The sequence below is a fragment of the Uloborus diversus genome, unplaced genomic scaffold (genome assembly GCF_026930045.1).
Source record: "Uloborus diversus isolate 005 unplaced genomic scaffold, Udiv.v.3.1 scaffold_74, whole genome shotgun sequence".
Taxonomy (NCBI): Eukaryota; Metazoa; Arthropoda; class Arachnida; order Araneae; family Uloboridae; genus Uloborus; species Uloborus diversus.
Window position 1 is genome coordinate 225060 of NW_026558945.1, and position 72089 is coordinate 297148.

A 72089-nucleotide genomic window follows, 5' to 3' on the forward strand; every position below is an offset into this window, starting at 1 on the left:
CTCGGTTACTTGAGTGATTTCTACCTTTGGTTCTACCCAATGTTCTACCAAATGCGTGTGGCCATAAAGTATCGGTTCTCGTTTTCAGTGCTTGTTAGAGGTCCGCAACAATTATTACTTTATATGGTAAAAACCTCATGACTAACAGGCACTAGCTTCAAATAGGACCTTTTCATTCGTTAGGATGGATACCTTGTCTTCTGAAATACGTCACGAGTTTGAACAAATTCATCCATTTATTTAAAAAGTTCGGCCGATAAAAATATCGGCTTAATTTATCTTTAGATTTAGTACTACTCATATGAGCTGTAGTATATTCATGACACAGGGTTTTGATATTTTCACAACCGTTTCGGTATTACTAGCATTTCAATGGAGCTCCCTGACGATCTTTTTAGCTCTGAAAATCATCCCCTTTTCGAGTGAATAAGTGTCTTTCACTGTTTCAGTTTTTGTCTCTATCTAATTCTTTAAAATTTAGGTAATTATTTTGAGCTATGATAAACTGATCTCTATTGAATTTCACAGAGCTAACTAGAGCAGATTTTTTTAAAAATTTGATCACTTTCGCCAGCGTTAAAACAAATAAAATCTGGAGTTCGTAAATCAAATCGAAACGTGGCTATTTACTTATTCTTTGAATCTTAATGCAAATATAATAACAATATACGGTTATACATAAATTGCGAGTGGAAACAGCACGGTTTTCAATACTCAGTAGAAAAATAAGTTCCTTGTTAAGAAAGAAAATGATGAAAGATATTAAATTTTCCTCTTGTGCACAGTAAAATCTTGAAATAGAAACCAAAAGTTCTCTCACAACATTTTGTGCATTTCATTTTCATTGGTAACCTTCTTCTGTATGTTTATCTTTGGAAGTGTTTAAATTGCTCATCCCTCACCATGGCAAATTTAGAAGTGAAAAAATCGAAGTGAGCATGCAAGCAAATTATCTTAGACAGTTTGCACCTTATTGTTTAACTTTTTGCAATAAGATTTTCGCTAAAAACTCCGCTTTATTTATGTCACTGCCTACAAACCTTTGAATTACATCCATTAGCGACAGTCAAGCCGCCAGTTATTTTTTGCGCAAGATTTTCATCCAAGTATTCATTCTTCAAAAGTTTCTTATTTGGAGCAACGATTCCTTCTTTTAGTTTAGAATCATTCAATTTGGGAAAAATGTTTTCAATTAAAAAATCCTTTACATTTTTATCCGTAACTTTACACAATATTTCATCAAACCAAGTTTTATATGTAAGGGCAAAATCACATTTTCTTGCTAAATAAAGGGAACATTTGATTTACCACAAGTAAAATCAGTTCTTGGCCGTTATTTAACTTCGTAGTGGATTTTCATGTCTCTACTCTCTTATAAGGATAGAAAACAAGGATTTGTTAACCCAGCTTGCAGTTCGACAGTGTAGAAACAATTTTTAACTCTGCACAAGTTTTCCCAATAGTATTGTTTGACTAAGATTAGTTGAATATTTTCACATGTTTCTTTTAGAATGACTGAGTGTGCCATAGGTATAGAAAGGGACTGGCTATTGTTATGAAGTGAGCTTTAACTAGTTAGCCCTTTAAGCTAGTTTTTCAATCATTAATGAAAATCGTCCTATGGTCTTGCTCGTAAGGAATAAATTAATTTACTAATGTTGCAGAAGGAAAATGACTCGGTATTGGTGAAAAAATAGGACTTTCTTTTCCTCGGCATACATACTTTTGTGCTGGAAGCTAACAAATCGCATTCTTTCAATCTAGGTGCCAATACTAAACTTCCCTAGTAGGCAAATCTAAAAAACGAATCAAATAGTTCAATTTTTTCGTCCCAATTAAATGGGATCGCTGCAGGGAGCTATTAGAAGACTAGTCCGATGTTTCTCTATTTAAATTACAATATTATTCGTCATTGCTTGAAATATCAGATTGTTCAAGAGTAGTTTCTATTGCTAAAGGAACTGGATACTTCTCACTGTGATTAATTAGTTGTTCTATTGATGCTACAATTGGATATTCTATTTTACTTTTACTTATTTATTGATGTTTTTTTTTTTTTTTTTTCAATTCCTCTGCTACTAGTCAAGAAAAAATAGCATACTTTGTCAATTCCCACCAAATGATTAGTATAACAATTGACATAGAAACAGGTTTTCCATTAAGCCAGTCATTTAATAGAACATAGCACGAAATGCAAGAAAGTTTCATGGGTCCGTTTCTTGTCTTGCACTACAGAATGTCTAAACGTGAATTCGCTTTGTTCACTCATAGTATACTTTCCACAAAAATAGTACAATTTATTTGGTTTGTTTAAGCATTTATAACGCACACTTTTCTCCGACTCTAGGAAAATGTCAGCATTTTTCCAAATTAACTCAGATACTAAAAATACCAAAGGATTTACAATCGCACATACAAACACAATAATATGAAAATCGCATAACTGAAGCAAATTAGATTTTCTTTTTAATTCAAACCAACAAATAAACAATTATTTCTCATAAATTAAACATAAGTTCAAGCAGCAAACGATAAATTAAAAAAAGGGTTGTCAACTTCAGGAATTTTCAGCAATTCAAATTGAAACAAAATATTCTATTAAAAGGTACTGTTACAGATGGTAATTTTCAGAGTATACTAATAGACTATTTAATGAATCTAATTAATGAAATGTGGAATTTAATTATGTTTATAAAAGAGTGCATGACAGTGTTACCGAGGCAGTATTTAAGAAATGTGATATGTTAGATCCACATGTCCATTAGTAATTATGGTTACTGTTAAGCAAGTAACTAACGAAATGTGATATTTTTTGTGTTAGAAAAATTGTTTTATTGTCATTAATAATTTACAAATGCTTTTAATAATGACAATACAAAGTAGGAGTTTGATGGTTTCATGCTAAAAACTAAAATTTTGAAGTTCTCATGAACCCTTTAAAATTGCTTAAAGGATGTAAACAATTCGAATGACAACACTTTAGAAAAATGGTAGGGCTGCCACTGGCAACTAAAAAGATACTATTCTGATGAATTGGCAACCATGACGACTAGTTTAACCTAAAGAAAGACAAAAACGACTATTGTGTAAAAAAAAAAAAAACTGCTATTTCAACCTAACAGCGATTGAAATGAAAAAATAAGACCGTAAAAAAAATGGAAATGTAAAAAGAAAAAAGCTTCAGAGAGAGCTTAAAGTATTAATGGCGGAACTTACATAATTTCAAACTCACTCCGATTTGCATTGCCAATCAAAGTAATGTCGGGAAAGTGAATATGTTTTGGTTTGGTGGACATTAGCAGCCTTGGTACCTTCTTCTTAGTACATAAGAGTATATTAAATTTCCCACCAAATGCTGTTATTTTTATTTCAAAAATACTGATTTAATTAAAAGCAAAATTTAAAAAAGAGCAATGGCACCTTTTTTAGGTACTTTAGGTTACTCCCGTTTATTCACTTCTGGTAACCCTGCCAGTTTGTTCTGCATGGCGTTCTCTGCAGCTGCACTATTCTGACGATGTGATTTAATGAACATAGATAATTTAGCCATTTTAACTATTTTAATTTTGCTGTAAATGAAAGTAAAACCTAATTGTATGAGTACAAAAAAAAAAAAAAAAAAAGGTAACTGCTGTAACTTCAAAAATTTCATAAAGAAAAAAATAGTATAAAGCTTTTTGCGATATAAAAAGCCTGATATACCATATAAAATACTATAGTGTGTTATCAACACTTAAGTAATATCCAACTTGATTTCAAATTTGAAAGTACATTAAAAACTATTCGTTATGAAAAGTTATGGTAACTGACTTAAATGTATTCAACCACATGCATACTTACAACCATTACAATTGTATATGTGCTAATATTGCCTTGTAATTTAATGTTAACATACAGCACTTTATTTTCTTCAATTTTTCTCTAAATGCAAATAATACTGTAATGTCTTGATGTACATTTCAGCTATTTATTTTATTGTGAATTTGATAACATTATTTAGTTAATAAGAAATTAGTTTGTAGTAAAGTTTTATTTCAAGTGGTTGCCCTGAAATTGAAAATATATTTTAAAATGGGGGTCACAAAACTTAAACCCTAAAGAGTTAATGCACTCCCTTTTACAGTACTATGCTATATACTAAAGCGACATATGTTTACCATTTTTAACAAGATATAATGTTGTATTATTTTTTACACCTTTAAGTGTTAAAAGGAGGCTCTTGGCGTAAATTATGATTGAGTCACAATCTCAGCTGTAGTAAATTGCTACGTTAATTTCTGATTTCTGTATAATTGTAGTCTCACGATATTATTGGTTAATTTGCTTTTTCAATATAACTATATTTCAATTTCTTCTTATACAAAAACATTGTTTTAAATTTATTGTTTAATACTTTTAGAAGTTTCATAAAGGTCCCAAAAAAAAAAAAAAAAAACTTCAGCTTGAGAGTGTTATTATGTGTCAAGTCTGGAGATTTGTGTTGTCTATTTTTAACCATTTCTTTTTAATGTTCCATCACATTTATGTTGGAACATAATTTATAAAACATGTTAGTTACGGCGAGATGGGCACGTTTGTACGCTTTTTACGTTTCATTTTTTTATAACTGAAAATTACTTAGTTCAATTTTCTGCAAAAAGTGGCCCTAAACATTACGAAAACAATTTGTTATAATTTTAGTGATAAATATTATCCAAGACTATTTTTAAACAGCGAAATAATTTTTGAACATTAATGAAAACATTAATGCAGATTAAGTTGAGAAAGAAATGTTAAATAATATCTAGGAAAAAAGTGCTACTTCCTCAGCAGACACTGGGTCTTTGAGGAATGAGTCATGTCTCACTTATGCACAGTTACATCAATAGTTGTTGGGATAAATAAGCTCTTCTTTCATTGCATGAAACAATTTCAAAAAAATAAAAATAAAATAAATAAATAAATCTCGTTAAATTAAAAAGTACACTGCTTGACAAATGCTAAAGAACAATTATGTTATTCGGAATAATCCAAAATAGACAATGATTGAAAGAACTTAACATTAGAGTACATGTTTAGTAGGGACGGTCTACATTTATCATTATAGTACAAAATGGTACATATATCGTCATATTTGAAGAATTTAAAATTAAAAAAAAAAGATGCTCCTTAAATACTTTCTAAACACTCATAATAAAAAATCATCTGGTCAAAATGATGCTGATATGAGTATTTTAATGACCACTGACACTAATGCATATTTTTTAAGTGTTCTCCCTGCTTTCCACTAAACTATTGAGAAGTCTTTGGAAGATTGTGAAACACGTCAAGAGCATTCTAGGCATGTTCAATAGAATTTAAGTCGGGAGAGTAGGCAGGCCATTGCATACGGAGAAGATTTTCCTTTTGAAGAGTCCGATGCATCAACGCTTCTGCGTGACGACGCTTTACCGTCAATAAACAAATTTTGGAGCAGCACCCTTAAAAGGATGAACATGATCCAGAATAACTTCACTGCAATAACGTGGCGATGTCACGTTTTCTCAAAGATGTGAAGAGGTGCTCAGTTTGCATGATGCCTTCTCACACCATTACACCTGGACCAAAAGATCACAATCAAAATTTTATGAATGACGTGCTCCATGCTCTCTTCACAGTAATTGGTGGCCAGATTCACTTGTCACACTTTGTGACACGATTCTTCGAAGAACGTTCTAGATCAATTTCGGTGCTCCTAACCAACATGTTCCTTACACCGGCCTAATCTATATCAAGTAAGTGACCCTACTCTACTACCCCAGGGGAGTTCTTGATGACATGGACGAAGTGAGATGCAACGAACAGACCTTTGTCTAACAAACCAACTTGATTCAATCTTGATGAGATGATTCTAGCAGGAACATGCGTACCGGAAGATTTGCAAGGTTTGCAGATATCAGTACAAGAGTGAAATTTCTGTTTTTTTACCATGAGGGCTACATAGCAATCCTCTTAAGGTATTGTGTTTCTACGACTACCTCCGGTGCGCTTTCGCAAAGCATTTCCTCCTTCAGTAGAAGAGATGACACTCTTTGAACCCGTTGCGCCAACTTCAGTGATGACTCCTTGACCAGCATTCAGTACTCAAACTGCTCATCCACTATCATAAGTACTCAAATGATGTTTTGATGACATTTTTCTCTTAATGCATCCGAAAAGAATTTCAGATACAAAAGACTTTTTTATAACATTCAGCAATATTTTCGTCATAATAGAGCGTGGATGTTTGTATGAATCAAGAGCTTGTATGCACTGTTTTATACACGTAACGAATCCTGGTTTGCCACGTCTTATGAAATTGAATTTACTTTTTTGGTCAGCTGTCTGAGACGCAATTTAGAATAAATCACTTGTTCTTTAGCAATTGTTAAGCAACGTACAAAAAAGTTGACAGTTTTAAGTTAGAATGCCTTGGTGTTAAATCTAAACATAGAAAATGAACTTAAATAAATCTTAAGATAAAAAACTTAGCTTTTTTTAAAACTTGCCAATATTTGAACTTAACAAGCGTATTTTAAAAAAGGTAAATCTTTTCTGGAACCTTTATGAAATCCATTAAAAAAAAATAAAGTTTCAATTTTCTGAAAATTACTCATCACTACTGAAATAACACTTTATGGAATAAAAATTGTTCAATGTAACTCGAGGTTCCCACGACCCTTAAAATGCCTTATAAACTCGTTATCTTTATTTTTAAGATATGGGCCCTTAAAAGTACTTTCTTTTAGCTCATTGTCCTAAAAAACGGATGAAGTTTTTCGAAAAGAAAGTCGTACGAACACAATTGCTGTCTTAAAATATTTAAATTTTTCTTAGTAATGTGAAGTTAGGGTGGGTGCTCTTGCTAGAAAACATTCCGAAAATGAAGAGTTAAAACTCAAATTTAAGTCATCTTTAAGTGAATTTTTCGGGAAAATTTACACCATCTTTCAACTCTGGGGTGATTGTGAGCGGGCTTTCCTTTGAAACTTTTTCGTAGCCAAAATGTTAAACACAATTTTAGGCCTTTGTTAGATGATTTAAGGCTGGAGCGGACGGTCTTGAAAGTCCAGTTTTAAGTTATCCATTGTGAAGTTGGAAGAAGAGGTAACGGTGGAGGAGGTTCTTGAATGGTTTTCAAAAACTGTCTAAAAAACTGTTGGCACTCTTTGGATGTGTATAGGGTGTGTAGTAAACTCATTTTAAATGGAAAAATTCATCCTTTTTGTTAATGAAGTTTTCTCAGTGTTAAATAAATTAAACCAACCTGCAGTTTAAGGCTATTATATTACAAATAAGCTGACTTGACACATTTCATATGGCGAGCCTTTAGAGGATGGAAAAATCGGCCACAAAATATAGGAATACTTTAGTTGGACGGGGAAAAATCGGGGGGGGGGGGAAATGATTTTATTTTTCCTTTAACCACCGTGCTGAAATCAAGGACTAAAATACAATTTACTTTAGTATTCAGCTACTGTAAAACATTTGTTTGAAATGTTATCTTTATTTACAAACTTATCCATATCGTTAACGAAAAAATTCTTTTTCATTGAAGATAAATTTTTCCTGGGATTCTCCTTCCCAAACTATTATTATGGAGAGGATTTGATAAATTTCTGAGTGTCATCCTGCCTTGAATTTTAGCCCTTGCATATGTAATTTCGAATACCTAGTGATTAGTTACCTTCTGTGTACATAAACTTTTGCTTTAATCATGCTAAAAACTAAACTACTCCAGTAAGTAGTACTATTAAACTAGTCCTCTTTGTCATGTAGGAAAATCTGTTTAAACATGGTTTTTGAAAGATTAAACATTGAGCCTTTATTTCTTACATTTACGTCCTGTGTAATTTATATATACCTTACTTGAGGGATTGCACGTTTTTCATCGGGAAGTTGAATTAAATTCTGGTACATCTTGCACTAAGAGCTTATATAAAAAATTTAGTGCTAAATGTTTGAAATATTCATTTTTAGTTCAGGCTTTGTAATCTAATTGTGAATGCTTTAAGGTTTTTAACTGAGTAAAAATACTTCAACTAAGGCATGTTAAAATATTATTAAATATACATATATTTTGAGTATAAAGTTCATATCTTGTTTTTTGATAAGAGTGGGAACCCTGTGATTGCACCGTGTGATTTTATTATTGGGTTTAAAGAACTATAGGTGCTATTTGTTAGTCATAAATTTAAATAAAAATATTCATAGTTTTAAAATAATTTACACTGGTACAGCGTGCCCTTTCTCCCCTTAAAAGAAACAGCACTTGGTATTGGGGTACTTTCTTAATGATATTATGTAATTGTTTTATGAATTTATCCAGAACATGTAATTTGTATGTATTACAAGATTTAAGCTTTAGTCTTTGCAAACTGAATTCTTTAGTTCGAGCAAAAATGTCATTCTTGAAGCACTACTTTCTGTATGTTCATGTGCAAAAAATATTCTGAAAATGTTTGAACTATTCTCTAAAATTTCTTATTTTTATTCTTTTATATCTATGTAATATGCTTATTATAAGCAAAAAAAAAAAAGATTTGCTTTAGTGAGAAAATTCCTTACGTATAACTACAGTGAACTCTCGTTTATGCGCCGGCACAAGGGACCAACAGTAAAAGACGCGAAAGTGGAAAAAGTCGGTTCGAATTTTTGGAACACAATGTATAAGCTATAGTGAGAGCATGAATGAAAGTGTTTCTAAAGAAAATAGGTTGATATAATTAGTGATTGGGAAAATTATGTAACTAGAATGAAAAGGAAGAAAGTAGCATGCCTAAACATTGTTTATTTCCTTTCAAAATAATCCGTAATTAATGTTTATTTTTGCTTTTTCCCGCTGAATTTCAAAGCCAGTTTCTTAGTTCGTATAAATGAGCAAAGGGGGCGTCATAAATAAGTTTCAAATAGTCTCGAAGAGGATCTTAAGGGTCTAATACTTTCAAATGATACGGAGGTCTTTTTGTTTCATCTTCATTGTCATCATCTAAATTTCCATCCATATTACCATAAGCCTTTTCTGCAGGGCTGTCTTGTATATTTCTTAACTCTGAAGTTGTTAAGCTGTCTTTGTCTACAAATACAATGAAACAAAAAAGTCTATCAAATTTGCCATGTGTCATCACTGAAATCTATTCCCCAATCTTCATTTTCGTCACTTCGGTCAGTACATTCAAATTCGTTGGGAAAAAAATACAGCCTTTTTGAAGCAATTTTTATGGTATTATCACCGATACTTCTTCATGCAGTACATAACAGTGGCATCAACAATGGAAATTTTTACATCAGCTGCAGGTGAATTTCTTGTCTCTAATTCAGCAAGGTATCGACAACTCGGTTTACTTGAAGATGTCTTCTGCTCAAATCCAATGTTCGTAGTTAACTCGTTCAGTTTGCGGAAAAAAAACACATTTTTACATGATCAAAATGCGACAGATATCGTGGGTGAACGGGGCTTTGATCCGTAAAGAGGAGGAATTTTACTTTTTTTTATTTTCCACTTTTTTATCGAATGGAGAAAATCTAGAAAAATCTTCGACGTCAACCATGCTGCACGATAGTTCAAGTACTGAAATGGTAGCTGCTTAATGTTTTTAAAACATCGAGGTTTTTTCATTTTCAAATGATAAAACATGATGATGAAATCTCTGGAGTCGACTGGTTCAGTGGTGGTTCCGATGTGGAGGTCAGCAAGATTCAGTAGGAAGGTTTCTGGTAGAGATGCTGGGTGGTCTTTTATTCAATACGTTTTATGGTCACTTCAGGAAGGTCCTTGATCTTTGGCAGGTCTTAGTTTGTTTTCCGGGCATACAGGGGCGATTGCAGGTTTGTCGTCTCCACAAAGCTTGCAGCAGACTGGCTCGTCCTTTCTCTTCATACATTTAAAAGATCTATACTTTTGATTACATTTGAGGCATTTGACTGCAGATTATCCATGACTTTGGCAGTTAAAGCACTCTATTAAGGTCAGCTTAGGTCGAAACAGCTACATTGAGATTCTTATGTAACATGTACTTGAAGGTTTAAAAATCTCAACAGAAGATTCGTTCTTTTAAAGAATCACTAAGAATAGGATGATCTCCTTCTCACGCAGGGTTTTAATGACTTCAAATTCATTGTCTGTGAACTTTTTTAATCTTCTCGGAGGTCAACGTCACGGGTAATCCACAGGAAACAACTTTCAAGGGACTTTTGTCTTAGGTGGAGTTAACTGTGGAGTTTTGAATTGAGGTTGGATTCCAACTGATTGACGCTTTCTAGGAAAGGGAAGTTGAGAAGATATTTCCCAAAAATTTTGCATCCATTTTGCCAGCACTGATGTGGGCGATAGCTTCAAGTACTTTAATAGGATTGGGGACATCAGCCACTGAGATGGGAGGAGGTGGTCCCTTCCTTGTGCTGGCACTAGCAGTTGTACTAGGACAACTGTTATTCGTGTCCTATTCGTTGCTTTTGCATTGTCTTCAGTAAGAACTTCTAATTCATTCTTTGCACTGATATTTGGAAAGCACACTTGTCTTGCTTCTCCGTAGAGGGAGAATCTTTTTTCATCGTTTTCTTCGGACATTTCCTAATCTTTTTCGTCAGTATCACTTTCAAAAGCTTCAGGGTGGTCTCGGCAGAGAAATTTTCTTTTGTCTGGGATTTTCGTTGGTCTGGTGGACATTTTCTTGAAAAAAAAAAACTTGATTTGGTTATTGACAAAGAAAGTCGCATAAATGAAACATTCATTTCTAGAGCAATGTAGAAACGAAGGATAATTTATCCTTATTTTCCTATATAATGAGCTGGGACTTTTGAAATTGGTCGTATAAGTGAAGGAGGCGCATAAACGACTGTATAAGCGATATCACTGTGAATGATTTTTTCAATTAATTCAAACTTGTTAAGATAGCCAAGCGTTAGAGTAAGATTTGCTTAATGTGATCACTATGCAGCTAATATTTGAATATTTTTTTTTTCATATTTTTACAAATTTTGTTTTCTTTTTCCTATTAATCGGTTGAAAACTATGGGTTTATCTGAGGTGAACAGAAAACTTACCAAAGTAAACTAGTGAGTTTCTCAACTGTATAAAGTTCATTTTGCCTTTTATTGAAATTGTCATTGCAAATTGTTTTTTATACCACTGGATAGTTCAATTTAGAAAACATTACAACTGTTTTTGACAAATGTTCAACTTTAAAATCTGTTTTCGAAACTCTTTTTTGAACTAAAACCTATTTTCGCACTCAATTCTCGAAATGATTCAGTTTACTTGAAAAAGAAAAAAAAAATCACAATGTAAACCTTTTGAAATGTTTCCACCTTCAAATGTGTTTCACCGTATTGTTAATCATTTAGTTCGTAATCTTTATCAGTTTTATTTTAAACTGATTTTCCCGAACACTTAAAATGCTGTCACTGCTTTTTTTCTCTCAAATTGGATATTTTCTGCCGACGTATTTAAGTTCTACTAAGTGCACAGAAAATGTCTGTCATGAATGTCTGAAATGTTTGACACATTGCAATAAATGCAAGCTATGACGCATCTGTTAGTTTGAATGAAAATCACTGAGGGCAGAAAAGTGTTTTCCCAGAGAGAATAAAATTTTCGACATTGATTTCCAAAAAGTTTCATTTATGCCTCTTTGAGTTCCAAAAATTTTGCATTACTCTAGTAAGATTTCTTTCACAAACGTAAAAACTCTTTGCAACAAACTTAATGCATTTTGTTTGGTTTATTTTGAATGATATTTAAGGATTTCAAATTTCGGGAATAAATTTTGTACTAAAATTCCGACCTGTCTTGTTTTAATAACTTTACTTTCTAATAGTGACTTTACTTTACTGATGATATTTCAAATAAGGTTTTCAAAAATAATCAAAACGAATAGCACGCTTTCGGAGTACTTTTCAGAACACACTGTTCTAAAATATAAATTTGGGTATAGATGCACTATCACTAGAAACTCAAAATTGTGTATTGCTGATAACAAATGCTATCAAATGAATGTATCGGTTCTCAGATAAATTCTTCTTCATAGAAGTTTCAAACATGTATCCCAATTTATAGGGTTTAATCAAACGTTAAAGATTGCTTTCGTGCTAGTCAGTCTAAAGAAAAAGCTAAGGTTATCTGAAAGGTGTTGGCCGCTCCTTTTATATAACCTAAGTTGTGGAATGGAGAGAATCTGGCCAATTCTCTCTGTTTCGCATTTTCTTTAGGACGAAGTCTGTAAACACGCAAAATCTAAAACATTTGATTTTGCTTGTAAAGTATCCTCGTTTGCTAAATTTGCATTCGCGTTGCTTCGTGCCTCAATATCATTTTAAAGTTTATGTAATTCATTAAAAAAAAGGGGGGGGGGTCTTGTATCAGTTGTACAAATTAAATAACGTAACAAAATGTCATAGGTTTGTTGCATGGGTGTTTTACGTTTATGAAATGTCATCCGTGGATATGAAAAGCTTGAAGTACTCTGCAATACAAAAACCTAACTCACTGCATTTAAAGTTTATTTTCTTTGAGCACGTTTTTACGTCTGCTGCAATATACTTTATTTTATCTGCATAATATGGTGGATCAAAAGGTTTGCGAATCAAAATTACTAGCTGGCTTAACGCTATATTTCATTAATTGCCTTTATTTTTAATGGTTCAAGATCTTTATTTTAATTTGATCACATTAAGCTTATTAGTCAACATTAACAGAGCTGCATATTTTCAACAACAAAAAAATCTTTGAAGTTAGTTTGGGGAACAATTATAGCCCGAAATATTGCATTTATTCTGGAAAAACTCATAAATAAATGTTAACATTAAACTTCGCATTGACTCTGTCTACGGAACTAAATAGCTTTTTCAAAAAGATAGCAGAAACTTGTAATATCACCAGTTGTATTTTGATCAATCACTTTAAATAGTTGGTCCTTGAAAATGGCTTCATTAATCACAAGGTTCATTTAGTTTTAATGCGAGTACCATGACCACCAATTATCATGAAACTTTCTCTACAAATTATGTTGGTGATATGAAAATTGTCTTTCTAATAATGCACTATGAGTGTAAATTTAACCAATGATGAAAATAATAGTTGTGTTTTGAATTATAGGGGAATCTCGAGCGAAGTGAAATATTTAAGATAACTTTCTTTTTTCAAAGTGAACAAATTGGAAATTTGTTTTGAAAATTATGGCACATTAAGAACGACATTTTTTAGAATAAAGATTGCATTGGAACATTACGTTTGGCTTTCGTTAGTAAGTTTGTACTTTCAAAAAATGTGAATTTTTCATTTTCATGGCACAAAGTGAAAAAACAAATTCAAAGAAATTAGTTCCTATTTCAAGATTAAAATATTTTTGATCATATGAATGAGTAAATAAAAGAATAAGTAAACAAATGAATATATCATGAAGATATAAATGAGGAAAAAAATTAATAAATCTGAGAAAAATGAGTAAAGTGAAGGAAAGTAAATAAGTTAATTTATAAATGTAGGCATAAGATATTTAATAAATGATTGAATGAGTAAACGAAATGAACTATTTCGCTTTTCAATCCACATGCACTAGACCCACTGTACAAAACATTTAAATTTAAAAAAAAGCTTCAAATTAAATACTGCAAACAAATATCAGTTTGTTGCAATTGATATTTTAAATGTTAAGAACAATAACTTTCTCATAACTACAAAAATGGTTTTTGACTTGCCACAAAGTATCAAAATATGAGTGTTAACTTCTGGCAACTGCTTCTATTAGTAAATGCCTTTTTTCTGACTGGAATAGACTACACGTGTTAATACACAGTTAAATTATTACAGAATAGGTGGCATTTCAAACTGAGTTAATATTACACCATTTCACTTTGCCGGACATTCCCATTCTGTTTGTACACAAAAGGATCTGTTCAATATACGAACATTAGAAGTGTGACATTGGATTATATTAATTTCCTTTTTTGCGGTAACTTTTATTTACAATCTAGAAATGGTTGAAATTGTAAACCACTACTGTTTTGATACAGTAAAACGGCTGTGTAATTTGTATTAATGGCAATGCAATTCTGAAATATTTTATATTTTGATGTTATGTGCTAAAATTTTTAGTATGTATGCATTCAAATAAAATTTTGTTTACCTTTCTGTATTGATGTGAATTGTTTTAGTTTTGAATTTCTTTTTTCTTTAAAATATTTTAGAATTAGATTTTTTTTTCCCCCGAGTTCAGATGAAAAAACAGACATTGTTGCTTTACTCTTATCAGTACTTGTACCGAATACCGGTACTACTATTTTATTTTATAATGTCAGTTTTTCTTAAGGCAAATAATCAATACTTTCGGTATTAGCAATAAGAAGAAAAAATAGTTTTCAATTTTAAATTAGTTTACAATTTAAAAGATCTACTGTTGCTTTAAATGTACCTTTTAGTTTTGGATGAAACATAACTGAAGTTATTCTATTGATGTTCAGATTTGGCTTCAAAAACACTAATCAATAGAATATATATAAATAAAAGCTGCGGAATAAATACAATATGAAATTTTATCAGTAGATGGTGTCATTAACAGCCATTTTCGTGGTTGATGTGTGCACCATTATTTATTTCTTCCATCTTCACCAGTCATTAAACGTTTCGCAAACATTAGTTGCAAGTATGATTACAAATGTAATTGCGATATGAATTAAATCCAACCATTAACTAAACTTCGTTATTTTTTAAACTTCGTTATTTTGTCTCGACTGTCCTGGATTTTAAGAAACACCTTTTCTATTATATAAAAAATTTCCTTTTATTTAGTGAACTGTAAAATGTCTTATATAGATGGCTTATATAGATCTTATATGTTATAAAATGTCTTCAGATAGTAACATAATTGTAACTAATTTCGGAAAGATAACGGAAACGGATAAATGAAACTAATAAAGACACAAAGACGCACGTGCCAGTTATTGGTTGACCAGTCACACAACAGTATTTTGCTGGGATAAAACATTTCAGAACTAATAGTGGTTTTCAGCAAATTCAGTGTTTAATAATACTGCGCATAAAAGGTATGTTTTGAAGATTTTGGAATTTTTTGGATTTTATCCTCCAGTTTTGAAGGAAATGAAGTTTAAAAGTATACATGTTTTAGTCACTTTTTTATCTAATGTAGACAGTATTTTTATATTACTTTAATCTAACTTGCTAAATATTTAAGGCAAACAAAAGAAAGCTAACTAGAGAGCTTTAACCCCAAGCTAACTCGGGAGACTTGACCCAAATACTAATTTGATGTTTGTTCAAAAAAAAAATATTTTTCAATAGATAACATACTGTGATTTAGGCTTATTGATTTGATTTTATTAATCTAAGTTGCCAAAAATATACGGTAAACCAAGAGAAGGCTACTTAGTGCTTTGACCAAAGCTAACTTGGGGGACTTGACCCAAATAATGTTTCTTTTTTCCAATTTTTTGTTTATGAATAGCGAAAATTTTGATTTAGACCTTTATGATTTGCTGTTATTTAAGCAATAACTTCAGTATTGGGAATATGAAGATGGAATTTTTTCTTTAAAAAATAACTTAAATAATTTGGTCTAATAAATTGTTATTATTTGAGAAATAACTAAAATATACTAATAAATCTTTAAGCCCAATGATTTGTTTATTAACGAAATAACTGAAATATTGTTTAGGTCTTACCTGATAAAATTTTGAATTAGACTTCTGCTGATGTGCAATAAGATTAACTTTTAAAAAATCCAACTTCACCTAAAGAGTGAACATTTGTTCATTCACTTCAAGTATCACTTATTAAAACAGAAAAAACCATCAAACTTGCGTTTTTGATTTTAATATATCCGAGTCTTCTTACATTCAGGAGGGGGGTCATGGCTCCCTAGGTTTTGGTTCAAGTCTCCCTTCCTCTAGTGACACTTGACCCATTTTCAGACGTAATGAATATAATTTTTTTTGAATCCATTTCTACTTAGAATTATGCTATTATTTTTTGCCGTAATAATGCAACCTATGACAACCTATTTATGTATTTTTTGTTTAGTTTTGACTGTTCTACAAAAAAAAAAGTAGAAATTATGCTTAAGCCTTAACTTTCATTTAAGATATCCAAAGTTATCTTTTTTTTTTCTGTTGCACAAATCCGAATTTCTTATTTTCCTCCCTCCAACAAAGTTGATGTTGCTCTGATTTTTCAAGTTGTCATAATAAAAATACGTTTAGATTGTTGTGTTAAATATGTATTAAGAGGACAAATTTTCGTCACGCACAAGACGCCTAAACACTTCTGCAAACACACTTACCCCCCCCCCCCCATACGCGCGAATGCATTCACACACAAATGCCTACACAAACGCGCCTAAACACGCACACAGAACACAGGCCTATACACACGCATGCATACGCGTACACTCATGCCTATATATAAATGCCACACATGCGTACACACGTACATGTACACACACACACATGCCCGTACCCACACGCCTGCACACACGTCTACACACATTTACACACATACGCCTCTACGCACACGTCTACACGCTTACAATCACACACGTCTATACACCTGCCTACACACAAACACACGCCTACATACACAAAAATTTGTAATTGTGAAATACATGATTTGAGTTTAAGATGTCAATTTTTTTCTTTATTTTTCTATTTTGCGACTTTACTTTCCATGAAAAATGCCGAAATATAATTCAAGCTCATTTTAAGAAGCTCATTCGCAGTCCCCTTTTTAGCCTAATTTCCCAGATAAAGCCAGAAAAAAAGCATGAAAGAAGTCTTAATGCATCTTCAAAATATCGCAAAGAACAAAAAAACTCGAAAATAAGTAATTAAATACATATAGCAAAATGAAAAAAATGGAAAGTAAAGTATTGAGATGGTGAATATGTGTCTGTCGGTCTATCCCCCCCCTCCCCAAATAACTTTCGAGTGAGTAGTCCGATTCGAACCTTCTTCGTCCTTCTTGAATATGGGCAGGGTGGGGTGAGGGGACGACATGGCTCTCTTCTTGCTCTCAGGGATCTGCTAGGACTTGGTCTGTTAGGAAGAGTACTAGGCTAGGGAGGCGATACATAGGTTGAATAGTAAAATTAATGCGTACGAAGCAGTATAAAGCCTATTTCTTCTCCCAAATTTTGAATTCAAATTTTATTGACCGCTTTAGATTTATCTTGAAGCTGAAACTTAAGTGTTGAAGCTAAAAAAAAATCATATACATTTTATTTCATAATTTTTTTGCTAACCAAGCTTATAAAAAAGAATTCATATTTTAATAAAAACATGAATCTATATTTTAATTTTGTTTCGAAATTTATGGGCGGCGAAACATTCGGAAGTGTTTAAAATTACCCTTTACATATCCTTAGTAAAAAAAAACCTAAACAATGTAAATGTATTGCGCATAAAGAGAAGGTTCATATTTGCCACTAATCTGCTTTAAACTTTGCAAACTTGTGTGATTGCAATTAAGAGCCACTATGGACTGTATACTGAAAAATAAGCTTTTTAAAACCTCTTAAATTGATGACTTGACTTAAATCACAGAAAACTTCAGAAATCTCTATAATTTAAAAATCTTAAAATGCCCTAAATGCACAAATCTGCGCTTGCTTTAATTCAGCCTTGAATTGACCTAACCTTGATAAAATAACCTAAGCAAATTGTTTTTACTAATAAGTTATTACATGATTTGCTTTGTAGTTCTACCGCTCTAGGCGATACTGACAAGTGCCGCCCCCCTCCATTGAATAAAAATAAAATATATCAATTTAATAAAAAAAATAGTAAAGTACATGAAAGCCCTGGCTATAGGGCGGTTACGTACTGAAAATAAGGGTGAAGTGCTTAAAATTAAAGCGAGTTTCTAGTTAAATTCCGTTTTTTTATATCCTAGCATTGGTACACACTTTAAATTATCTTTAATAACATTCATGTAGTACATCTTATGGCACCGAAACGGATATTAATATTTTCAAAGGACTTTTAAATCAGGCAGTTTGCCGCCTCTAAAGTTAAATTGAATTTTTAGTTGAATTCACAATTTTGTTTTGCATATCCAAAAACCTTACACGTTATAAATTTATTAGCATTAAAATCAGATACTCATTCTTAAAAAAAATTGCTTCAACTTCGGAATTTGCCGCCTTTCCCGGGAGTCGGGCCTGACAATACAATACTGGGGTTCTCGAGCCAATTACTTTTATCTTGATACAGTACTTTTATCTACTTGGTATTACATTTATCTACAATCAGCTCTCAGACATCCAGTGATTTTGGTTTAGAGTAAAGTTATGCAGTTTTCTCGATCAGTCTTACCCTATTGCATTTATGAAATAAATTCCAAGTAAATCTGAAACTAATATTACACATAGAAAGAATGACTTAATATGAAATACGTAATATGGCAAATTAAGGTCATTAAAATATATTATTGAAAAAGTCATAACACGTAATTGCTGCAATTTGATCGAATGAAACCATTTTTAATACAAATTATCTGGTTTTTTCCCCCAAACATCCTCTAATTTTAGAATTGGAATTTTTTTAGAAGCAATTTATCCGAGACTTCATTTAAATTTTTAATTTCCATTCATTTTAAAATGTTTTTAGTTTTTCAAGTCATTAGATACTTTGTATGCTCAAACACAAACGTACTGCAACTGCAATTTTTTTTATTGGATTTTATTTTTTATAAAGCGCTTCATTCGCTTCTAGCGGTACCCGCACTGTTTTGCCCGTAGTAGAAAATTCAAAGGTCATTTGATTCGCCTGGATATTTACAAATGATGAATTTCTGGCCAATATGCTAGGCTAATTTGCTCTCCCATGTTATGGTAAATTGCTCGTAAACGTTATGGTAATTTACTCGTCCTTGTTATGATGATTAACTCGGTGCACAGAAATTAAATCGCCCAAGGTGGTAAAAATAAAATCATAGAAAACGAACAAAATCGAGTTTTCGAAAAATCGCTTCGAGGTGCTCACTCCTATGCTACGAACTAATTTTGTACCAAATTTCATGGAAATCGGTCGAAAGGTCAAGGCGCTATACGCGTAACAGGCATCCAGACTTTCAGATTTATTATTAGTAACGAGATAATGGAAATGAACGACACAAATCTATTTTATCTTATGAGATGTTCAAGGTTAGTTGAGCAATTTTATCGATAATCTCTCAAATAATTAGAACTGATTAGTTACACTTTTCCTGCCTTAAAAAAATGTACCACGTTCATAAGACGTACAAACACACGTACACACGCGTCATAAGGAAAATCTTTGTGCTTCTGATTTTAACAATAAGTAAAGTTTATATCCTTCTGAAATGCTTCAAGCTTTTACCTTTTCCTGATAAACAATCAAAGCTATTTGAAAGGAAAAATGCAAAAACTTTTCGTTTCATATTTCCTAAATGTAATGATCCCAAGAAGGAAATAGCATTTATCTAAAACGTTATCAAAGCCAACACAGTTGCAGTTTCATAAACATAACTAAAAGAAGACAAATCATCAGTTATGGCAAACGTGAAAAATTGCAAATTTAAAATTTGTTCACTAATTTGATATATCTAATCTTTTCATTGTCAGTTGCGAATGATAGAAACGAAAATAGTTCAGTTTTACATGAAGATATTTTGAAGAGACAGACTGAATTAGAAAGCGCGACTAAAACTGGAATAAAGTATGCAGTGAAAAGTTTTTGCCTTCTTTGATGGAAGCATCAACGAAATTGGAACTTACTGCAGAATGCCAGAACAACGGAATGCTGCTACTGAACAACATCATGAAACTAAAACCATGGGTACTTCCATGTAAGTATGTTTTACTTATTTTAGTTTTTAATTAAATATTTAGAAACTACTGTGATTGTTACGTCGGTTAGTGTAAATAGTCTTACACGTAATTAAGTTAGCGTATTTTCTTTGTCAACAAAATGTTTAAGTCATTATTATGCAGGTTTTTTTTATACAGTGGTTCCCAAAAGTGTTCGTACACTTACGATTTTCAATGAAATACACCCTTATCCATTGGTTAAGAATCCGATTTTGGAATAGGTATTTACTAATAAGATCTATGATCTATTTTCAACAAAACTACATGAAAAAGTTTAATAACATAATAAAACTTGATTTTTAAGAAGTCAATAATCAGAAAGTACCAGAAACGTTATCTCGCAAAAATATTCGTACACTTTGAAAAAAAATATCTATCTATTAGTAAATAATATTAACTTATTACTAAGTTATTATTTAGTAGAACATCATGCAGTATCAGCAAAAGTTTTTAAACGTCTGGGAATAGATTGCATTGTTTTTTCCTTCCGTTTTTGTGCAATTTCTGAGTAAGTGTTCAACCACACTTCGAGTCGATTTGTAGATCGCTTTTTGTTTCAATGCTGTATTTTCGTAATCTAGCCTCCAGATCTCTTCTAAGTATGTTGCATTAAGTTTAAATCTGGCGATTGAGGAGATATTTCTCAGCTTAAGGACATTTTTTGAGACACCAGACGCAAACGTTTAAAACCGAGTTTTTCTTATTATCTTGATAAAAAACGTTTATCGGAAACATTGTTCCCGATAACCAAATTGTGGGCTAATAGTTTGAAATTGTTTTTAAAAATATTTAAATGAACAGCATGTTTCATTATTTCATCAAAAAATCCAAACTACCAAGTTCTAATGCTAATATTCACCCTGACACAAGAACACGTTCACCGTCTAGATTAACTGATCCAACTACGTTCTTAGGATTAAATTCCACCTTTCTTTCTTCTATTTACAATCATACAAAATTTGAACCAAAAATGCTAAATTTATTCTCCTCTGTGAGTAAGACGTAATTCCAAAACGTTTTGAGCTTATTTATCATTGATTTTGCGACACAAAGCGTCAACTTTTTTTTTTGCATGAACAAGAAAATATCTGCGGGAAAAGTCCCATTTAATGCTGTTAATTAGAGAACTTGGCGAACAAATTAAGGTGAAAATTAAACGTAAAATGTTTGATTTAATTCTGCAGAAACTTTTACTGCACTCAAATGTGTTTTTCAGGAATTTTTTAGATGTAAATCTCCCATTACACTTTGTCACTTTACTGGTTGACGTTTTCTTACCTTGTTTTCGATCAGATTCTTTTTTTTAAAAGCATTTTATCAAGCATTTTACTATAGAATGGTATAGATTAACTAATTTAGAGACAGTTCAAACCAATTCGCCGCTACTGTGAGGAGGGAAACTCAAATTTCGAATGGTGTTCGTTGTTTTAGACGAAATCAGTCATTTAAAAATAATAAGCAGAATATTAGGGAATAAATTTAAAAAAAAAGCCGAATGTCTTTACAGTGTCAATACAATGCAAAACTAATAAAAATACATGTGATAATTTTAATCATGAGTTTGTTCGAAAGTATTTCAGTGTGCGATGACTTTTGTGGTATTTCTCTCTCTTCGTTTGTTTGAGGAATTTCAAAAATAAAATCAGGTATTATTTTGACAACACTACTGGGTTTTAGAGTGGCATAGGCATGATGTGAAAAAGAATTGGATTTTTTATTCAAATTCAGTTTCGAGTTATTTTGGTTTTACTACAAAATTTCAAGGTGTACGAACACTTTTGGGAGCCACTGTATATTTATACCCAGTGGCTTCTTGGACACCAAGTGCAAGCCCCAGAGACAGGCAATCACTTTTTCATGTAGTACCACTATCGGCAGAAAGTCATTATCATGTGGGAATTTAGAATCTGGTTTCTCCATCTAGCGGGAAACTCAAAGCTCGTACGATGAGGAATTGCACTAAAAATTTAGTTCGTCCAGCATGTCAGGGTCAAATTAACGCTCAATGAATGAATTTATAGCGTTAGTTAATGCGAATTGGGCGCGAACGATTTTGCATGTATTTTATTAATTTTGAATCAAGAAGCGTTTTCAATGTGACTGTTGCTCTAGAGATTTTTGCATTGTAAAAGAGGTTCCTCGTCAAACAAAGACACATGTATAGGTGCACCAATTTTTAAATTTTGGGAGTACAACATTGCTCTCTCGCAATTAGCCTCAGTATAAAAGGTTAAATACTTTTACAAATATATCTTGGGAATAATATTTAAGCGTGGGCAGTCTAGTGGATGATGCAGTGGACTAGGATCTAGAAAGTTGCGTGTTTGAGGAGGTCAACCAAATATCTTTTCGTTAAATTCGTGGATCCCAAAATCCTGCCGTAGCCAAAAGGTTTCTTTCGCAATGGTTTCATGCCAAAATTTTTTTTTCAGAATTATGCAAAACAGCAGAAGGGGCGACAGGTGTTGCTATGATTTGTCAGTCAAGGTCTAATTTAGGACTCCTACTCCTATCACGGCCTCGCTCTCACAAGTGTCGGACCTTTTGCCCACTTTACTGACTGTGTGAAAGGTACTCCTAAAGTTCGTTACAGCAACAACGTAGATGAAATTTTAAGTACTATTTAAACATTTTTATGAAATGTTTGCTAGTGAATACTTTGCCGTGAAACTATCATTTAAAAAAAATAATTTGTCATTTAAGGGGGTCCGGGAAACATTTTGAATTTTTTTTTTTATTACATACTTTAAAGTTCTGAAATTTTTTGCACTGATTCACCATTTATTTAATAAGCAAAATCGTAACATAAATATGAAAAAAAAAAATTACTTAAATTTATTTTTTTTAAAAAATGGGGTTGCTTTAAATTGATTTAGCTCAAAATATTCTTGATATTTTTTAAAATAAATTACGCACAAATATCTAAGCTTTAATTTTTATTCGGCGATTTTAAAAATATTGATTAAATAAAAAAAAACATTTGAAGAAAAATTCGAAAATCCTTTTTTTTTTAAATCATAATTTTTGCAGTAAACTTTTTTTTTTTAATTCGCCGAATAAAAAATTAAAGTAAACTGTTTGAAAAATATATGCACAAAGTTTCATTACTTTATCGGTTCCTGACTTAAAAGTGTTTGAATTCAAGAAATCGGGAAACATTGCATCATTGAGAAAAACGCTTTTAAAGTTTTAAAGTTAAGTACACATTAGTTAGGTGTATGCAAAAAAAATAATTATATCTTTCGTTCTATTTAAAATAGAAACAAGATTCAAACATCCTTTTACGCAGAAAAAAACGGAGTAATTTTTCACATGATTAAAAAAAAATGCAAAATTTGACGATTTTTGTGTCTCGGACCCCCTTAAGGCGTAATAGAAGTTGTTTGTTGGGAATACATTTCGAGGTAAATAGCTATAGTTTTAAAACATATACTTGCAAGAAAGCATGTAAAAAGACACAATGACATCCCAAAACACGCAAAATTATGTCAAAAAATATTTTTAATTGCCTTGTTTATTTTCATTTTTGAAAGAATGTCCTGAGAAAATCCGGCATACAAATTAGAGAATTATAAGCAACAGTTCTTGTAAACGAATTAAATCATATAACGTGGAAGCATAATTTTTATTCACGTACAGAACTCTTAATTACACCTCATAGCCTTTGGCGGCTAACTCACAAAAGCCAATTCGTATTTCCAAAAATGTTCTAAACATTTCTGCAAACTCGGTATAAATGTTTCTTAAGCTCATCAAGATCAAGACTTATGATTTTTTTGAGCGGGGTTGGGGAGGGATTCAATAGCGTAAGTTTTTGAATTTTTAGTAAGAGTTCAGTAAACAAATCACCAAGAGTCAATGTACCCCACATTAATGCTTGGCAACTTGTTAGAACTTTGGCGAAGACAGAAATGTAGTGTTTACTTTGCTACCATAATTGCTCCTCAGTTTAGATTTTAATGGGCTTTTAATGCTTTTCAATTAATTGACAGATATGTTTGGAGGATTATTTTACATTTTAACTGACCTTTTAATCCGGTTTAAATATTTGCTTTATTTACAGATAAAGATATAAGAAAAAGAAAGTTTCCATATAAATTTGACCGAACATAGTGGTATTTTACAACTGTACGGCTGAATAGAATGCCGTGGAAAAAAAAAAATTCGTAAGTTTCTAACAGTAATAAACCCATTATACTGACAATGTAGCCCAGCTCTACATTTTCGCCAAATATTCCTTCTGAATTGAATTTGAGAGGATTTTGGTAAAGCATTTGGTAACGTACTTCCTTATGTACTGCATTTTAAACTTCTCAAAAACAAAACCCCTACATTGAGACAATTTTGATAGTACTAAGAAAATCTGTACCAAAATTCAAGAAAATCCTGCCATTAGAACTTGAGATATCTTCTCAACCGTATCGATAAAACTAGTTTCGAGAAAAACGCGTTTAAAGTTTGCAGTCTCATTTCAGCGAAAGAGTTTATTTTAACAAAATTAACTAACTCCAAAAATAATTTGAGTTTCTATAAATCCTCTTCGAAACTCATTCTTAAAGATCTTAACTTTAAGAATATGAAAGAAAAAATTTTTATTTTAATTTCTAGACTAGAATACCGCCTTAATTTCATTAGGCTTTTTTGACGATTTAGCGAGTGTTTGGAAACAATAGCTACATCTGGCAGAAAAAAGGATAAAATACTTTTCCGAGGGCAATAGTGCATCATAAATATGAAGCCGCCGCTGTTCCCTCAAGACAGATTCTACAATTTGGGGAATCTATTAACGAGCTTAAGAATTTTTCCAAAGGAGAAAATGTAAGTATTTTATTTGAGGCAAATTCTGTGATCTTCTATAAAAATTAATGCTGCCCTTTAAGATCGAATAACATTTTGGTAGTGGGTGATTTAGTTTTTTTTTTCATAATAAAAAGACTTGGAATTTAAAGGTCTCTAGTGGCATAGTTATCGTGCACGTGTTGAAAACTCCTCCAATTGCTTTGGAAACATTGCAGGAATTGTGTTATTCATTACAGTTTCTATAAACAATGTTTTCAACGCAATGGGAGGACTCTAAGCTAGATAGAGAATTATTGACAGAGAGGTAGGAAACTAGATTGATAGATACCATCTTTCTATCAGTCTGTCTAAAAATAAAAGATTATTCTATTTCTGCACTATTTTGCGCGATTGATCTCAATTTCTCCTCGTCAATAAATATCAAAGCATGCAACATTTAATATGCCTTGAAAAAAAGACATTCCCTAAGTATGTGTATATTTTTTCCCGAACTCTTTCAGATAATAAGTGATCAAACAAAGATTGCTCACACGTTCTACTTTTTATTTATAAGACCGGGAATTAGTGTTTCATCAGGTTGTTCGACACAAGACATTAACAAAGTTTCTAAAGCAGGTAATTAATTTCTGTGCATTTAACATAACCATTTAAAACATGTTTATATCTTCAGTTTTGTTTACGCTTTATTCTTGTTACTAAGATAGATTGAATAAAAGCAACTTATAAGAGTACTTTTTTAGCTCTTTTTTGCATTTCAACTGCTGTAGACATCATCTTTCTTATTTTAATTATTTTTGTATTTCAGCGAAAATAGTATTACATATTTCAAGAGTAGCCATTTCATCTATGAAAACCAATGAATAAATAAAAGCTGTTGAAGTATCTAAACAAAAAATGAAAATATAGTTTAAGTAATTAAATTAACTTGTTAGATAAAAAGAAAAATATGTGCATAACAGTTCTACATTACGCTAAAATTCAATGTTACACGACGATAAACAATGGGGTTGTTTCCAAAATTTTAAAAGTATTTTTTTTTTTCAGAAAAAAAACATGCTTAAAACATAGGATTTGATTATTTTTTAAATAATTAGGCAAAGTTTATTATTTTAAAAAATATTGAAATCGGTATGCAGACTGAATTTTATTTTTTACGCTTCTGCGCATACATCACAAATGTTGAACTGTCATTCACTGTTGCCATTAGCGCAGAGCACAATATTTAATTCACTGCTTTATTCTCGTTTGTTGGCAACAATACGGTTCATAGCAAGCATGGAGCGCAATGTTTGATTTGTTTTTGAATTATCACACGTGGAAACGCGGTACTAAGCTCATAATTTGTGACGTCATAAAGAAGCCTTTTTTTTTTTTGAAAAATCGGACATTTAATTGGAAAATAACTGTTAGAAAAATAAAAGTATTTTCTGGGTCGATGTTTTTTTTTTAAGGTAATTCTATCAACTTAAGTGACTAAAAGTAAGAGTAATTTTGAGTGAAGGAAACAACCCCAATGAGAGCGAGTTAAAATAAATGGCATATTATAAGAATGTATGATATTCAATTAATTGTTGAAGACAGCCTTTGGAATGTTTTTGTGTATCATGGCGTTCTTTTTCTCTCTATTAGTTGGAAGTTTCTGTAAGATGGATGCAAGTGCTTCTCGATGTAAGGTTTGAGAAGCAAAAAAGTTCACTACTTCTGCTGTACTTTAAATGCAAGTATTAAAAACAAATCCCTGTAAAATCTGAATTGTTTAAATAATATCTAGGTATGAAAAATAAGAACAATTTCATCAACTTTGACCCTTCTAACACTGATGGCATGGGCTTAATTTCTAACAAAAGAGGTACAGCAGCATGATAATCCCTAGAACTTAAATTAATCTGTAAATAATTAGAATTTCACGCAAAGTGTAATAGATCGTGTAAAATTTAAAATAAGTGTGGGAGCTGAGCTCCCATGAGCGCCCATAGAGATTAAGCCACTATGATAGATTAATGCTTTCGTTATTTTAAAATGTACAAGATAGAGATATTTTTCCATTTCTCTACGACCTTGAAAACGTTGAATATAGTAAAACATTAGGATAATAATTTTGTTATAAATCTGTCTTGCCTGTTTTGCCTTTAAAATATTATAGTATTCACTACCCAACAACTAGTACTGGTCAACAATTAGTACTTCATTGTAATAGTTGCTGAGGAGTTTCTTTGCATGTTTCTGTAGTGAAAACACTAAAGCTATCTAGGAATTTAAAAAAAAAAAGTTCACAAATTTATTCCTTGCATCAAAGCAGGGGTCACCAACCTTTTTTACGCAAGGGCAAAATTGAAAATTTTTGAAAGCGATTCGGGCCAGCAATCCATCAATATTTTATTTCAGAGCGCCTATTCAGCGCCGACTCCCCCCCCCCCTGCCTCCCCTACTCCATGCACCTTTTTTTTTCATATTGAGCACTCAGTCTATGTTTTGTTGCTTCCTGCGTGTCGTAGGTTAGAGACCCCTGCATTAAAGAAAGGTTCTTTTGCGTCTCCAAAGCACCACACTTGCCTTTTCTGTTGTACATCCACGTTGGATTTTTGTTTATCTATTTTTCGTACAAAATCAAATTTTTGTACCCTTTCAATCAATTCCATTTAAAATTTCAACTCCCCACTTTTGCTGCGTTTTTCAGCAAACTCTTTTCCATAAATTAAGCAAAATAAAAGCACTCGGCATTGCCTTACAACTTCTTTCACATTTTCAAAAGAGCTCGAGGAAAATTTCTCTAGTTCGGCAACCCTTTTATCTTTTTTAACCGCACACTTAATTTCATTTCAAACACACATCAAACGAAATACTGCGTTATCGCATTATATCATATAGTTCGACGTTCTTAGTGCAACTGTTATAATGCTAGACAAAAATTTTCTCTGTCATATTTACACACTTAGAAACTCATAAAAGAAGCTATAAATAGCAATAAGTGTTTCAAGAAATGGCATTTATGTCGCAGTTGAAGTTCAAAAATAACTTTCTTGTGAATTCGTTGGCGAATTAAGCAAATGTCTCAGGATTATATATGAACGCAAAGACGTATAAATTACAAAATTTGCTATGCGAGCCTTTTATTTTTATTTGTTAAATGTAAGATGGATGCTTGAATTGGTTGGTTGAGGGAGTTTTCACGAACCAGAAAGATCTTAAGATGACTAGAACTGGTCAGTGGGTGTACTCATACATGTGTTTTATTTCTTAAATGTACGAATTTAATTTAAATTTTTGGGTTCTCTTGTATGTGAATTCTTAAAGACTTGAACACGTCCCTACACCAATAAAGTACAAGATATATAAAGAACGCGCGCTTTCAAATTTAAATTAATTTGATGCTTTTACGGCGTTGAAAATGCAGTAACCGAATTTGACGCAAAGTAAAGAAAATTAAAGTACATAAACGTGCTTTTTAGAGGGAGGAACAGGACATTTTATTCAAGTACCCACACTTATTTAATTTATTGCAAAGCTATCCAGGAAAAAGTTTTCCTCAGACTCATGATAGAAGATTTGACAGTACTTACTTGGGTTCAAAGAGATAACTCCTCAAGTATCGCCAGTATCGCGTACACTGGATTTGGCATCTCATTTTAGCGCCAAAAGAGCAACTTGGAGCTATGTGTTTAAGTTTCGGATCGATCCTCAATCAATGACTAATTATAAAATCGAGTTTTTTTTTTTTTTTTGGAACGTTCGATTGAAACAGAAACGGGAGGTGCACAACTACGTGTTATGCAGATCCTACATACGAATTTCAACCTTCTACCGCTAACTATTTTTAGTAGCCACTTTTCTGCGCATTTGTGCGTACGGACATGCCAAAAAAAAAAAAAAAAAACTTGTCAAAACTCAAAGTGCTGTTAAAATGGAAATATAAGTTGAAATTTGACTGGATTTTTTTTATAAATACAATAATTGTTTTTCTACGGATAAAGAAGCCAAAGAGTTTCTCACGGCTTACTCTGAAGGTTTTTATTTGATTTATAGTTACGTTATTCAAAAAAGTATTAAAGCTGAAAGCATAACTATTGAATTATTAGCGGAACAAAGTGATTCTGCGCTTTATAATGAAGTTCAAGGATGCAAACACTATATCCGTTTAACAGGAAATATCCAACTTTGTTTATATCCATTTTCTAAAAGAGCAACGTTTCATAGAAACAAAGTTGTGTAAATCACGTCAGACAGCTGCGTTAAAAATGCACGAAAGCTCCATGCATAGTATTTCGTAAGTCAAGTGTCTTTCCACAGCTAACAAAGTATTTGGTAATCCAAAAGATTTAATCAAGTGAAATAGCTATTGCATATTCAAATAATTTTGATCGATGTGATATTAAAAAAGAAATATGAGTTGAAAGACTGCACAGAAAATTAAATGAGCAATTAACTTTTTTTATCTTACGTTATCTGTAAAAAAATTGTTGCAAAGCATTGAAGAGTTTTTTCCCATTACATAATGGAGAAAATGAAGCATAAGAGACAAAAATAAATAGTCATGTCTGTCGTAAAAGTAAGGTATACGTGACTAGAAAATAATTCGCAACATTGAAATCAATTCGAAAACAAGATATTTTATTTTTTTATTTATTTTATACGGTCGTTCTTGCTCCAAAATTTTCTTTTTATGGCGGGGGTGACAAGTCAAAGTGCTCACTTGGGTGTCATCAGGGCTTACAGTACATGTATTGCCATTCTACAGTTTGGGAAAAACTAACCTGGCAGCATTGTGATAGCTATGCAGACCCTGATCACAGAATTACAACGCTGTCAGGTTAGGTTTGCCCTAACTGTAGAATTGGCACTACGTCTTAACACCGAGGGTTTGAGGGACGGGAGTTAGGGTGATTAACCCCTTTATTCTAACTCAGAGTAGAAGAAAATTACACAGGCCTACATGTTTTTTGGTGTTTCGAACTTGATAAGTGTCCATAGCTAATCCGAGTACGCTGATTCTGAATATGAATTTGGTTTGAACCCATCACGTCCAGATTTTCACAAAATTAAAAAAAAACCTTATGATATATTTCGTACTAAAGCAAAAAAGTACCTTCTTGATATTTCCTGAATTACATTGAAATTATTTCTCTAAAATGTTCTGCCGTCAAGAAAACCAAATGTCGATAATCAACAAAGCCAAATATTCACCACCAAGAAAGACAAAAGAAAATAAACACGCGACTAAGGTCAGTTTACACGACAGAACAAGTAGGGGTTTTCAGCCCTCTGTATCTCAGCCCCTTGAAAACCCCCAGAGTTGATATTTGGTATATTGCCCTTTGGTGTGAGCAATAATGAAACCTTGTTACACCAATTAAAAATATTTTAGTATAATGTTATGTTTATTTCATTTCAGTGGCAACACTTTTTCATTTTCGCATCTATCAAAGTCAACTGACGGCATCAGTAGTTGTTTACGAAATAGTTAGCGTCAGTTGTTTGTAGCACAGAGTTGTGTTTCTTTTTCTGAGTGTTTAATGTTATCAAGAAAATGTAAAAACTGACCTGATATATGTTGTTACTAGTGATGGGCATAATCGAGTTCTCATAATCGAATCACTCGATTATCAAAGATCACTCGAGAACTCGATTATTACGAGTTCTCGATTAACGTATCTCGAGTTCTCGATTATCACATCTCGAGCTCTCGATTATCACATCTCGAGTTATCGATCATCATAGATCTCGAGTTCTCGATTATCGCATCCCGAGTTCTCGTTATCCCTTCGCGAGTTCTCGAGCGGTGACTGCTCGAGTGCTCGATTATCACTTTCCGAGATCTCGAGCGATGGACTGCTCGAGTGCTCGATTATCACTTTCCGAGTTCTCGAGTGATGGACTGCTCGAGTTCTCGCTTTGTGAACTTCTCGAGATGTTGATTTCTCGAGTTCTCGAGAAGTCAATCACTCGAGCAGTGTACTTTTCAATCGATTTGATAATTTGAACTTTGACTTCTGAAAGGATTCAGTTACCTGGACAGATCTGTCATTTAGTGGGTCAGAGGCAGGGGTGCCCACAGGTAGGGGAAGGGGGTCATGGCGCAGACTACGCCATTGAAATTTTTAGGGGCGTTGTTTTGAGGGGTATTTCTTACTTTTTTTGGAGAGCTCTTGGTTTTTTTTTTTTGGGGGGGGGGATCTTTGCAAAATTTAGGAGAGGGGTGCGCACTTGCTCTTAGGGGGTTGGCACCCCTGTCAGAGGGCTGGCTTTGAAAAATTAATGTTTTGACATATAAATGTGCGTGTTTTTTTTTTTTTTTTTTTTTTTCAGAAAAAAAATGCACAGGAAAAGGGGATCATGGCGCTCTTAAGGAGGCGAAGGGGGGAGAGGTTCGTTTTTAAGAGGCCAGCACACTTGATAATAGCGCCAGCACACTTGAAGAATGGATACTCCTGCGGTCTAAATGATTTTATGATCAAAGATTTGCCTCTCAAATATTTGTTGTAGAAGTTTGTGTGTTGTGCTTGCATTCGAATAGTTTTGTAATTAGTTCCGTGTATGCTGCCGAATGCCTGATTATGAAATGATTCTTTGGGATGATTTGGTAGCCCAATGATATATTTTTGGGAGAAATATGTTAGCGAATCAACACATGGACGGGTCTATGGGTGACATGGGTGGTGTGTCCCGGTGGTGGAAGCAAAGGGTGGGGAGCGCTAAAAAGGTTCTGACTTGAGGGGCATTAAAACTAAAATTATATATCATGTCAAAAGGGGGAATACTTTAGTTAAAACCTCAGGGAACCTCTCCCCCCTTACGTCCACCTTCGACTAAACCATTGGGTAAACAAACCCGAAACACGTATCTGCAGTAATCTATATATTTGTGCTACAAAAGTTAGTTATTTCCTGTTACTTCTTGGCACAAAGGTATTTATTTATTTCTTAATAAAGCAAGTAGCCTAGTTCTCGTGTAATTCATTCGCAGGGGGTGACAACCAGGAGAAGGGGACGGGAGTTTAAGACGCAAACTGCGGGATTGTAATTTTCAGGAGATTTTCTCTTTTCGGGATAGCGCTCTTGGGGGAGAACTCCATTCGTGCAGGGGCGTCCACAGGGCGAGGGGGAGAAAAGGGACACCTGTTGGCTCGGGCCCGAGATTTTTAAAATGAGAGGTGAAATGTATTAGGGACGTAGGGGTAAACAATATAGAGGGGGCCCGTCAAAGTCATTTCTGACGAGCCCCGAAATTTCTGTGCATGCTCCTGCATATGTGGTGCGTCATCGCTCTTGGAATTGATGGATTTGGAATGGTTTTAAAATCGAATGACTGCTTCTTGCGTGCTTTATTTCTGATGGGGTTATATTTGAATGTTTGGTGTCAAATTTTCGATTATCGAGAGATCTCTTTATAATCGAACGATATATTTTCGCACGAAAATAATTAAGGAATTATATCATATGAGCGCGTTAAGGGGGGGGGGGCACGGGTTGTGCATTCCGTTGATGAAATCTTGAAATAACAGGCAGAGAAATGCTTTCCATATTGCTTTGCACTTGACAGTTATTTAGATCAAAAAAATTTTAAAAAGTGGGGGATAATGATAATATGGACATGTGATTGGGCAACACAAACAGGTTTGAACTTGAGAGTTGTTTACATAAATAATGTATTGAAATAAAAAGTGGGAACAGTTTAGCTAAAAATCGGGGGGGACACCTTCCTCCTACGTCCCCAACCCCTTAAATGTGACCCTGAGAAATTGAACAAACCTTTTGAGTGGTTAACTTTTCTAGTGATTCATTCGCAGAGGTTATCGCTAGGAGGGAGACGTTATGGCTTAAACCGGGTAATTCAAATTTTTGAGATGTCTTTGCTCTTTTTGGGACTATCGTACTTGGAGGGGGAAGGTGATTGTCACGAGGGGTCCCGTTGCCCACAAGAACGAACGGACATCCTAATTTAGTTTCGAATAAGAGCTTCTCGGGCGCTTTTTTCGAATGGGGTTAACCAGATAGTACATTTTTTTGAGTAAACGTTTTAAAACGGTTGTTACGCTGTAACAACCATTTTAAAACGTGTACAGTCTGAGTAAAAACTTTAAGGCCAGTATAATTTTCTTTGAAAAAAGGAAAATTAAATTAAAGGGATTTTAATATTATTGTATTATTAATTATTAATGTTCATGGGTAAGAAATAACGCAATAGACAGGATTTGTAAAGCATGCAATAAGCAGAAAAGCAGTGGTTTATTCAAAGTCAACATTTCAGCTTGAGTAAAAACTTTAAGGCCACTAGTATTTTTAAAAAACTGCAAGTACTTATACTGTAATAAATGTCACCTCAGCTAACAAGATTGTTTAAACCCTTCAACTTGCAGTTTTATGATTAATTTCTTCAAAGTTTTTGTCCTACTTGTGACGATATCGTAAGGTAAAAAGTTAACTGCTCAAGAAAGGTTGCAGATTGAAGCTTTTTCTTCAACAAGGATAAGTAGGGGTACTATTGCGAAAAAATAGGAAGATCGAAGATTGAAGTCAACATTTTTGTTTGATTTAAACACAATTAGAGTAAAAAGAAAACCCGGGAAAATTTAAAGCTTTGTCCTCGCGTCATGGAAGAAGAGTTTGGAAATTATTACATTACCTGAAAAGTACTCAACCAGAAAACTTATTCAGACGATAGGTTTTAATGTTAGCCAAATACGATATATAACACAATTAGAAGGAGTGGAAATTTTATTAATTCTGCAAAATTGCTTAAACCTCATTTATTGAAAATGCACAATATAGAGCGCTTCAATTTTAGCTAGGAAATCATGACCTGGGATAACCAATGAATACAAATAATTTTTTCTAACGAAAATAACTTGAATTTGGATGGACCAAATGAACGGAAGTACTATTGGCATGATTTACGAAAAGAAAAAAAATATTCTACAAACGCCAATTAGATGGAGGCTCTGTCAGAACTTGAGAGTGCTTTGCTTACAATGGTGTGTGCTCAGTTGCGTTTGTTTCAGGTAAAATGAACTCACAAGCTTTTTAAAATGTCCTCCCAAGTCATCTTTTACCAAATGCTGAATTTGTTTTGCTGGAGAAAATTGAAAACATCAGCAAAACAATGCATTTATCCATCCGAGTAACAGTGCAAAAAATAGGCTCCAAGTAAACAATGTTGAAACTTTGAAATACCAACTAAGTCTCCAGATCTTAACCCAATAGAGAACTTATTGGGTGACTTAGCAAGAAGAGTTTTGCAAAGAAGAGACATTTTACTTCATCAATAGAGTTGAAATCTACCATCGAAGATGAATGGTAAAAAATACATCCCGAATTTTGTCAAAAACTAGTGACATTCATGAAAACAAGAATATTTGAAGTAATTTGAAGGAATGACTCAAACACAAGCTTATAAATATTTGAATTTTGGCCTCATATGTTTTTTTCTATGTTGGCCTTAAAGATTTTACTCAGGCTCAAACATTGATCTGTAATATTTTCTGATAATGAAACACTTAAAATTAAATTTTTCTGTCTTTTTTTCTTGTATTTAAGGTTAATAATTATCACTCATATGACTTTTTGATCCTAAGATTAAGGTGTGTCCTATTTCTCAAAAAAGTGCACTGGACTTAAAGTTTTTACTCAGACTGTATGAAACATTTAAACGATGTGTGTTTATAATACAAGGCTGCCTATCTTCCTAAGGGTGAGGAAACCCACTCCTCAAATGCGACGGAGAACCCCCCAGAACAAGAGCCTCCTAAAGTAAGACCAAAAGCCTTCTGGAGTTGCCCCCTCCTCATTTAATCTTCATTTTGGCGCGGTCTGCACCATGGCCCTACCCCTACCCTCTCGTGGGCACCTCTCGATAATTGCTTGTTGTTGAATGTTCGTTATCGAGCGACGCTTTCGGATGATTTGAAAATCGAATAATCTGAATTTTTAGAGAAACTTGGTAATCAGTTAACCCTTTTTGAGGACCAACGCAAGGAAAATGAAGCGGAGCCACGGGACCCAAAGTTTCGAAATGGACCGCTGCCAGCCCAAACAGTTTCATCAGTTTAAAAAAAATCATAAAATAAGCATCTCAATACAATGACTCCAAATTTTTAAGTTGAGTAAATAATGTACTACTAATCAACATTTTAAAAGTATAATGAATATAACATTATTAGAGTATGCACACGCGAAAATAAATGATACGCAAACAAGAATAGTTACAAATATCATACGTATGGAATGAAAAAAAAAAGATAATAATGATCTGCATATAATGTAATTTCAATTAAAAAATTGGACCAAAGAATGTGAGCTAAAATTAATTCCACACGACAAGCATCAAAACTCCTTTATGTACTCAGAAACATCTCAAATTCACTCCCTGCACCCATTGTTATTAGCTTTTCCCCTAATCAATAAAAGTGAAAAATAACAATAAAAAAGAGCGATTCATGAAAGAAGCAAAAGAATGGATTCCACTTAAAGTTGCACTATTATTAATGCGCCGGGAATCCTAATGCCCTGTAAAACATAGCGAGAAATATTTTACCCTTCCTCCCTTCTCTTATATAAGTCAGATACTAACCCTACTACCAACAGCAGCAGCAAAAAAAAAAAAAGCAAAGCTATAAACAAGAACAAATGAGCCCTTATGTGCAGAGCTGCGATTCCTCGACTTGTTTACATTATTAACTTCTTGCTTAATAAGCGTCCGAAATCTCGAAATAATCACGTGGTAGAAGAGAAACATCCCCTGTAGGCCTCCGAAATCAAGCTCTCGTTGAATCTGCATTCCCCAAGAATTGAGACCCACAATGAAAACTATTAAATGTATCTATTGAATGCATCTCCCAAAACAGACTCAATTAATTACTATGCAACTTTTTTCAGAAAACAACGAAAACTAGTTCCACTTGAATGTAAAATATAAAATTTTTCAAGAAGGGGGGCGAGGGCAATCGAACTCCGTAAATTGAAGTTTCAGTGGCTATGTATGCATCATAACTCTCAAGCCCATATTTCAAATTTTACACTTTAGGGGGGGGGAAGGGGTTAAAGGGCATATAATCAATGCATAGTATTCCTACTTACAGCAAAAACTTCATTTAAATGTAAATAATAATTTCTAAAAGCCAGGATGGGTCGCCCCTTCTAGATGTTACCCCTGTGAAAAAAACTCGATGTTTTAAAAGTCGAGGGCATCCCCTTCCCCCAGGGCGATGACACACCCTCTCAAATGTTACGGAGCATCTGTCTAGGAAAAGAGCCCACGAACCCCCTCCCCCCCCGCGAAAATTGAGATAAAGAAAGTCTCAAAAATGACCCCTAAAAATTTCAATGACGCAGAGACTAAAACCTACCAAATTGACCCCCATAAACTGGTCCATCCAGGGTGAAGCTTAAGGGGAAGGGAGCAAAGGGTATGTAACTAGTGCAAAATTAAACGAAAAACTACAAAAAGCACGTTCCCATACATTAAGAAGCATTAATTTTCAAAGCCGGGAGGCGATTGACCCCTCTGGACGTCTCCTCATCGGGCCTACCCTCAAAGTTGCAGTGACAGAAGTACGCGTCATGACACTCAGGTCCTTTATTTCAAATTTTCCAGGACAGGGGCGGGGGGGGGGGGATAAAAGAATATATATACTCAGTGTATATTGTACAAATTAATAACAAAACCTACGCCTACATATATGTCAGTACCATTATTTCGAAAATCCAGGGGGGGGAATTGCCCCTTCCTGACCCCCTAAATTACGAGCTTGATGGTACACCTTCCCCTCGTGCGCAACCGTACAGAAACAATTCGTGAAGTCGACTGTTCTAGAAGTCAGAAATGCCCACTATCACGACCCCTCAAGAGCGATGGCGCACCCTCTCAAATATTACGGAGCAACTCCTAGGACAAGAGCCCCCTACCCCCCAATGCGATTTAAAAGACACTCTCAGCCCCCTCTCCTCTTAGAATTTTATTGGCGTTGTGAGCGCCATGGACACCCTTAGCGGGCACCCCTGTAAAAGTAAACTTGATTCTGGAACTCAGGAAGTCTAGATACTGGTCGAGAACTCGATTCAAACATTTCGAGAACTCGATTCAAACATTTCGAGAACTCGATTCAAACATCTCGAGATCTCGATTTAAAACATCTCGAGATCTCGATTTAAAACATCTCGAGATCTCGATTTAAAACATCTCGAGATCTCGATTCAAAAGATCTCGAGAAGTAAATTGCTCGAGTACTCGATTTAAAAGATCTCGAGAAGTCAATCGCTCGAGTGCTCGATTCGGAAGATCTCGAGAAGTAAATCGCTCGAGTACTCGATTCGGAAGATCTCGAGAAGTCAATCGCTCGAGTTCTCGAATTAAAAAGATCTCGATTATCAATCACTCGATTATCAGAAGTACTCGATTCCCAATATCTCGATTATCAAAAGATCTCGATTATGCCCATCACTAGTTGTTACGTGTCTGGTGATTTAACGGTAACAAAGCTCAACGAATCGTAACAGTATTTGTCAAGAAAGCTTATCACGCTTTCTTCGGTGTAAAGCTTGGTGATCAGGACAAACGTTGGGGTCCATACAAAGTGTGCTTAGCTACTGAGAAAATTGACAAAAGCTCTTTACCTTTTGGCATTTCTATGGTATACTCGCATAGAGAAACAAAAATCTATGGAAACGACTGCTACTTTTGCTCCTGTGATGTCAATTGTTTCAATTCGAAAAATACAATTCAGTACCTTAATTTACCATCTGCTACACGACTTGTCCCTCATAGACCGAGAATTCCCATTCTTCCACCTTTTACAATAATCCAACAGCAATCGTCAGATGAAAGTTCACTCGACAAAACCGATGAAGAAAAAGCAAAAAAAACAAAAAAAAAAAACGATTTTATTTTATTTAAAAACCCCAACAATTGTCTAACATTGATAAAACTGCATTTTTTTGTACAACTCAACTTTGTAGGAATTTTTTGTTAAATATAGTTTTAATTAATATTCTCTCAGTATTTTCGGTAGTTTTTATGAAAATTTTCAAACATACTTTTCTTGAAAACCTGACGTGCAGGAAAAAAACTAAACTCAGAATCGTGATCAGCGCACCCCATTTTCTATATGGCTTCTTCTTAAAATTGAAACACTATTTCATGAAGAAAAAAAAATGTAGGCCTGTGTTACTTTGTATTCCTGGATTTTTCTTTCCTTATAAATTAAATCACTCTGAAGCAGTGCAATCGATTTTGAATGATGCAGCATTTTATCAAAACTAGTTAAAATTTCAATGCACTATACTATAATTTTCTTCTATCAATTGCTTTTAATGCAGTGTATTGTGTTGTTTCAGAACTGTTTATAGCATTTTAGGCCTCGTTGTGTTAATAGCAACTTCAATGGATGTTTATACCAAGCGCTGCAATATGCAATTCAAGGGTAAGTTTTTTAAATGAACCCTTATAGGTTCCGCGCTCTCGCTTTAGCTTTAAATATTAAAAAGCTAGAAATTAAAAGTTCGGTAAGTATTAAAAATTTCGGTTCGCATTTAAATTTTTATTTCTTCAGAGTGCAAATGTTGCTGGACGAATAAAATTAGACTTTCTACTCTTTTCTGTATTTATTTACTTTAACCCAGTTTAAAAAAGAGAGGTTAAATAAATAATTGAAAAAATAAAATTTAAAGTAAGTTGAAAATAAAAATATAAAAAATAAATAAATGAAATAAATAAAAGAATAAATATAAATTTTAAAAAGGAATAACCAGTAAAAAGATCCACGAAAATTCATTAAAATTGCAAAAATTTAGGTAAATTTCGCTTCAAAGTGTTAGTCAGGTTGGATATAGTTCTACTGCTAGTACACATAAATTTTATTAAAACTAAAAATTCAGCAAATTCTATGAAGTGCAATACACGTCTGAACGAACGACGCATAAAACTTCGAAACGTTTCCCCTCTGTTCTGGATATTTGTTAGTTTATTATTTCAATAATGTACAGGCTATTGACCTAATGGTTAATTGACCCGGCATTTGAGAAATAAAATAAATGTACAGGCCACTTTAAAAGCCGAATTTGCTGCCGTATGAAAGTAATTTTTGGATGTCTCATTTAATACTGCAAAAACAAATTGTGCTGTGGGAAGTTTTGAATTATTTGTCTGAATTGAACATTGTTGGAAACATTTAAAGCACTGTCACAGATAATTTAAGAATGATCTCGCTATTTACAAGCCATTGAAATAAAACAGTTTTTACTCCGTTAAAATAGTTTTCCAAATGACAAAGTACCGGCAAGTGAAGTAGAACAGTTCATCAAAAAAGTGCATTTTCAGGGTAGCTTTGGGCAAAAATTTATGTACTTTAAATTGCCTCTCTTATTTTAGTACTTATACAGTAAGTTCTGTTATAAAACGGAGGAAACACTTGTTAATTGTCACACTGATATCTAAACAATAAAATAAAAAATATCTGAAATTAACAAACTATGTTTATTAAACGCATTTGAAATGAATCAGTAGCTTGTTCAAAGTTATCCCCAGCCATTTAGAATTCTTTTGAGCCACGTCAGAAATGAGACGCAAGGGAAATTATTTTAATAAAAAATAGTGAACTTTAAAGGAGCAAAATGTTGTTGTCTTGTGCCAGCTTAGTTGGCGATTCGGGTTCGTTGTTTTTCCAACTGTACCGTAATTTGGTGTGAAGTCCAACTTCTACAGTACACACATGCCATAAGGACCCCATTACAGGGTCGGCAACCATTCATAGCATAACAACGCATTCACACAGAGAGGACAAGGACAGGAGAGAGAAAGTACATCCATGCCCAAACCGGGACTCGAACCCGGGACCACCTCATCGCAGTTAGACTCATCTAACCACTAGCAAGGCGGGCGGAAACGTAGCAAAAAAAAAATCTTCTAAATGTTTAAAAACTCTCCCTTTGTACTTCACAGCACCGCAAGTTTTAAATAAGTTTTTACTTCCTTTTACAAAAAAGGAAGTATTGTATTCGCGAAAAAATTCTCACTCAAAAATCGGCCTTAATTTCCATTTTTCTCACCCCCGAATGAGTGTTAAGTTATTTTTCGACCCGACCACACGTGGGTGTATGCCTAGGAACCTACAGACACCCGAAATATCCATTTTGAAGACCCCGAGTTAATTACAACGAATTTTCTCGTGACGTACGTATGTCCGTATGTGTGTATGTATCTCGCATAACTCAAAAACGGTATGTCCAAGAAAGTCGAAATTTGGTACGTAGACTCCTAGTGGGATCTAGATGTGCACCTTCCATTTTGGTTGCATTCTGATGTTCATAAAGGGATCTTTTGACCCTGTTTGAGGGGAAATCATTGTTAATTTCAATGTAAACTCAAGTGGAGTTATAATTTGTCGGACACTTGGCGATTCATCACCAGTCTTTTGGTAGCCAAGATTTGTCGCCATCTTGGCGACAAATGTGGGAATTAAAAAAAAAAAAATCGGTTTCAGTTTGGCTACTGTTGGTGATATTTAGAGAGTAAACAATTGAATCACATTAAAATTGCCAATAATGGGGAAATGTCATTAAATTAGAGTAAAAGGAAGTCATGTGATGGACACATCAGCTCGTTATTACATTGCAGAAGGAGTAATTTCAACAACTCTGAAAATGACCATTTCAGAATGATACATGCAATTAGCTGCGCGCAATATTAGCAACGTTTTTTTTTTTAATATAAAATAGAGAGTAGAAAACTTTTATTTCATAATCTTGTCAGGAAAGTACGGCACTGGAACTTTTTTTAAAGTCTAGTATGCTATAAATGTGAAGAGGTGCAAAGTAAAACGGCATAGCTCAAAGTTACTCTGAATGACTAAAAAGTAACCGAGTTCTTAAATTCTGATACAACATGCTTTTCATTGCAATGGAATTGCATTTTTTTTTGTGTGTTCTTTTTTTACAATTAATTATTCTTATACTCTAAATGAGGCAGTGAGAAACAAAATGATGTCAGTGGCAAAATCAAAAGTTAGGAGATAACCAGTACAAATGGTTGGTGAACCTATCCTCTGTCTTGGGGCAAGAGATAGGACTAGTAGCCCTGGTAGGTGCTATTGTGCAGTAAAAAATGATGCCGGATATTTCATTGCTTTCTTTTTCAAGAAAAATATTGTGCACTTATAGTAAGTTAAAAAGTTTTGAATCTTGAGTCCTGAAGTTTTCTGAAGCGTTCAAATATTGCATTCAGGCTACTCCATCGGATTTCGCATTCTGTAATACGGCTTCTCAACTTCTTCTAAACCCCCATTTTCAGGGTTTCCATATGTAGTAATAGTTTTCGTAAAGGTTTATATTTTTTACACATTTTCACAAATTGCTGAACGAATGAACACTGAAACCTCAAATGAGAAGACCAATTTAGTCTCAAAAAAAAAAAAAAAAGTACTCTATTTTATTGTTTTCTTGAGTGGTAAACCAACTTTTCATGATATGAGAAGTTTTTTTTCTGTGTCTTCTTGTAGATATACAGGAAAGTGATTAAAATTTCCGATCATAGTTATGAAAGTATTCGTTTTATGGACGGCAAAAGTTGAAAAACGTTTTCATGAAAAATCTTTGCCGGATTGAAAGTTCCGCGGGATTTTGCTCTCATTCCGCAGGATTATTCCCGCTTAATATCATGCGGGATTCGGGATCGAGATTGCGCGATTGAAACGCTAGTTCAGTTCTTAACTGATTTGTTAAATATCAAAATGTGTTTTTTATTCCTTTATATTGTGTTGTAACCAATTCGTAATAAAACGTGATACAGTGCAGTCTCGAAACTCGACCCAGTGTGGACCGAAAAGTCACCGGTCTGTAAAAATACCAGCTAATCAGAAATGCCATCGCAACAGGTTTTACTTGCGGGACTTTTCTCGCCACCAAAAAGTAGCTAAATTTTTCTGGACTTGGAAAGTTTATTGAGTGCCGAGCTCTCGAGACACTAATGTACTACTCTGACCGAATTATCAGATGGTCATATATGTTTATATACCTGCAGTGATATTCATTACCATGTTTTGAAATTTAAGAAATCGCCTCTGTGTTTCTCTCCCTTAAATTTTGAAGAATCGGAATTTACGTTTATGCTTATAGTAATCTTATTTTGTAAGCAATCAACGAATTGCTTTTTACTCTCATCGTCTCATCTGACCAAAGTTGGTGCTCCTTTGATTTTTGGACGCACACCTCTGCGAGCACCTCAGTCCACCAGCCCCTGTAGATGGGTTCTGGATCTCCACTAGCAGCATTGTCCACCAGAATCTACTCCTCCTGGGCGGTGGCGTCAATGTCCTTTACGTGCTCGCTGGCACATATTGGTCTACACACTCCGTGCATTTGTACTTACATCCGATGCACAGATCCATCTTTGAATCTTTGAAGGAACTGTTAGGGGACCCCCCCCCCCATCCGAAATTGTTCCCTTTCTTTCTGGAGATTGGTTTTTTGTCTTTTATTTAGAGCTCGTTCTTATATCCTTATTTTTTGTCGTGTCATTGTTTTGTTTACTTTTTTCATATTACGCAAAATTGTTTCTCAGATATTTCTTTCGACTTGTCAGTCAAAATTTAACACTTTGTTTTGTGTTTAATTTGGCTAATTTTTTAAAAATCTAGAAGTTTTATGTCCTTTTGCTCCTAAACAAAATTCACTTTTTGACTCTTCTTTCCACACTTTAACAATCGTTCGGCGCAGTATAGCCTAGTAAGGCTCTTACGCCAAAAAACCCAACGAAACAACCAACCTATGCACTTACACACACACGGCCACGGACATACACACATACACAAGCCTACACACACACACGCCCTTAAATAACCAACCTACATCCATACAGGCCTACACATACACTCGTGTCGATACACACTCACACACATCTTACAGCCCAGGCGGAGGAACATACTCGAGGACAGGGACAGTACCCCTCAGAAAGGACGTGCTCGCGGAGATTTGATGCGCGCGGGATGCTGTTTTTGTCTGAAGAAGATTGCGTTTAGTCGAGATGGTCGGGTATAATGAAGTCGATTCTAGGATACAGGAGTCGTTTGTAGAAACAATAAAGCCAATGAGCGCCACTCGTGATTGCATAAAACATAATTTGAACTGAAGGTGTCAATATTCAAATTTTTCGTGCTTTTTTTTTTTTAACCATTTTATGATGTCTACTGTAAAATGATTTTATATTTAACTAGAGATCAAGTTTTTGCCTGGTGTCTAGCTGTCGTATTCAGTGCGAGCTCTCTTTATGGTGTTTATGAAGGGAACAGAGGTGCTCAACCTACGTTTGCGGAGAAGATACTTTATGCAGGGTTGAACAGAGTCGATTGGTCTGCAGGTGTTGCTTGGGTTATCGTTGTCTGCTCTATTGGACATAGAGGTAGTTACTTTATTTATAATATTTTTCAAAATTTCTCAGCAATAAATATAATGTTTACCTTAGTGCTACAAGTTAAAACTTAAAAACAATATTTAAATTGCACAAATAGCAATAAAGTTGTGTTTTGTGGTTTTTAAACCATCTAGTTTTGAATGAAACCCAAAAAGAAAGCTTTTTTTTTGTCATATGTTTTCTAAAAGTCCCCAACGCTCTCTTCTGTTGTTGTTGTTCTCGTGTGCCCCAGATGCTGGCAATTTGGGGTGCGCTGCTTCGGTTTTCCAACTGAACCATAATTTGGTGTGAAGTCCGACTTCTACAGTACATACATGCCATAAGGACCCGTTTATAGGGTCGGCAAACCATTCACAGCATAACAGCACATTCACACAAAGAAAGGACAAGGACAGGAGAGAGAGTTCGAACCCGGACCTTCCTGTCACAGTCAGACTTCACTGACCACTAGACAAGGCAGGCGCAACATCTCTTCTCTTCAAGAATTTTAAGATTCAACAGAAAAGTGTTAAAACACATGTTTTTATTAGATTGTTATTTAAATTGTGTTGTAAAATTCGGCTTTTGAACAAATTTATCGTGGTTTATTCCTGTTCCAATTCGCAACACATGAACCCCTTGCACGGAATTTTTGCACCCACTACAATATCGTGTCTCATTTAGGAACATTACCACGAGGAGAAATGTTGTTTCGAAAAAAACTGCTTTACCGCGACAACACGATGCTCAACTGACCAGGTGGCCATGCTGACTAAAACGTCCGATCCTCCCCGCAAAGGGGATAAGGTTGGCGACCTTGCAAACCCCTCCGTTCGGCCGTAATTTCCGTTGGAAAAACACCCAATCCCTGAGTGCCACCCTATACAATGCCTGGCTATTGAATACCAGAGTTTCATAATTTGCCAGAAACATATCTATACTAATATTATAAAGAGAGAGGGCGGATTTTTGTGTGTTGATATGTTCGAGGTAATCTCCAGAACCATTGCAACTACTTGAAAAATGTTTTCACTATATGAAAGGTGCATTCTTACTGAGTGATTTAGGCTATAAATTATGCATATATGTAATACATGAAATACACCACCAGCTCAGCCATTTCCAGCCGAGGACTGCAGTTTCGTGCTTATTAGCGCTCAACGGCCCGACATAGGAAAGTGACTGAGCTGGAGATGGAAAACTCTCTTGGATGTCTGGCACTCTTGGCTTCCTTAAGGGTTTCCCATCTCCAACTCAGTCACTTTCCTAAGCCGGGCTGATGAGTGCTAATAAGCACGAAACTGCAGTCCTCGGCTGGAAATAGCTGAGCTGACGGTGTATTTCATGTATTACTGCCTTAGTCCTGGCTAATGGGCGATAATTTACGGAATATATGCATATATGTATTTATATTATTTTTTTTAATCCTATAGTTTGTCTTCGCTCCTAGTTTGTTTCGTATCGTTTTATTTTTATAAGCGTAAAACCTATCACCGATAGCCCCGCTCCTGCAGTGGCAAAAGAGTCGAAAAAGCAGTCCAAAAGAGTTCCTCTGAAATGAATGCTGAGGGATAGAAGCACGTGGAAGAGAAAAAAATTATGATATCGGCATAAGAACCGCCAAAACCTTCACGTGGATTTGAGGCTGCGGGGGAAAAGGTGTATAGCATTCCATTAGCTTTGAAAATTGACATATACCAATTGACATATTTAAACGAATAAAAATTGAGATTCGCTTCGAATAAATTAGTATTTGAATTCAAGTAGTGCAGATAGATAATATTCATCTGGGTTTCTAAAAGTTGTAATTTTGCATGCATTTCGGGCTATCCTCTGAAGGTTTTTCATCCATACTAATATTATAAAGAGAGAGATACTAATATTTTGTATGTTTATATATTCCGTTTAAACTCCGAAACAACTGCATCTATTCAAAAAAATCCTTCTTTGTATGAAAGTCATTCTTGCAGAGTGACATCTGTACTAAAATTATAAAGACAGATAGAAAGAGAGAGCGTATTTTTGTTAGATTATTTGTTCCGGGTAATCTCCGAACCCACTGAACCTATTTGAAACATTCCTTCACTACATGAAAGGTGCATTTTTACAGAGTGACAGAGGCTATAAATTATGCATATATATCTTTATACGAATGTTCACACTGTTTTGTTCTTTTATACTTTAAAACAAATTTTGTTGAATATTTATGTCTGGTAAAAAGTCCTCTTCGAGCGATATGATCAGGAAGGACTAATATATAAAGTTGGCACCTTTAGAACCATCAAAAGCCTCACCTAAATGTGAGGCTGTGCTTCTAAAAGTTGCAATTTTGCATTCATTACTTCAATTCTTATAAGCATACGAAAATCAAAATAATACACATCTGCTGATGAATTCACGTAGGTTGTCTTTAGTTTAGAAAATTCTTAAGACAATTTTTTGTAACAATTTTACTGTAAAATCAACTTTTTGATCTTTTTTGCTTTATGGTAAGCATTTAAAAAATGTCTCTGTGACGACACATTTCAAAGAGAGCAAAACATGCAAAAAATGAAAGAAAATAAAGTCAGAAAAGACCATAATTGTATGAAGCGAAGATTCAATGTAGGAGTTTTGTTTGCCAGCGCCGCAGAGAAGGAACGAAAACGATTCTGTAACAAGATCGAAACATGATTGCAACTTACTGAATAAGTACGTTTCTAATCTCGCAACAAATTAGCAACCGATCAGCGACTCCCCTATGATACCAGAAAACAAAGTAATGATTATTTGCATACGGAGTGGAGATGAAAAAAGTTTAAAAACATTTACCAATGGCAAATATCAATAAGTACGCTAAGGACGTGTGTGCAATGTTTCTTTAAAATTAAATTACAGCATTTTAACTTACTTACTGACTACTCTAGAAATAAACTACTTTGAATGTCTCCTTTCAGAAAGAATCAGTACGTTTCATTAAAAAAAAAATGGTTCATCAGCAAAACGTCTTCAAGAGGACAGCCCCATAATGCAGGACGGATGTTCGATGAGCCACTCTTTGAATACAGAAGCCGTGGATGGAACTCTAAAAGAACTAAAAGGTTTAGAAAACTTTATGAGACGTGTCATCGTCGTATTTGCCGGTGACTTTAGTTAAACTATCCCAATGGTTCCCTAGCTGAGTGCTTGCGGATACACTTCAACCCTGTTTAAAGTCATCTTCTTTTAGGAACTCTGTACGATCTCTTTATCTTAAGAACACTTTTAAGTGCCCATATTTACTCTTTTAAAATTTAAGGTGGTATTCCAATAACTGCATTGCGAAACTTTAATTTGTCTTATTCAATTAGATTTTAAATATATATTCTAAATGTTTTTATTATATTGTTATGATTCGTATACTTGATTTTTATTTGAATGTAATAATCTGTGTCATACAGTATGATAGTTGAAATTTTTACACCATCATTTATCCTTTTACATCTAAAATATATAATTATTATACCAACGATTTATGCATTTTTAAAACACTACATTTTCATTAATATAAGAAAAGGACAATTCAATTAAAAAAGAGTTTCAGATCCTTCAATAAATTTTGAACAAAAATTATGATGTAAGGCATTGTTCGCAATCTTGTCCCTGTCAATACTCGTATATACGACATGACAAAAAATAAATAAATAAATAATGCAAGCATTTGAATTGAATTTTGCAAACACCGTACTGTATCAACTTATCTGCTGTAAGCTATTAAGTGATTGATTTATATGACTAAAAAAAAAGGTGGAAAAAATGTTTTACTAATGAGTAGGTACTACTTTTTTTAGGCGGCATTTAATATTTATTGAATTTTATTATCATAACTAAGAGGTGTGTATGTGCCGTACAAAAATATTAGACCGAATTTCCCCGTCCTCGTGATTACTTTTTCTTTATTTTTTTTCCTGTCAAATGGTCCAAGAAAAATGTACGGCATTATATCAAATCATATTTTAGAATGTTAAAAAAATATGTTGCGTCAAATGACCAGCAACCCTCGGACTGAATGTAGGGGTTAATATTCCTATATTTTCATCTCGTACCAATAAATAGGTACAGTATTGAAAAAAAAAATTATATTTGAAAAGGAAAGGAAATATGCTAATGCCGTACATGGAAAAATCACTGAAAAATCCGTAAAATATTTAGAAAAGCAAAAATGCTGGGCCCTTCCGTATTGTTGTATGGCAAAATGTTAAAAATGACTTTTAAATGATTGTCTTTAAAATAAACTATATGCCGTAAAAAATCTTTTTACCCTAAAATACCCTTTCCCGGTGCGTCACTTCCTGCTTCTGTTGTCGTCGCATGTACCACCCAAAATGTACGCCATTATATCAAATCATATTTTTATTTAAAGAAGTTTTAGAATCTTAATAAATTATGTTGGATTAAATGACCTGCAACCTTCGGTCTGAAGGGAGGGGTTGGCACCTCCAGATTTTCACCCCGTACCAATTAATTAGTACGGCACTGAAAAAAAATGAAATTATATATAAAAAGAAAAAAAATATTATATTGCAGTGAGTGGTCAAATCACTGAAAATACCGTGAAATAATTGGAAAACCAAAATTTTTGGGCTTTTCCTGACCCCCCCCCTTTTTTTTGTACGGCAAAAAATTACAAATGACTTTTAATTGATCATCTTTAAAACTAAATATATGCCGTGCAAAATCATTTTATCCTAAAAAAAAACTCTTTCCCGTTGTGTTTCATCCTGCTACCGGTATAGTTACAAGTGCCACCCAAAATGTACGACGTGGTGCTTGAATTCTTTTTTATGAGCTACACTACGGTTTACAATAAGATTCTCGGTGGGTCAAATGACCTCCCATTTTTCGGCCTGGCTTGTGCACTAAAACTCTTGAGCCTGTCATAGAAACTTCCTCTAACTCGAACTACCATTGACTCAAACGTTTTTCTCTTGACTTCTAGTTATCGAGAGTTGACTGTCCTATTAATCATATGCATGTTAGTCATAAAAAAACTAAAATTAAAAAGTAACATGCAGGTAAAATTCCAACTATCCGAATCTCCTTCAAAATTTGAGAAAAAAAATTAATGTAATTGCAATTGCTGCGATTCACAAAATAACTTAGTCAACATACGCTATTATCTTTTAATCAATGAAGGTAGTCGAGTAGCTTCCTTTGAGATGTTCAGCAAGCAATGACTTTCATTTACAGTACGGAATGTACTTAGTGCATACAGTATACTGAAATGTAAAAAGCACTTGCCCCAAATTTTTTATTATTCGAATGGAGCTCCGGTCCCAAATGATTAGGATAGTTGGAGTTCTACTGTATTAAATTTATACGTACCAAATAGCAATATAATGTAGTAATATAACACTTACTTTTTATTATATATTTATAATATTAGTTATATCTCAGTGGCGTACCATGCATGGGTGACACGTGGGTTGGCAATTTGTGGGGCCCGCCTTTCAAACACACACAGAAAAAGGGTTTTAATGTTCTGTGAAAAACAATTTTTAGAAACAATTATGCATTTGTGTTACGTATTCTGAAATTTTGAGTGGGTTTAATGAACAAAAGACAAATAAAAACTACGACCCCTTATTATCTACTTTGCCCCCCAGACGCATATGCGAAGAGTCATTCCGAGGTCTGAAAAGTAAGGGGGGTATGAAATTGAAGGCCCTTTAAATATTTCAAACTTATCTCGAAACACATGGGAAAATAATGGGTTTCAGTTTTTTGTTCAAGAGGAAGTGTCTACTAGGTCTAAGTTCAGACAATGCTTCTGCTTTTAAATGATTCAGTTCCGACACTGTATCAGATGTTAAAATAAGCATTACATCTGTCAAGCAGTCTAATTGAAATTCAAGTACTGAATACTTTAAATTTCTTTTCAGGTTTCAATTTCAACATTTGTTTTCTGAATCAAAAATGAGTTTATCAGCAACTCCCTGCTAGTGTGGTAAGTAATAATTTCTTCAGTTTTCAAGCACACACTATTTGTACATTATTTGCTTCTGTAATAATTAAGTTACTATAAGGTAATTAAACAACATTATGAAAGCAAAAATTTATAAAGAAAAGAAGTTAAAACGTTTTCAAGGTGGTAAGGAACCAATTTTTTAATGTGCGGCTGGTAAAAGTAACAAAATACAATTGAAGGACTCGGGGCAAGAATGTGATTTGCCACATCTGAATATTCATTCTATATTCTGCATTACTAAAACCAGATATGTTTTTCTTCAGATGACATGATCCATTGTCATGTTTATTTCAATTTTAGGTTTGAGAAACAAAAGTGGCGACCGAAAAGTCACTCCTTGTGGCTTGTCACATTTTTGCCCCAAGCTCTTCAATTCTACCTAATTTTCAAATTCATTTGACCTCTAGTCCTGCTTTCCAAGCAAAGATTCAGCACTTCATACAGCAAACTCCTGATTATCCACGAGTCAATCAACAATCAGGAACACTTCTTTGCGTAGCAAAAAGCAAACACCAATTGTTGTTTTTTTGTCGAAAAATTGTAAATTTTAAATTCTGTAGTTCTTGTTTTACTTTTTTTTTTGTGATTTCTTCATTGTATATGTACATTTGTTCTGTATCGACGTTAAGTTCTGTTGGGTAAAAATGCAGAACATTTTTACTGTATTGTTTATATTTTCACTGTTTGTAGAAAGTATTATGCATCACTATACAGCTAGGTTTTTGAGGAAGAACAATTTTTACCTTATTTGTCCCTCATTTTAGCACTTTTGCGGTTTATCCGCGGCACTTGTGCCACCCAATTCCACGGCTGATCGGGAGTTTATTGTACCAATAACTATAAGAAACTGGCTCATGTCCTCTGCCTCTCTCCTTTCTTCGAGGTATACATAGACAGCAAAAAGGGTTACAATAACTTTTCTTGCTTTGTTTAAACCTATTTTGGGGCTATTACGAATCTTTTGTCCGTCTGAACGTGTTGGTATAACTATGTATTGCAATAAAATCTATATAAATAAAACAGAAAATATATGTGTGTGTGTGTGTGTTCCCTATATATATCCACATTTTAAGTCGGATGTGGACCAAATTTAGCAAGGACATACTCGGGCAGCCGGGAAGTAAAGTAGGGGGGTTTTCAAACACCAAAAAAGAACCGAAACGTTCGAATTTCAATTTTATCACACGAAAATGGCATTAAAAGACGCTTTCCACCCGAAATAAATATCCGATTTCTTCGATTCAGGTCACATTCGAAGGATCGCGAAAAACACCCATAGAGTTCACTCATTTCCTTCGAATGTCAGAAAAAAAAATCCTGTAAAACCACTGGGAGAAAAGTAAAACGCACTGCTAAGCCTAATGGAACAGAAATTTTAAATCGGAAAATTATCGTTGGCGCGATCTCATTTTTTTTTTTTAATTAGCGTTCAGGAGGTTGACACTTTTTTTCCCCCTCGTCTGTGACTAAATAAAATTATGTTTTTGTTTTAAGGTAAAAAGTTCCCCATTTGATCATTATTTGGTGATTTATTTTTCTTTTTTTTTTTGGATTTTATTTATATTTATGGAGGGTTGCGTTTCTTTTTTTTCGGGAACTTTTGATTTGCCGTTTCCTTTCTTTGAAAATGATTATTTTGACGGGCAATTTCGTAGTATTTTTTTTTTCTCCTATTGAAGCCTGATTGTTGAACAGGCGTCACTTGATAAAACATTTTTTTTTTTTTTCGAGTTGGACCGAGCAAAACCAGGTAATGCAGCTAGTACTGAATAAAAAAGAAACTGCATTTGCGAAGGAATTGGAGATACCTTGCAGATATGCCCTTCCATTAGTTTTTATACTTTTTTTTTCTGTGTCACACGTTTTAATAAATGTTCCAATGTTGTTTTTCTTTCCTTAATAATGTAAATGATTGAAACAGTAATTTTTTTGTTTTTGAAGTGTATCGAGTTGAAAAAATGTAAATTCCCAGAAATTTTGAGGAGGCATAAAACCTGGTTTTCCTTTTTCTTTCCGTGAATGCTAGAAATAATATATTTTTTACGAATTAAAGTGTAGTTCACAAGTTATATTTCTTTAGAACACAAAAATTATATTTATTTAAAAATATATATGCAGACAATATTAATCTTTCTTTTTAATATTAAATGTGGGCAAAAAATTTTTAGCAGGTATTTTCGTTCAAAACCATCCAAACTATTTTAAGCAGCATTAAACAATTATGTTTGAATAAAGCATGATTTTTGAAATTTATTCAATGATTTTATTTTCATAGAAATAAACGTATTTGTTTATTCTGAGAATTTAGACTGGATGGTGTTTTTCTTTCATTTTAGAGCTGCACTCATTTATTTACTATGTACGTATACAGTTGAATCTCGATTACTCGGATATTCCTTTATCTCGAAGCTTTCAACAGCTCCCAAACTCTTGAGACTTTTTTGGAAATTTGCCATAACTAGAGCGATTTAGCCGGTCAGTGTTATTGAGATTTGACTATATTATGTCCATCAAATAAAATCATTTTAAAATTTTAACAAACATTTCCTGCTCCCTAATGGTATTGATTTCGATCTTGAATATACATAACAGATCTAAAGAGAAAAGCAGTAAATAATACTTTGGTACATAAGGAAATTAAATTATCTTAAAAGTATCTTACTTTATGTTTACATATTTAGTGTTTTCATGTGGGATACTGCACATAAAAACTTAAAACAAAAAGGAATTGGAATGTAAATATTGCAAATTCCTGAATAAATTATATTGCACCAGAAATATCAAAATTTTCCACTTTTCCCTAATGGAGGGGACATTCCAGGAGGTTTTTACCCCAACCTGTTACTATTCAAGTGTTACATTTTCGGTAATTACAGTTGGAACAAATTATCACATGAATATTTACGCAGCATTTTACAAAAGCAAATTTTACTAACTCAAACTCAGGGGCTCAAACTACAGGGCTAATAACTCTGTTATTCGACCTGTACCATACATTCGGTTGATATTTTAACCCAATGTTCCTGGCAAGCCAAATTCTCCTAGAATATTCAGTATATTGTGCATCTCTTATTCTATATTTTTACTCATATCTTCTAATATCTTATTACAGGAATAGACCTGTGCAGTGGAGAGCCATTTATACTATCCATTGATGGGGGAGAAGTGTGAGGAAACTCCTCTAATGTATTTTGATCCTACTTCAGAAAACTCTACTTTGGAGTTAATTTAAAGGCGAGTTTTTTTTTTTTTTAAATCTTGATTTATTGATTCAATAATTACTGTTCTTTGTGTTTCTTTTTTACTTCCTTTTACAAAAAAGGAAGTATTGTATTCGCGAAAAAATTTCCCTCAAAAATCGGCGTTAATTTCCATTTTTCTCACCCCCGAGTGAATGTTGAGTTATTTTTCGACCCGACCACACGTGAATATATGCCTAGGAACGTACAGACACCCGAAATATCCATTTTGACAACTCCCCGAGTTAATTGCAACAAAGTTTCTCATGACGTCCGTATGTACGTATGTATGTGCGTATGTGCGTACGTATTTCGCATAACTCAAAAACGGTACGTCCTAGAAAGTTGAAATTCTGTACGTAGACTCCTAGTGGGGTCTAGTTGAGTATCTTTCCTTTTGGTTGCATTCAGATGTTCTTAAGGGGGTCTTTTGCCCCTTTTTTGGGGGAAAGCATTTTTAATTTCGATGTAAACTCAAATGGTGTTATGATTTGTTGGACACTTGGCGATATATCGCTAGTCTTTTGGTCGCCATGTTTTGTCGCCAACTTGGCAACAAATTTGGCATTTTTTTATTTAATCTGTTTTAATTTGGCCTCTGTTGGTGATATTTAGAGAGTAAACTATTGAATCACATTAAAATTGTGAGTAATGGGGAAATGACATTAAAGTGGAGTAAAAGGAAGTCATGTGATGCACACATCAGCGAGTTTTTTTTTCGTGTTGACTCTCATCCCGCCAACACCTTTCAACTGAGATGAGAAGTGCGTTCAAAATCAACGAAAACTTTTGCAGTTCATTTACGGGTTTGAATTTAGAAAATGGGGAGAAACAAAATTTGCCTATTGCTCTGTATGGAAGGTCACGGGAAGCCACTGTGACCTCCCAAGAAAATTTATAACACTGGAAGCCTAAAATGTTGGGAGCTTTAATTATGTTTTGTTGTCAATACGTTCTAGTATTTTTGTCAATTTTAGTTAATTAACTTATGTGTAGCACATATGCAAAGTCTTGACAAAAAGCAGCAGAGATACTTTTTCCTGGATTTTAGAATGTCATAATTCTGAACAAAAATGATTCAAATGCTCGAACTTTGTAATTCTATTGTTAATATGAATGTTTTGAATGGGTTATAGTAGCAGATCGTAAATATTGATTTTCTAAAAGATAATGACATCCAGAGGGGCTATTAAAAAATCACATGAAAAATGGCCTGTTTTTAATGCCCCGTAGCTCAAGTTTGTCACCTTGCATCTTCTTTTCGTTGGTACCATGAGAAAGAACATATTTTTTTCCCATAAAAATTCTTTTCAATGATGTTCTTTCAGATAAGCGTGAAAAAATGATCCTTAAATACCATTTGTTGTTAGCGAGAAAATCTCGTTTAACAATAAATAAAGAATGGTGAATGCCGTGACAACCAACTTATATGGATTTTGCAACTGTCAGAAATAGTTTTTATTAATCACTTAAAAATTTCTTTCGAAAATTAAATGTTAGAATCAGAAAAGTATTTTGTTCAGGAAGCAGACTGATTCATCAGACAGAACAAGATACTTTGCAAATGAAATATGATCAAACAAAGAAAATTATCTTTTTGAATGATTAATAAAAAACTATTTCTGATTTATATTAGTTACGAAATCCCTATAAGTCGGTTGTCACGGCATACATCATTCTTTACTTATTGTTGAACGAGATTTTCTCGCTAACAACAAATGGTATTAAAGGCTCATTTCCCCACGCTTATCTGAATAAGCACCATTGAAAAAAAAACTATTTTTATAGGAAAAACATGTTCTTTCTCATGGTACGAACGAAAAGAAGGTGCAAGGTGAAAAACTTGAGCTACAGGACATTAACCACAAGCGATTTTTCATGTGATTTTTTTTTTTTAATAGCCCTTCTGGATGTCATTATCTTTTAGAAAATCAATATTTACGCTCTGCAACTATAATCCATTTAAAACATGCATATTTAAAATAGAATCACAAAGTTCGAGCATTTGAATCATTTTTGTTCAGAATTTGGGAAATTCTAAAATCCAGGAAAAAGTTTCTCTGCTGCGTTTTGTCAAGACTTTGCATGCGTGCTACACAAAAGTTAATGCACTCAAATTCGTAATAATACTAGAACGTATTGACAACTAACGCACTTTAAGCTCTTAAAATTTCAGGCTTCCAGTGTTATAAAATATCCCGTAATGTAAGATTAAACATCGCAATTCGTTACGAAAACATAATTTCAAGTTCGTTTTTTATCCTTATTCGAAAGAACTTCATCGAAGAAAAACTTATTTTGAAGGAGAAAAAAATATGTTCTTTCTAATGGTATAAACGAAAAGAAGATGCGAGGTCACCAGTTATAGCGCTTTGAAAATAGGTTATTTTTCAATTGAACGGATTTGATAGCCACTTTGAATCACAATATATATTAGAAAATATATATTTAAGCTTTGCAGGTGTAACCCATTAAAGACAAGCCTCTTTACAATGGAATCACGCAGCACGAGATTATGAATTATTTTTATTCACATTTTATGACAACCTAAAATCCAGGGGAAAAAAATTCCTATCGCGATTTTTCAAATTCAAGCGCATACTACACAAAATTGAACGAGCTCAAATTCACAAAAAATACTTAAAAATACTTACGGTCAAACATACTTTAAGCTGCTAAAATTTCAGCCGCTTCCAGTGTGATAAAACTTGCTGTAAACTCGGTGTAAACTTGGCAATTTGGCACAGGAAGCAAATCCGCAACCTTGGATCACATTTTTCGGAAATCCTAGATCCTCTGGATTTGGATCTAGGAACCTGAAAATTTGCATAGGTTAGTTTCAAAGGCATTTCAACACCTCTATGAAATTTCATCCTAATCGGAGATGTTTGAGTGGGGACGATTTTAAAAATTAAATCAGTTGGCATGGAATGACTCATTCTCAAGAATTTTCTCAATTTAACTTATTAACTAGGGTCTGGTGGGGTAAAGTGGTCGTAAAATCGTAGGTTTTAAACTTAGGTGAATAATAAATACAATAAATTCTTTAAACACTTCAACTTTTTTTTGTTGTTATTTTACATTGCATTGTTAAAGAACTCGGTACATTGAATTTTAGGAAAAAAATAATAGATTTAAGTAGTTTTACAACACTTTCTTTTCTTTAAGTTTTTATGTCCACTTTACCCCATGGGGTGGGGGAAAGTGGTCATAGCATGGGGTAATGTGGTTATAGTTAAAAATAGATGCAACTAACCCAAACATTAGTATATTTGGGTTTTACTTTTAGAGTTACAATATATGCACGAGTATATACGTGTGGTGTAAACATGACCAAACACATTCATATATGAGTAGATACATGTACAAATCAGATACATGCATGAACGTGCCTACTCAAGTCTACACGTGTACACGAGTATATAAAGTTGTATACGTGATTACTTAAAGGAGTGTATACGTGTCTAGGCGAGTATATACGTGTCACGTGTATATACGAGTATATAAACGAACATGATATGTGTGTATGCACTTGTATTTCAAATATATAAGTGCATACCTGAGTATGTACGTGTATAGCAGACGTATACACGCATATATAAGTATGCAATGTACATACATGCACATATGAATACGTAAGAGTTAATTCCTGAATACATACAGTACATGTTTGTACGTCTCTACTCACGTATATATATATATATACACTGTAAAAAAAAATCTGTAAAATTTACGGAAAAAAACTGTCAGCCAGGACGCCAGTTTTCTTTCGTTTATTTTACAGAAATCTTCCGTATTTTTATTATTTATTCAAGATGATTTATTATTTTATGAAGATTAAAAAATGAAACTATACTTTTATAAATACATTTCAATATTTACTATACTACTACGAAATACATGTATACAAAGGTAAATTTCCGAATATGCCTCTGTAACAGATGACAAAAAAACATAATAATAAAATATTGATTAGGATGCAATGAAATGGAAGTTGCAAACGATTTAAGACTTACTCGCTTTAAATAAATATAAGATCAAAAAACTCGAGCACGAGAACCAAAATCCAAACAGGCGGGCGAAATTTCGAAGAAAAACAAAGTACGCGGTGAGGCGATGGTAACAGTTAACGCTTATAACCGGTTGCAGATTCAAAAAAACAGAGAAATCCTGTATTTTATTACGAACAGTTTTTTCTGTAAAAAATACGGATAACTTCTTCAAAATTTACATTTTTTTTACAGTATATATATATATATATATATATATATATATATATATATATATATATATATATATATATATATATATATATATATATATATATATATATATATATATATATATATATATATGGAAGCACAAGTATATACGTATGTATAAGCGTATATACGTACATTTACGTGTATGAACCAGTATATGTATGTAAACACGAGTAGGTATATACACTCTTATACATTTATGCCTACAGAATGAAATCAAGCTATTGGGAAAAAATCTAAAGGGTGTGAGTGGGAAGGATAAGAAGTAAAGAATCATAAGGGACTTATGGTCGCTGACGCACAACATACACGCAAAGCCAGAAACTAATGGATATAAAACAGGTCACAAATTGTTGCACAAGGATTATTTTACCCAACATTTTAGTTTTCAAGAAATATTTAGAGCAGTTGTTAAAAGTTACTGCCAGTAGTAGCTCTAATACACACATCGCAACGTAGGCGCAGCGATTGATGAAAGTTTTTCAAAAGTATCGTTATTGCAACAGCTTGCTTTGTGATTTATTGCTTTGTGATTGCGACGCATGTATTACAGCTGCAGGTTACAAATTTTATCAATCACTTTAAATCTTTAAGATCTAAAATATTGTGTAAAATTGTCTTTGAGTAATGAATTTTTGACCTGTTTTGTATCCATCAGTTTCTGGCTTTGTGTATGTAGCGCGTCAGCATTGGGTTTATAACCATATGCTCCTCATATTTCTTCTCTCTTGCTTCTTATCCTCTCCTCTAATACCTTTTAATAAGTTTCCTTAGAGTTTAAACTCTTCTGTATACTTGTATATCATATTCTTGTATATAAGTGTGTACTCCAGTAGGTACGCGTATATACGTGTCTACCTGAGTATATAAGTGTTCGTATATATACAATAGGGTGGGCCGAAATAAGCCGAAAATTTTTTTTTTTCGAAATCAATTTTTGGATAGCGCGCAAAAGTTGCGTAGTGAGCTAGTTAGCACTCACAAAAAATTTCTTTCATATTAAAAAATATCTAGCCAACGCTATTTGACACTGAAAAACCGAAAAAAAAGTAAAAAATGAATTTTTGTCGATATTTTTTTAAAAAAACTAAATTCCAAATATTTTGCTAGAATGCATCGAAAATGTCATATAATGAGCCAGTTCGAGCCCATAAAATAATTCATTGATTTTAATGAGCATTTAACCGCTCCTTTCTGCAATCAAAAATTTTAGAAAAATGAAAAGATATTGAATTTCTTTAAAAACAATGTGAAAATTATTTTTCAAAATTAAATCATAGACTAATTAATTAAATAGCACTATTAATCATAGTAATTATTATCACGCAATAGTATCATACATTTTCTAGAATTACATATAAAGATAATAAAGTTTTGAAAAAGAAATCTTCAAATTTGATTTATAGTACCTCAGGCACAATGAATATTATTTTTTGGAATAATATTGTCCCTTGTTATCAAATGATGGAAGTTCTTTCCTAGCTTGAAGTTTGGCACGAATGTATCCATCTCGTGCAGTTTCACCACGAACTTTTATTGCAACTTTGGTTATTAGTTTCACACAACGTTTCACAGCTTGCATGTGACAGGGAAATTTCTCGAAAGTGAACTCTGTAGGCTGTACTTCGCACATTTCTTTCAATTGTTTGTCTATTAGGTGCATCTTTCAATTGTTGATCTTTTAGATGCATTGTAAGAGGTGGCTCTGTAACAACAGTTTGCCCAATCAACTAAATCAACATAATCAACGGCTTCAAAATTGAGTTTAGGACGCTCAAAAAATCGTACACCATCCGAGCTCTTCGTCTTCTTATTTCTAGAGTTCAGAATGCGCCTAACTGCTAATTCCCGAATGTATTTTCTTGAGTCAAACAACATTGTCAACAGTAGCTGTTCAGGATGAGCGAAATATGCATTATTTGAGAGAACTTTGAAAAATATCTCCTTAACGTTGTCTGGAAACTGCCTTGCAAGAGAAATCATTTTCCGAAAATGTTGGGCACCATACTGGCAGTTCGGTTTCATTTTTATTTCAAACCACATTGGAGCATAAACTAACATTACATACATTACAAGCATTGTAAGATTTTCTGATGGAGTTGGTGTGCCTATATACAAGCGTATCAAACGGTTTGCAGTTGTCAGCCATCGCGCATGACGGAGTTTGCCTGAGCTACTCTCAGCCATGTTAAAAGGACAACTACCATATTTTACGGTAAGACAGATTCTATACAAATATTGTTGTTCAGTACTTAAACGTTTTCTATCTTCCATGTCCAAAAACAGAAGATTGCAGTCAATTTTATCAAATTTGACCACCGGATTTTTTTTACAATCTCTAAGAAGTTGTCCGATAGCTCTAGAATATGAATGTGGCCCCTTTGTGCAACCATCCAATTCCAGAATAAGATGCCTCAGTGGCAACTTATTAGTATACAGCAGACATATGTTCCACTGTAAAGGTCTTTGGAGATATGTCTCAAGTAAACGAATAACTCCACCTTTCCGTCCCGTATTTACATTTGTTCCATCGCATCCAATAACCGTTAAGTTAAGCAAGCTCATATTATACTTTTTTGCAAAGCCTGTAATACCTTGCGATTTTTTTTTCTTTTTTTTTTGCACTTTCAACAACTGTTAGAGATAAATGACCGATGTACTTGCTACCTGGCTCTTCTATCAGTACTACATGGTGCTTCAGATGCTAATTTTTGATGGCTAGATGTCTTTTGAGGGGTGTCATCTCTGCGGCCGTCAAAATACAAACTCTTTATAGCTGCCCCTTTAACTGCTCTTTAATCCCTTTCTCTTAGCTCGCTCCTTTTTTATCGACTTCTCTCCTTATACTTTTGTTTTGTTTAGGAGAAACTAAGTCAAAATCAGCGAGAACTGCTGTAGCAATTTTAGCCCCTGCTTTATTTGAAGCGCAAGTTAGATCTGCTGCTAATGCTGTATGAGGCATAGAAAGTCTCATTTGACTTGTTGTTGATGGCGCATCAGTTCGCTTACGTTTTCTTGAAAGCGAATAATTCAATTTAAAATCGTCATCTGTATTTTCTGTGCTTTCTCCTGATTCAAGCTCTGTTTCAGGTTCATTCAATGTAATATGACTTTCCTTAACCCTGAATCCACTTGTGCTGGTAACTGATATGTCTTTCGCATCCAAAGCAACACTTGTTTCAATTTTTTGGCATCCTTTTTCTCTTTTTCGTAGTTTCTGATTTGTTACCCTATCCATTTTTACAAATATTCCTAAACTAGTGGTACCCGCACGTCTTTGCCCGTAGTAGGAAATTAAAAGGTCATTTGGTTCACCTGTATATTTACAAATAACGGATGATAAATTTCTCGCCAATTGGCTATGTTCGCTCGCTCTCCCATGTTACGGTTCCACGTCATGATAATTTCGTAATTTACTCGTCCATTTTATGATAATTTTGCTCCGAAAAATGTTCTTAAAATTGAAATAGAAAAAGAACAAAATCGAATTTTCGAAAAATCGCTTCGAGATGCACACCCTCATGCTACAAACTAACTTAGTGCCAAATTTTATGAAAATCGGCCGAACGGTCTAGTCGCTTTGCGTGTCACAGACATCCAGACATAAATCTGGACAGACAGACTTTCAGCTTTATTATTAGTAAAGATATTCTACGAAATGTATAAAAGTTTGAGGATTTCAACTAATTCACTGACACACACACTTCTAATGTTTGCTGAAACTAGCTTCAATTTTTTATTTCTGCTCCCCTCCTTTTTCTGCAAAAAAAGGGTTGAAAAGTGCATTTTCGCCCTTTTTTTCAGTTTTTCAAGGTCAAATAGCGCCGGCTAAATATTAAACAAATTTAGCGAAATTTTTTATGGTTAATAACGGGCCCATATAGCAACTTTTCCGCACTATCCAAAAACAGATTTCCAAAAAAAGTTTTTTCGGCCCACCCTAATATACAAGTAAAATCGAGTATATACATGTATAGTTGACTTTATATCTGTATAGATAAAAAACACTTGCAGTTATCCATATACGTATTTATTGGTGCATTTATGTAAATACGTCTACATACGTGCATACACGAGTATATGCGTATGAATACACATACACTCGTATATTTAGCCGCCTTTACTGTAAAATCAATTCATATTAAGTGAAATTAATATTTAATTTTTATCTGCCTCATGCTCAAAGATTTAGTGACATTAGAAAAACAATAATAGTTTAAGCCTAATATTATGACCACTTTACCCCATCTTACTTAAATTGCTCTAAAAAATTATCCATGATACATTCAGCTAACTGCTAATGAGTAAGAGTTCTTGAGACACGTAGGAAGCTTCCCGTGCAGTCAATCTGTTCGTAATTCTAACAAATAAAATTTCCCAAGGAAGTTAAAAGAGGTATTTGGGTTTTGAAATTTTTCATATGCGCACAAAATATTTTTTTTTATTAAATAAAATATTGCCAGCTGTGAAATTTTGTGTTCAAAATGTAGTTTCTAACTACCCTATACAAAAATAAAATTTTCACTCTCATTCGAACATTTATTTTCAAGCTATAACCATTTATTTGACGTATGACCACTTTACCCCATTGACCACTTTCCCTCACCATACCCTATCTTCTTATATTTTAAATGCACATTTCTTTTGGCATGATACAGAACCAAAATCAATCTATTAATGTAAAAATTTTACTTCAAAATCACGAACTAACTGTTAGAATATCATTAAACAAAAGTAGCGGAAAGATTGCAAAATGATGTTTTCATTACTAGATTGTGAGGTTAATTGCAGCTTTGTGCATCATATTTTTCATTTTCTATTTCCCTGATTACTCACTTTCTCTTTTGTAAGAGTCAATTTCGAGTGCAATTTCGAATGTATTTGTTCTACGAATAATTAAGTCCCACCATCAATTGCAGTACAGTGAAACCTGTGTAAGTTGACCACTTGCGGTGCAATACTTTGGTGGTCAACTTAGACAGGTGGTCAACTTATAAAGGGGGTAATGATGATGATGATGATTTTTTTTTTTTTGTAAGTCTTGCACCATGCATTCATTTTTTGCCTAATTGACACTTACTCTTTCTGTTCAACTCACTTTCATTGTTTAGCATTACTTTGAATCAATAATATAAAATGTTATTCGAATATTTTTAGAGATTATTTTCCCAGAATGATGTATAGTATGTTATGAAAATTTAAAATTTCAGTAAATTGATCAAAAAAAAAAGTCTTATTGTTTATGAAAAGTTTATCATTTTATATTAATAGCTCCTAAAAAATTATAGTTAATCAAAAAAAAAATTTTTTTTTCGTTTAACAACAAAAGAAAAACAAGTTTGGAGAATAAAAGGGTTCTTAGTAGTTTTCCCATGTGGTTAAACTCAAAAGGAGGTTTAGTTATGCTGCTGTTTCATTAGTTGGTAAAATGCTGGTCTGGCATCAAAAATATTCTTGGAAAGCTATAAAAAAATAATAATTTGTTGAATAAAATTTTTAAAAATAAACCAAGTGGTCAACTTACAAAGGGTTTTTTACAATACTCCAAACCAAACTTGGGGTTCATTAGTGGTCAAGATAGACAGGTGGTCAAGATAGAGAGGTGGTCAAGTTACAGAGGTTTTCTTTCATTATATAAGATAGGACTAATTCCGTTCCTGACAAAAGCGGTCAACATAGACGGGTGGTCAACTTACAAAGGTGGTCAACTTTACAGGTTTTACTGTAATACTTTATGATATATTTTTGAAATATTTGTCTCAACTGTGCTGAATTTTGGAAAAAAAAAACTTTTCTTGATAGTAAACAAATGGTAGTTTGCTGCCAAAGGTATTGGCTTGTTGTCATGTCTCGCTTTCTTCTTGGCAAAAAATATTTAGAAATTACATAGTACCATGAAAATTTGCATAGAGGTTAAGCATAATCATTTGAAATACATTTTCAGATATCAACATAATTGGAATTGTAAAGAATTTTGAAAAGAACGTGAAAACGAATAAGAGAAACTAACAATATTAAATTTGGTCAAGTTTGTCCTAAATTTCAAAACAAATGGCTATTAATAAAAATCAAGCACAAACCTCTCCTGCTCAAGTGATAATGGAAATATTGGAAAAGTACCGTCACTCGGAAAAAAAATCAACTAGCTATAAATCTTAAAAAAAAAATATAATAAAAACACACATACACAAAAAATGAAAGAAAAACATACACAAACGTGCACACGCAAGTTTTTTTTTTTTTTTTTCAAAAATAACACGCAAGAGACCGAGTTGTTTGGAAATGAAGGACTTCTAGACAATTAACGGAGGCGTATCGCGTACTGTTAACCGACCTAAATGAGACAATCTATGCAAAATCTATGCTTCGAGACAATTCAATAGATGCATCACGTTTTCTACCATTATTGATTTTTATTATGTCATTTGTTCCTTCCTTTTACAATTTGTTCACAAAGCGTTTTCATAAATAACACAATTTTTCTAGAGTTATGAAATAAAGGCAAAAAAAAAAAAGTTTTCATGCATTTTTTGAGAAATTGCAAATACCGGTATTAAAACCGGTATTCTGGTATCACGTTTTAAAATTGCCGAATACCGGTATTGAATTTTTGGTCCGGTGTTGCAATCCCTAAATAGAATGTTAACCCTTACTTTAAGATTACTGAGTGCGATAACATTAAAAAAAAACAATTTGAATTAATTTTGTATTGTAGAACAGTATTGTAACTTTCTTTCAATGTTTTAAAAGAATAAGTTTTTTTTCTAATTATCTAATATTTAAATGTCATTACTATTCGGTTGCAGAATATTGAACTGTTCGGCCAAAATAAATACTATTCGGTTTGTCTGCCAAATATGCAGTATACCAAATATCATTTAAATATTCGGTGCAGCTCTAAAGCATTTTTAAGAAATTCAAAATCATTTTTAAATTTGATTTTTAACATCTGCTGTGAGCTCAGTTTTAATTAACATGAGTAAAATCATTGAAGAGAGATATGTTGCCATTTTTTCTCGACTGTGTAAAAGTTATTCTTGCTGAGGTTTTTGATGATCCGTGTGTTAAAAACAGTTGAGAAATGCTGTATTATACTGTATATATCTACTTATAAAGTACTATTTTAGTCATAAAACTTAATGCTTTGATTTTATATTTCTAGGTACTTTGGCAATATGAACCCAAGCCAAGAGTCAAAAAAAGACCAAAAAAAGAAAGAAGTCAACAATCAACCTAAATGTAAAAAATTGTCGAGTTGCATCCATGATTCGCTTTGTGTATAATCAAATAAAGGTGTAATATGAAATTCAAAATTTTGTCTCTGTTGTTATTAGAAGTTTACAGATAGCACACACACACACACATATATATATATATATATATATATATATATATATATATATATATATATATATATATATATATATATATATATATATATTGTGACCCCTGTGTAAGTTGACCACTTGCGGTGCACTACTTTAGTGGTCCAATTTAACATGTTGTCAAGCCTGTTGAAGTTGATCTCCAGCTCTCATGCCAAACGGGATAGCCATATCGGCTTGGTCATGCGCCATTTTAAAAATTATAAATACAAAAAATGCACCTTGCCTATTACTGATTTAATTTTAATGAATACTCCATTTAGAATAATTAGGTAGAACCAGAGTTTAATACCTCATTCAAGCCGATGTTTCCTGTTGAAGAAAAAAATAAATAAAAATCAATGTGAACGATTAAAAAAAAATTGAATTTATAAATTTCCTTTTTAGTGAGCTGGCTAATATATTGTTTAAACAGCCAATGTAATCAGACGGTATCGAACCCGCGCCCTTTCGGATACAGGCCCGGGGCCTTACCGGTTACGCCATCTCGGCTTGGTCATGCGCTATATTAAAAATTATAAATACAAAAAATGCATCTTGCCTATTACTGATTTAATTTTAATGAATACTCCATTTAGAAAAATTAGGTAGAACCAGAGTTTAATACCTCATCCAAGCCGATGTTTCATGTTGAAGAAAAAAATAAATAAAAATCAATGTGAATGATTAAAAAAAAAAAAAATTTATAAATTTCCTTTTTAGTGAGCTGGCTAATATATTGTTTAAACAGCCAATGTCATCAGCCGGTATGGAACCCGTGCCCTTCCGGATAAAGGCTCAGGGCCTTACCGGTTACGCCATCTCGGCTTGGTCATGCGCCATATTAAAAATTATAAATACAAACAATGCACCTTGCCTATTACTGATTTAATCTTAATGAATACTCCATTTAGAATAATTAGGTAGAACCAGAGTTTAATACCTCATCCAAGCCGATGTTTCACGTTGAAGAAAAAAATAAATAAAAATCAATGTGAATGATTAAAAAAAAAATGAATTTATAAATTTCCTTTTTAGTGAGCTGGCTAATATATTGTTTAAACAGCCAATGTCATCAGCCGGTATCGAACCCGCGCCCCTCCGGATACAGGCCCGGGCCTTACCGGTTACGCCATCTCGGCGTGGTCATGCGCCATATTAAAAATTATAAATACCAAAAATGCACCTAGCCTATTACTGATTTCATTTTAATGAATACTCCATTTAGAATAATTATGTAGAACCAAAGTTTTATACCTCATCCAAGCCGATGTTTCGTGTTGAAGAAAAAAATAAATAAAAATCAATGTGAAAGATTTAAAAAAAAATGAATTTATAAATTCCCTTTTTAGTGAACTGGCTAATAAATAGTTTAAACAGCCAAAGCAATCAGCCAGTATCGAACCTGCGACCTTCCGGATACAGGCCCGGGGCCTTACCGGTTACGCTATCTCGGCTTGGTCATGCGCAATATTAAAAATTATAAATACAAAAAATGCTCCTTGCCTATTACTGATTTAATTTTAATGAATACTCCATTTAGAAAAATTAGGTAGAACCAGAGTTTTATACCTCATCCAAGCCGATGTTTCCTGTTGAAAAAAAAATAAATAAAAATCAATGTTAATAATTAAAAAAAATGAATTTATGAATTTCCTTTTTAGTGAGCTAACTAATACATTGTTTAAACAGCCAATGTCATCAGCCGGTATCGAACCCGCGCCCTTCCGGATACAGGCCCGGGCCTTACCGGTTACGCCATCTCGGCGTGGTCATGCGCCATATTAAAAATTATAAATACCAAAAATGCACCTAGCCTATTACTGATTTCATTTTAATGAATACTCCATTTAGAATAATTATGTAGAACCAAAGTTTTATACCTCATCCAAGCCGATGTTTCGTGTTGAGGAAAAAAATAAATAAAAATCAAGGTGAATGATTAAAAAAAAATGAATTTATAAATTTCCTTTTTAGTGAGCTGGCTAATACATTGTTCAAACAGTCAATGTAATCAGACGGTATCGAACCCGCGACCTTCAGGATACAGGCCCGGGGCCTTACCGGTTACGCCATCTCGGCTTGGTCATGCGCAATATTGAAAATTATAAATACAAAAAATGCACCTTGCCTATTACTGATTTAATTTTAATGAATACTCCATTTAGAATAATTAGGTAGAACCAGAGTTTTATACCTCATCCAAGCCGATGTTTCCTGTTGAATAAAAAAAAATAAATAAAAATCAATGTGAATGATTAAAAAAAAAATGAATTTATGAATTTCCTTTTTAGTGAGCTGGCTAATATATTGCTTAAACAGCCAATGTCATCAGCCGGTATGGAACCCGTGCCCTTCCGGATAAAGGCTCAGGGCCTTACCGGTTACGCCATCTCGGCTTGGTCATGCGCCATATTAAAAATTATAAATACCAAAAATGCACCTAGCCTATTACTGATTTCATTTTAATGAATACTCCATTTAGAATAATTATGTAGAACCAAAGTTTTATACCTCATCCAAGCCGATGTTTCGTGTTGAAGAAAAAAATAAATAAAAATCAATGTGAAAGATTAAAAAAAAATGAATTTATAAATTCCCTTTTTAGTGAACTGGCTAATAAATAGTTTAAACAGCCAAAGCAATCAGCCAGTATCGAACCTGCGACCTTCCGGATACAGGCCCGGGGCCTTACCGGTTACGCTATCTCGGCTTGGTCATGCGCAATATTAAAAATTATAAATACAAAAAATGCTCCTTGCCTATTACTGATTTAATTTTAATGAATACTCCATTTAGAAAAATTAGGTAGAACCAGAGTTTTATACCTCATCCAAGCCGATGTTTCCTGTTGAAAAAAAAATAAATAAAAATCAATGTTAATAATTAAAAAAAATGAATTTATGAATTTCCTTTTTAGTGAGCTAACTAATACATTGTTTAAACAGCCAATGTCATCAGCCGGTATCGAACCCGCGCCCTTCCGGATACAGGCCCGGGCCTTACCGGTTACGCCATCTCAACGTGGTCATGCGCCATATTAAAAATTATAAATACCAAAAATGCACCTAGCCTATTACTGATTTCATTTTAATGAATACTCCATTTAGAATAATTATGTAGAACCAAAGTTTTATACCTCATCCAAGCCGATGTTTCGTGTTGAGGAAAAAAATAAATAAAAATCAAGGTGAATGATTAAAAAAAAATTAATTTATAAATTCCCTTTTTAGTGAGCTGGCTAATACATTGTTCAAACAGTCAATGTAATCAGACGGTATCGAACCCGCGACCTTCAGGATACAGGCCCGGGGCCTTACCGGTTACGCCATCTCGGCTTGGTCATGCGCAATATTGAAAATTATAAATACAAAAAATGCACCTTGCCTATTACTGATTTAATTTTAATGAATACTCCATTTAGAATAATTAGGTAGAACCAGAGTTTTATACCTCATCCAAGCCGATGTTTCCTGTTGAATAAAAAAAAATAAATAAAAATCAATGTGAATGATTAAAAAAAAAATGAATTTATGAATTTCCTTTTTAGTGAGCTGGCTAATATATTGTTTAAACAGCCAATGTCATCAGCCGGTATCGAACCCTTGCCCTTCCGGCTACAGGCCCGGGCCTTACCGGTTACGCCATCTCGGCGTGGTAATGCGCCATATTAAAAATTATAAATACCAAAAATGCACCTTGCCTATTACTGATTTCATTTTAATGAATACTCCATTTAGAATAATTAGGTAGAACCAGAGTTCAATACCTCATCCAAGCCGATGTTTCCTGTTGAAAAAAAAATAAATAAATAAATAAATAAAAATCAATGTAAATGATTAAAAAAAATGAATTTATGAATTTCCTTTTTAGTGAGCTGGCTAATATATTATATAAACAGCCAATGTCATCAGCCGGTATCGAACCCGGGCCCTTCCGGATACAGGCCCGGGCCTTACCGGTTACGCCATCTCGGCGTGGTCATGCGCCATATTACAAATTATAAATACCAAAAATGCACCTAGCCTATTACTGATTTAATTTTAATGAATACTCCATTTAGAATAATTAGGTAGAACCAGAGTTTTATACCTCATCCAAGCCGATGTTTCCTGTTGAAGAAAAAAATAAATAAAAATCAATGTGAATGATTTAAAAAAAATGAATTTATAAATTTCCTTTTTATTGAGCTGGGTAATAAACTGTTTAAACATCCAATGCAATCAGCCAGTATCGAGCCCGTGAATCTCCTGATACAGGCCCGGGGCCTTACCGGCTACGCCATCGCGGCTTGGTCATGTGTCATAATAAAAATAATAAATACAAAAAATGCACCTTGCCTATTACTGATTTCATTTTAATGAATACTCCATTTAGAATAATTAGGTAGAACCAAAGTTTTATACCTCATCCAAGCCGATGTTTCGTGTTGAAGAAAAAATTAAATAAAAATCAATGTGAATGATTTAAAAAAAAAATGAATTTATAAATTCCCTTTCTAGTGAGCTGGCTAACACATTGTTTAAACAGCCAATGCAATCAGCCGGTATCGAACCAGCGCCCTTCCGGATACAGGCCCGGGGCCTTACCGGTTACGCCATCTCGGCTTGGTCATGCGAAATATTAAAAATTATAAATACAAACAATGCACCTTGCCTATTACTGATTTCAGTTTAATGAATACTTCATTTAGAAAAATTAGGTAGAACTAGAATTTAATACCTCATCCATGCCGATGTTTCCTGTTGAAAAAAAAAAAAATAAATAAAAATCAATGTGAATGATTAAAAAAAATGAACTTTTGAATTTCCTTTTTAGAGAGCTGGCTAATACATTGTTTAAACAGCCAATGTAATCAGACGGTATCGAACCCGCGACCTTCCGGATACAGGCCCGGGGCCTTACCGGTTACGCCATCTCGGCTTGATCATGCGCCATATTAAAAATTATAAATACAAAAAATGCACCTTGCCTATTACTGATTTAATCTTAATGAATACTCCATTTAGAATAATTAGGTAGAACCAGAGTTCAATACCTCATCCAAGCCGATGTCTCCTGTTGAAGAAAGAAATAAATAAAAATCGATGTGAATGATTAAAAAAAAGTATTTATAAATTTCCTTTTTAGTGAGCTGGCTACTAAATTGGTTAAACAGCCAATGCAATCAGCCGGTATCGAACCCGCGCCCTTCCGGATACAGGCCCGGGGCCTTACCGGTTACGCCACCTCGGCTTGGTCATGCGCCATATTAAAAATTATAAATACCAAAAATGCACCTAGCCTATTACTGATTTCATTTTAATGAATACTCCATTTAGAATAATTATGTAGAACCAAAGTTTTATACCTCATCCAAGCCGATGTTTCGTGTTGAAGAAAAAAATAAATAAAAATCAATGTGAATGATTAAAAAAAAATGAATTTATAAATTCCTTTTTAGTGAGCTGGCTAATACATTGTTCAAACAGTCAATGTAATCAGACGGTATCGAACCCGCGACCTTCAGGATACAGGCCCGAGGCCTTACCGGTTACGCCATCTCGGCTTGGTCATGCGCCATATTAAAAATTATAAATACAAAAAATGCACCTTGCCTGTTACTGATTTAATTTTAATGAATACTCCATTTAGAATAATTAGGTAGAACCAGAGTTTAATACCTCATCCAAGCTGATGTTTCACGTTGAAGAAAAAAATAAATAAAAATCAATGTGAATGATTAAAAAAAAATGAATTTATAAATTTCCTTTTTAGTGAGCTGGCTAATAAATACTTTAAACAGCCAACGCAATCAGCCGGTATCGAACCCGTGCCCTTCCGGATAAAGGCTCAGGGCCTTACCGGTGACGCCATCTCGGCTTGGTCATGCGCCATATTAAAAATTATAAATACAAAAAATGCACCTTGCCCGTTACTGATTTCATTTTAATGAATACTCCATTTAGAATAATTAGGTAGAACCAAAGTTTTATACCTCATCCAAGCCGATGTTTCGTGTTGAAGAAAAAATTAAATAAAAATCAATGTGAATGATTTAAAAAAAAAATGAATTTATAAATTCCCTTTCTAGTGAGCTGGCTAACACATTGTTTAAACAGCCAATGCAATCAGCCGGTATCGAACCAGCGCCCTTCCGGATACAGGCCCGGGGCCTTACCGGTTACGCCATCTCGGCTTGGTTATGCGAAATATTAAAAATTATAAATACAAACAATGCACCTCGCCTATTACTGATTTCAGTTTAATGAATACTCCATTTAGAAAAATTAGGTAGAACTAGAATTTAATACCTCATCCAAGCCGATGTTTCCTGTTGAAAAAAAAAAAAAAAATAAAAATAAATGTGAATGATTAAAAAAAATGAATTTATGAATTTCCTTTTTAGAGAGCTGGCTAACACATTGTTTAAACAGCCAATGTAATCAGACGGTATCGAACCCGCGACCTTCCGGATACAGGCCCGGGGCCTTACCGGTTACGCCATCTCGGCGTGGTCATGCGCAATATTAAAAATTATAAATACAAACAATGCACCTTGCCTATTACTGATTTCAGTTTAATGAATACTCCATTTAGAATAATTAGGTAGAACCAGAGTTTAATACCTCATCCAAGCCGATGTCTCCTGTTGAAGAAAGAAATAAATAAAAATCAATGTGAATGATGAATACTCCATTTAGAATAATTAGGTAGAACCAGAGTTTAATACCTCATCCAAGCCGATGTCTCCTGTTGAAGAAAGAAATAAATAAAAATCAATGTGAATGATGAAAAAAAAGTATTTATAAATTTCCTTTTTAGAGAGCTGGCTAATACATTGTTTAAACAGCCAATGCAATCAGCCGGTATCGAACCCGCGCCCTTCCGGATACAGGCCCGGGGACTTACCGGTTACGCCATCTCGGCTTGGTTATGCGCCATATTAAAAATTATAAATACCAAAAATGCACCTAGCCTATTACTGATTTCATTTTAATGACTACTCCATTTAGAATAATTATGTAGAACCAAAGTTTTATACCTCATCCAAGCCGATGTTTCGTGTTGAAGAAAAAAATAAATAAAAATCAATGTGAAAGATTAAAAAAAAATGAATTTATAAATTCCCTTTTTAGTGAACTGGCTAATAAATAGTTTAAACAGCCAAAGCAATCAGCCAGTATCGAACCTGCGACCTTCCGGATACAGGCCCGGGGCCTTACCGGTTACGCTATCTCGGCTTGGTCATGCGCAATATTAAAAATTATAAATACAAAAAATGCTCCTTGCCTATTACTGATTTAATTTTAATGAGTACTCCATTTAGAAAAATTAGGTAGAACCAGAGTTTTATACCTCATCCAAGCCGATGTTTCCTGTTGAAAAAAAAATAAATAAAAATCAATGTTAATAATTAAAAAAAATGAATTTATGAATTTCCTTTTTAGTGAGCTAACTAATACATTGTTTAAACAGCCAATGTCATCAGTCGGTATCGAACCCGCGCCCTTCCGGATACAGGCCCGGGCCTTACCGGTTACGCCATCTCAACGTGGTCATGCGCCATATTAAAAATTATAAATACCAAAAATGCACCTAGCCTATTACTGATTTCATTTTAATGAATACTCCATTTAGAATAATTATGTAGAACCAAAGTTTTATACCTCATCCAAGCCGATGTTTCGTGTTGAGGAAAAAAATAAATAAAAATCAAGGTGAATGATTAAAAAAAAATTAATTTATAAATTCCCTTTTTAGTGAGCTGGCTAATACATTGTTCAAACAGTCAATGTAATCAGACGGTATCGAACCCGCGACCTTCAGGATACAGGCCCGGGGCCTTACCGGTTACGCCATCTCGGCTTGGTCATGCGCAATATTGAAAATTATAAATACAAAAAATGCACCTTGCCTATTACTGATTTAATTTTAATGAATACTCCATTTAGAATAATTAGGTAGAACCAGAGTTTTATACCTCATCCAAGCCGATGTTTCCTGTTGAATAAAAAAAAAATAAATAAAAATCAATGTGAATGATTAAAAAAAAAATGAATTTATGAATTTCCTTTTTAGTGAGCTGGCTAATATATTGTTTAAACAGCCAATGTCATCAGCCGGTATCGAACCCTTGCCCTTCCGGCTACAGGCCCGGGCCTTACCGGTTACGCCATCTCGGCGTGGTAATGCGCCATATTAAAAATTATAAATACCAAAAATGCACCTTGCCTATTACTGATTTC